The sequence below is a fragment of the Haliotis asinina genome, unplaced genomic scaffold (genome assembly GCF_037392515.1).
Source record: "Haliotis asinina isolate JCU_RB_2024 unplaced genomic scaffold, JCU_Hal_asi_v2 scaffold_56, whole genome shotgun sequence".
Taxonomy (NCBI): domain Eukaryota; kingdom Metazoa; phylum Mollusca; class Gastropoda; order Lepetellida; family Haliotidae; genus Haliotis; species Haliotis asinina.
This window is the reverse complement of record NW_027133925.1, coordinates 4,969-77,057: the sequence shown is the minus strand read 5'-3', so window position 1 is coordinate 77,057 and position 72,089 is coordinate 4,969. Positions and strand designations below refer to the sequence as shown.

The following is a 72,089-nucleotide window of genomic DNA, read 5'->3' as shown; positions in this document are numbered from 1 at the left end:
CATTTTTTCTGTAGGGTTCGAGCACATTTCAGTAATTCATACTTTACATGCTTTCCTGTGTTTATTTCACCATGGAAACAAGTCAGTATGAATGTGGAGGCAAATTTAAAGGTAATGGGAGTAAAGATGGGGCTGTATTGAGTGGAATAGATTGTTCTAGTGTTGTGAATATGAACGTTGCTTCGTTTTGAGGCCAAACAGTGGTAATAGACCCCTATGGTGAGTTCTACCTTTGATTAATGGTTACCTGCTTCTAAATTTGTTGGAACTGATGAATTTGACAACAAAGTAAGCCAAAATCAACACTATTATAACAATGTGAGTGTCTGAGGTTATCCCCTGAGGGTCAAATTAAAGTTAAATGATAAGGAAAATCATGAAATATGTTCATTGCACAGCAGAACATGTCACAAACCCTTGTTTTAAATGTAAACATTGAAGCATATGGTCAGTTCTGTCTGTCTGACCCATTTTGCATGTGAATCAACTTAATTTTCTTTCCTTATTTTAAAAAAAATTCCCCCTTTTTAACACATATGACTTTCAAAATTATTTTTTGTTTTATCTGCAACTGTCTCATTGCTGTTTTGGATTTTATGATTTGACATTTAATATAATAGCAACATTATTTTCAGCTTGCAGAATGCCTGTTGATGAATGGGGAGGTGTGTATGCACACATACATCAGAAACAGAAGCCTTCACATACAATGTGGTATTTCGACAAGCCGGTCTGAAGTCTGTTGTTGACTGCGTCTAATCAAGCACACGCCCTTTTCTTCGATATGTCTTACCACCTTGTAGCAGTTGCAGTACTTGGATATGTAGGTACATACAGTACATTTAAGTACCCCAGTCCAGTTAAAACACCACAATGTCTGACTGGTAACTTCCCCCACTCGGTCGTCGTCATCCATTGGAAGTTTCTGACCATGATCTCTTAATGCCTCACTGTGCAGTATTTCTTTTTGCCAGACATGAATTAAGGGCTGTACATGAACCCAAGAAGTTGATTAGATGTAAATAATAACAATTGATCCTTGTAGAGTGGGTCTGACCAGAAATTTTATTGACATGAGAGTGTGTGATGTCTTTAAATTATCTCCCTTGTTTACCCATATACAATATGTCTTCTTGTCACCCAGTAACCCATAAATTATTGCAGAGAAACACTGGTTTTAGCTGATACTGTCAAATACTGTTAACTGTGAATAGAAATATTCAGTTTTGGGCAGGTTAACCAATAAATTTCCAAAATTATGAGGATATTTCCACTTTGTACCCTCTAAACTGGCTTATACATGAAACTGTCAAGTCTAACAACCTCAAAACAATTCACAGTAAATAATTTTGATTTCCTGGAAGTTTTTAAAAGTCTTAGCTTGATGAATCAATAGAGTCAAGCATAAGTTCCTATCATGCTGTGGTCAAAAAGTGATTTCATCTGTTTAAGGGGTCATTTGCCTTGATCGACGAACAGGCGGCAGGGTACTCTGATCAGTGTTCCAGACAGCTAGGCATTATGCATCTCCTCACTTAGTACTTTTTGACAAACTTCATCAACCAGCCTTACATATGTCAAGATTCTAAAGCTGCTTAATGTGAAATCTCCCCAATATCTGGCCTATAGTCCATGATTTTGGTCGTTCAAAATATATTCTGGTTTGATATGATCTAGGCAGCCCCAGTCATGTATGGAATCAACCCATGACCCCCTTCTTTTGTGAAATAGGAGTGAACTCCCATGGTATATACATGATTTGAAAACTTTCTCTATGAAAGCAGAAATGCATTTTTGCAAAGCTTTGATGAAGTAGACATGATGTAACTCTTACACCTCTATCAGTGCAGCAAATCTCTTTATTCTTTTGCCATAATAGATATGTTGGACAGAAAAAAATATTGAGGTTTCATGCAGTTTTATTTTTTTTCTGAGAAGTTTCATGTATGTACAGTACATAAATCACAGATTGGCCTTGTGCAGATGCAGACCATTTTTTCTACAGGGTTCGAGCACATTTCAGTAATTCATACTTTACATGCTTTCCTGTGTTTATTTCACCATGGAAACAAGTCAGTATGAATGTGGAGGCAAATTTAAAGGTAATGGGAGTAAAGATGGGGCTGTATTGAGTGGAATAGATTGTTCTAGTGTTGTGAATATGAACGTTGCTTCGTTTTGAGGCCAAACAGTGGTAATAGACCCCTATGGTGAGTTCTACCTTTGATTAATGGTTACCTGCTTCTAAATTTGTTGGAACTGATGAATTTGACAACAAAGTAAGCCAAAATCAACACTATTATAACAATGTGAGTGTCTGAGGTTATCCCCTGAGGGTCAAATTAAAGTTAAATGATAAGGAAAATCATGAAATATGTTCATTGCACAGCAGAACATGTCACAAACCCTTGTTTTAAATGTAAACATTGAAGCATATGGTCAGTTCTGTCTGTCTGACCCATTTTGCATGTGAATCAACTTAATTTTCTTTCCTTATTTTAAAAAAAATTCCCCCTTTTTAACACGTATGACTTTCAAAATTATTTTTTGTTTTATCTGCAACTGTCTCATTGCTGTTTTGGATTTTATGATTTGACATTTAATATAATAGCAACATTATTTTCAGCTTGCAGAATGCCTGTTGATGAATGGGGAGGTGTGTATGCACACATACATCAGAAACAGAAGCCTTCACATACAATGTGGTATTTCGACAAGCCGGTCTGAAGTCTGTTGTTGACTGCGTCTAATCAAGCACACGCCCTTTTCTTCGATATGTCTTACCACCTTGTAGCAGTTGCAGTACTTGGATATGTAGGTACATACAGTACATTTAAGTACCCCAGTCCAGTTAAAACACCACAATGTCTGACTGGTAACTTCCCCCACTCGGTCGTCGTCATCCATTGGAAGTTTCTGACCATGATCTCTTAATGCCTCACTGTGCAGTATTTCTTTTTGCCAGACATGAATTAAGGGCTGTACATGAACCCAAGAAGTTGATTAGATGTAAATAATAACAATTGATCCTTGTAGAGTGGGTCTGACCAGAAATTTTATTGACATGAGAGTGTGTGATGTCTTTAAATTATCTCCCTTGTTTACCCATATACAATATGTCTTCTTGTCACCCAGTAACCCATAAATTATTGCAGAGAAACACTGGTTTTAGCTGATACTGTCAAATACTGTTAACTGTGAATAGAAATATTCAGTTTTGGGCAGGTTAACCAATAAATTTCCAAAATTATGAGGATATTTCCACTTTGTACCCTCTAAACTGGCTTATACATGAAACTGTCAAGTCTAACAACCTCAAAACAATTCACAGTAAATAATTTTGATTTCCTGGAAGTTTTTAAAAGTCTTAGCTTGATGAATCAATAGAGTCAAGCATAAGTTCCTATCATGCTGTGGTCAAAAAGTGATTTCATCTGTTTAAGGGGTCATTTGCCTTGATCGACGAACAGGCGGCAGGGTACTCTGATCAGTGTTCCAGACAGCTAGGCATTATGCATCTCCTCACTTAGTACTTTTTGACAAACTTCATCAACCAGCCTTACATATGTCAAGATTCTAAAGCTGCTTAATGTGAAATCTCCCCAATATCTGGCCTATAGTCCATGATTTTGGTCGTTCAAAATATATTCTGGTTTGATATGATCTAGGCAGCCCCAGTCATGTATGGAATCAACCCATGACCCCCTTCTTTTGTGAAATAGGAGTGAACTCCCATGGTATATACATGATTTGAAAACTTTCTCTATGAAAGCAGAAATGCATTTTTGCAAAGCTTTGATGAAGTAGACATGATGTAACTCTTACACCTCTATCAGTGCAGCAAATCTCTTTATTCTTTTGCCATAATAGATATGTTGGACAGAAAAAAATATTGAGGTTTCATGCAGTTTTATTTTTTTTCTGAGAAGTTTCATGTATGTACAGTACATAAATCACAGATTGGCCTTGTGCAGATGCAGACCATTTTTTCTACAGGTTCCACCACACTATATCAATATCACATGCTGCCCGAGCGAGGACCGTATGGAAACAACTCAAACGGACAGAGGCCTGTGACAGCTGTGATTGGATGAAATAGTGTAAGATGTGTATGTGTTTTAAAAGCACATCCACCCTGTTATTAAAACTGACCACAATTTTAAGTATTTAGTGCTGTCATTTTTATCACCATGGGTTATGCTTATGTGTGTACCTATATTTTGAAGTAGGTGACATTCGGTGCGGAGCTGGGGGTTGATGTGTTCCGCTTCCTGTGCTTGGCAAATGTGCCGGACAAGTTGGCCACAACTTGTGTTTTATTGTAGTTTAGAGGCCAGACTGTGCCCATGTGTACATGGAATGGCTGTTGATAGCCTGGATATTTTTTTAAAAAATATAAGGTTACTATAGAAGTCTATGGGAAAACATTTGGTGTTGTGTAACCTGTAGGGTTCGAGCACATTTCAGTAATTCATACTTTACATGCTTTCCTGTGTTTATTTCACCATGGAAACAAGTCAGTATGAATGTGGAGGCAAATTTAAAGGTAATGGGAGTAAAGATGGGGCTGTATTGAGTGGAATAGATTGTTCTAGTGTTGTGAATATGAACGTTGCTTCGTTTTGAGGCCAAACAGTGGTAATAGACCCCTATGGTGAGTTCTACCTTTGATTAATGGTTACCTGCTTCTAAATTTGTTGGAACTGATGAATTTGACAACAAAGTAAGCCAAAATCAACACTATTATAACAATGTGAGTGTCTGAGGTTATCCCCTGAGGGTCAAATTAAAGTTAAATGATAAGGAAAATCATGAAATATGTTCATTGCACAGCAGAACATGTCACAAACCCTTGTTTTAAATGTAAACATTGAAGCATATGGTCAGTTCTGTCTGTCTGACCCATTTTGCATGTGAATCAACTTAATTTTCTTTCCTTATTTTAAAAAAAATTCCCCCTTTTTAACACATATGACTTTCAAAATTATTTTTTGTTTTATCTGCAACTGTCTCATTGCTGTTTTGGATTTTATGATTTGACATTTAATATAATAGCAACATTATTTTCAGCTTGCAGAATGCCTGTTGATGAATGGGGAGGTGTGTATGCACACATACATCAGAAACAGAAGCCTTCACATACAATGTGGTATTTCGACAAGCCGGTCTGAAGTCTGTTGTTGACTGCGTCTAATCAAGCACACGCCCTTTTCTTCGATATGTCTTACCACCTTGTAGCAGTTGCAGTACTTGGATATGTAGGTACATACAGTACATTTAAGTACCCCAGTCCAGTTAAAACACCACAATGTCTGACTGGTAACTTCCCCCACTCGGTCGTCGTCATCCATTGGAAGTTTCTGACCATGATCTCTTAATGCCTCACTGTGCAGTATTTCTTTTTGCCAGACATGAATTAAGGGCTGTACATGAACCCAAGAAGTTGATTAGATGTAAATAATAACAATTGATCCTTGTAGAGTGGGTCTGACCAGAAATTTTATTGACATGAGAGTGTGTGATGTCTTTAAATTATCTCCCTTGTTTACCCATATACAATATGTCTTCTTGTCACCCAGTAACCCATAAATTATTGCAGAGAAACACTGGTTTTAGCTGATACTGTCAAATACTGTTAACTGTGAATAGAAATATTCAGTTTTGGGCAGGTTAACCAATAAATTTCCAAAATTATGAGGATATTTCCACTTTGTACCCTCTAAACTGGCTTATACATGAAACTGTCAAGTCTAACAACCTCAAAACAATTCACAGTAAATAATTTTGATTTCCTGGAAGTTTTTAAAAGTCTTAGCTTGATGAATCAATAGAGTCAAGCATAAGTTCCTATCATGCTGTGGTCAAAAAGTGATTTCATCTGTTTAAGGGGTCATTTGCCTTGATCGACGAACAGGCGGCAGGGTACTCTGATCAGTGTTCCAGACAGCTAGGCATTATGCATCTCCTCACTTAGTACTTTTTGACAAACTTCATCAACCAGCCTTACATATGTCAAGATTCTAAAGCTGCTTAATGTGAAATCTCCCCAATATCTGGCCTATAGTCCATGATTTTGGTCGTTCAAAATATATTCTGGTTTGATATGATCTAGGCAGCCCCAGTCATGTATGGAATCAACCCATGACCCCCTTCTTTTGTGAAATAGGAGTGAACTCCCATGGTATATACATGATTTGAAAACTTTCTCTATGAAAGCAGAAATGCATTTTTGCAAAGCTTTGATGAAGTAGACATGATGTAACTCTTACACCTCTATCAGTGCAGCAAATCTCTTTATTCTTTTGCCATAATAGATATGTTGGACAGAAAAAAATATTGAGGTTTCATGCAGTTTTATTTTTTTTCTGAGAAGTTTCATGTATGTACAGTACATAAATCACAGATTGGCCTTGTGCAGATGCAGACCATTTTTTCTACAGGGTTCGAGCACATTTCAGTAATTCATACTTTACATGCTTTCCTGTGTTTATTTCACCATGGAAACAAGTCAGTATGAATGTGGAGGCAAATTTAAAGGTAATGGGAGTAAAGATGGGGCTGTATTGAGTGGAATAGATTGTTCTAGTGTTGTGAATATGAACGTTGCTTCGTTTTGAGGCCAAACAGTGGTAATAGACCCCTATGGTGAGTTCTACCTTTGATTAATGGTTACCTGCTTCTAAATTTGTTGGAACTGATGAATTTGACAACAAAGTAAGCCAAAATCAACACTATTATAACAATGTGAGTGTCTGAGGTTATCCCCTGAGGGTCAAATTAAAGTTAAATGATAAGGAAAATCATGAAATATGTTCATTGCACAGCAGAACATGTCACAAACCCTTGTTTTAAATGTAAACATTGAAGCATATGGTCAGTTCTGTCTGTCTGACCCATTTTGCATGTGAATCAACTTAATTTTCTTTCCTTATTTTAAAAAAAATTCCCCCTTTTTAACACATATGACTTTCAAAATTATTTTTTGTTTTATCTGCAACTGTCTCATTGCTGTTTTGGATTTTATGATTTGACATTTAATATAATAGCAACATTATTTTCAGCTTGCAGAATGCCTGTTGATGAATGGGGAGGTGTGTATGCACACATACATCAGAAACAGAAGCCTTCACATACAATGTGGTATTTCGACAAGCCGGTCTGAAGTCTGTTGTTGACTGCGTCTAATCAAGCACACGCCCTTTTCTTCGATATGTCTTACCACCTTGTAGCAGTTGCAGTACTTGGATATGTAGGTACATACAGTACATTTAAGTACCCCAGTCCAGTTAAAACACCACAATGTCTGACTGGTAACTTCCCCCACTCGGTCGTCGTCATCCATTGGAAGTTTCTGACCATGATCTCTTAATGCCTCACTGTGCAGTATTTCTTTTTGCCAGACATGAATTAAGGGCTGTACATGAACCCAAGAAGTTGATTAGATGTAAATAATAACAATTGATCCTTGTAGAGTGGGTCTGACCAGAAATTTTATTGACATGAGAGTGTGTGATGTCTTTAAATTATCTCCCTTGTTTACCCATATACAATATGTCTTCTTGTCACCCAGTAACCCATAAATTATTGCAGAGAAACACTGGTTTTAGCTGATACTGTCAAATACTGTTAACTGTGAATAGAAATATTCAGTTTTGGGCAGGTTAACCAATAAATTTCCAAAATTATGAGGATATTTCCACTTTGTACCCTCTAAACTGGCTTATACATGAAACTGTCAAGTCTAACAACCTCAAAACAATTCACAGTAAATAATTTTGATTTCCTGGAAGTTTTTAAAAGTCTTAGCTTGATGAATCAATAGAGTCAAGCATAAGTTCCTATCATGCTGTGGTCAAAAAGTGATTTCATCTGTTTAAGGGGTCATTTGCCTTGATCGACGAACAGGCGGCAGGGTACTCTGATCAGTGTTCCAGACAGCTAGGCATTATGCATCTCCTCACTTAGTACTTTTTGACAAACTTCATCAACCAGCCTTACATATGTCAAGATTCTAAAGCTGCTTAATGTGAAATCTCCCCAATATCTGGCCTATAGTCCATGATTTTGGTCGTTCAAAATATATTCTGGTTTGATATGATCTAGGCAGCCCCAGTCATGTATGGAATCAACCCATGACCCCCTTCTTTTGTGAAATAGGAGTGAACTCCCATGGTATATACATGATTTGAAAACTTTCTCTATGAAAGCAGAAATGCATTTTTGCAAAGCTTTGATGAAGTAGACATGATGTAACTCTTACACCTCTATCAGTGCAGCAAATCTCTTTATTCTTTTGCCATAATAGATATGTTGGACAGAAAAAAATATTGAGGTTTCATGCAGTTTTATTTTTTTTCTGAGAAGTTTCATGTATGTACAGTACATAAATCACAGATTGGCCTTGTGCAGATGCAGACCATTTTTTCTACAGGGTTCGAGCACATTTCAGTAATTCATACTTTACATGCTTTCCTGTGTTTATTTCACCATGGAAACAAGTCAGTATGAATGTGGAGGCAAATTTAAAGGTAATGGGAGTAAAGATGGGGCTGTATTGAGTGGAATAGATTGTTCTAGTGTTGTGAATATGAACGTTGCTTCGTTTTGAGGCCAAACAGTGGTAATAGACCCCTATGGTGAGTTCTACCTTTGATTAATGGTTACCTGCTTCTAAATTTGTTGGAACTGATGAATTTGACAACAAAGTAAGCCAAAATCAACACTATTATAACAATGTGAGTGTCTGAGGTTATCCCCTGAGGGTCAAATTAAAGTTAAATGATAAGGAAAATCATGAAATATGTTCATTGCACAGCAGAACATGTCACAAACCCTTGTTTTAAATGTAAACATTGAAGCATATGGTCAGTTCTGTCTGTCTGACCCATTTTGCATGTGAATCAACTTAATTTTCTTTCCTTATTTTAAAAAAAATTCCCCCTTTTTAACACATATGACTTTCAAAATTATTTTTTGTTTTATCTGCAACTGTCTCATTGCTGTTTTGGATTTTATGATTTGACATTTAATATAATAGCAACATTATTTTCAGCTTGCAGAATGCCTGTTGATGAATGGGGAGGTGTGTATGCACACATACATCAGAAACAGAAGCCTTCACATACAATGTGGTATTTCGACAAGCCGGTCTGAAGTCTGTTGTTGACTGCGTCTAATCAAGCACACGCCCTTTTCTTCGATATGTCTTACCACCTTGTAGCAGTTGCAGTACTTGGATATGTAGGTACATACAGTACATTTAAGTACCCCAGTCCAGTTAAAACACCACAATGTCTGACTGGTAACTTCCCCCACTCGGTCGTCGTCATCCATTGGAAGTTTCTGACCATGATCTCTTAATGCCTCACTGTGCAGTATTTCTTTTTGCCAGACATGAATTAAGGGCTGTACATGAACCCAAGAAGTTGATTAGATGTAAATAATAACAATTGATCCTTGTAGAGTGGGTCTGACCAGAAATTTTATTGACATGAGAGTGTGTGATGTCTTTAAATTATCTCCCTTGTTTACCCATATACAATATGTCTTCTTGTCACCCAGTAACCCATAAATTATTGCAGAGAAACACTGGTTTTAGCTGATACTGTCAAATACTGTTAACTGTGAATAGAAATATTCAGTTTTGGGCAGGTTAACCAATAAATTTCCAAAATTATGAGGATATTTCCACTTTGTACCCTCTAAACTGGCTTATACATGAAACTGTCAAGTCTAACAACCTCAAAACAATTCACAGTAAATAATTTTGATTTCCTGGAAGTTTTTAAAAGTCTTAGCTTGATGAATCAATAGAGTCAAGCATAAGTTCCTATCATGCTGTGGTCAAAAAGTGATTTCATCTGTTTAAGGGGTCATTTGCCTTGATCGACGAACAGGCGGCAGGGTACTCTGATCAGTGTTCCAGACAGCTAGGCATTATGCATCTCCTCACTTAGTACTTTTTGACAAACTTCATCAACCAGCCTTACATATGTCAAGATTCTAAAGCTGCTTAATGTGAAATCTCCCCAATATCTGGCCTATAGTCCATGATTTTGGTCGTTCAAAATATATTCTGGTTTGATATGATCTAGGCAGCCCCAGTCATGTATGGAATCAACCCATGACCCCCTTCTTTTGTGAAATAGGAGTGAACTCCCATGGTATATACATGATTTGAAAACTTTCTCTATGAAAGCAGAAATGCATTTTTGCAAAGCTTTGATGAAGTAGACATGATGTAACTCTTACACCTCTATCAGTGCAGCAAATCTCTTTATTCTTTTGCCATAATAGATATGTTGGACAGAAAAAAATATTGAGGTTTCATGCAGTTTTATTTTTTTTCTGAGAAGTTTCATGTATGTACAGTACATAAATCACAGATTGGCCTTGTGCAGATGCAGACCATTTTTTCTACAGGGTTCGAGCACATTTCAGTAATTCATACTTTACATGCTTTCCTGTGTTTATTTCACCATGGAAACAAGTCAGTATGAATGTGGAGGCAAATTTAAAGGTAATGGGAGTAAAGATGGGGCTGTATTGAGTGGAATAGATTGTTCTAGTGTTGTGAATATGAACGTTGCTTCGTTTTGAGGCCAAACAGTGGTAATAGACCCCTATGGTGAGTTCTACCTTTGATTAATGGTTACCTGCTTCTAAATTTGTTGGAACTGATGAATTTGACAACAAAGTAAGCCAAAATCAACACTATTATAACAATGTGAGTGTCTGAGGTTATCCCCTGAGGGTCAAATTAAAGTTAAATGATAAGGAAAATCATGAAATATGTTCATTGCACAGCAGAACATGTCACAAACCCTTGTTTTAAATGTAAACATTGAAGCATATGGTCAGTTCTGTCTGTCTGACCCATTTTGCATGTGAATCAACTTAATTTTCTTTCCTTATTTTAAAAAAAATTCCCCCTTTTTAACACATATGACTTTCAAAATTATTTTTTGTTTTATCTGCAACTGTCTCATTGCTGTTTTGGATTTTATGATTTGACATTTAATATAATAGCAACATTATTTTCAGCTTGCAGAATGCCTGTTGATGAATGGGGAGGTGTGTATGCACACATACATCAGAAACAGAAGCCTTCACATACAATGTGGTATTTCGACAAGCCGGTCTGAAGTCTGTTGTTGACTGCGTCTAATCAAGCACACGCCCTTTTCTTCGATATGTCTTACCACCTTGTAGCAGTTGCAGTACTTGGATATGTAGGTACATACAGTACATTTAAGTACCCCAGTCCAGTTAAAACACCACAATGTCTGACTGGTAACTTCCCCCACTCGGTCGTCGTCATCCATTGGAAGTTTCTGACCATGATCTCTTAATGCCTCACTGTGCAGTATTTCTTTTTGCCAGACATGAATTAAGGGCTGTACATGAACCCAAGAAGTTGATTAGATGTAAATAATAACAATTGATCCTTGTAGAGTGGGTCTGACCAGAAATTTTATTGACATGAGAGTGTGTGATGTCTTTAAATTATCTCCCTTGTTTACCCATATACAATATGTCTTCTTGTCACCCAGTAACCCATAAATTATTGCAGAGAAACACTGGTTTTAGCTGATACTGTCAAATACTGTTAACTGTGAATAGAAATATTCAGTTTTGGGCAGGTTAACCAATAAATTTCCAAAATTATGAGGATATTTCCACTTTGTACCCTCTAAACTGGCTTATACATGAAACTGTCAAGTCTAACAACCTCAAAACAATTCACAGTAAATAATTTTGATTTCCTGGAAGTTTTTAAAAGTCTTAGCTTGATGAATCAATAGAGTCAAGCATAAGTTCCTATCATGCTGTGGTCAAAAAGTGATTTCATCTGTTTAAGGGGTCATTTGCCTTGATCGACGAACAGGCGGCAGGGTACTCTGATCAGTGTTCCAGACAGCTAGGCATTATGCATCTCCTCACTTAGTACTTTTTGACAAACTTCATCAACCAGCCTTACATATGTCAAGATTCTAAAGCTGCTTAATGTGAAATCTCCCCAATATCTGGCCTATAGTCCATGATTTTGGTCGTTCAAAATATATTCTGGTTTGATATGATCTAGGCAGCCCCAGTCATGTATGGAATCAACCCATGACCCCCTTCTTTTGTGAAATAGGAGTGAACTCCCATGGTATATACATGATTTGAAAACTTTCTCTATGAAAGCAGAAATGCATTTTTGCAAAGCTTTGATGAAGTAGACATGATGTAACTCTTACACCTCTATCAGTGCAGCAAATCTCTTTATTCTTTTGCCATAATAGATATGTTGGACAGAAAAAAATATTGAGGTTTCATGCAGTTTTATTTTTTTTCTGAGAAGTTTCATGTATGTACAGTACATAAATCACAGATTGGCCTTGTGCAGATGCAGACCATTTTTTCTACAGGGTTCGAGCACATTTCAGTAATTCATACTTTACATGCTTTCCTGTGTTTATTTCACCATGGAAACAAGTCAGTATGAATGTGGAGGCAAATTTAAAGGTAATGGGAGTAAAGATGGGGCTGTATTGAGTGGAATAGATTGTTCTAGTGTTGTGAATATGAACGTTGCTTCGTTTTGAGGCCAAACAGTGGTAATAGACCCCTATGGTGAGTTCTACCTTTGATTAATGGTTACCTGCTTCTAAATTTGTTGGAACTGATGAATTTGACAACAAAGTAAGCCAAAATCAACACTATTATAACAATGTGAGTGTCTGAGGTTATCCCCTGAGGGTCAAATTAAAGTTAAATGATAAGGAAAATCATGAAATATGTTCATTGCACAGCAGAACATGTCACAAACCCTTGTTTTAAATGTAAACATTGAAGCATATGGTCAGTTCTGTCTGTCTGACCCATTTTGCATGTGAATCAACTTAATTTTCTTTCCTTATTTTAAAAAAAATTCCCCCTTTTTAACACATATGACTTTCAAAATTATTTTTTGTTTTATCTGCAACTGTCTCATTGCTGTTTTGGATTTTATGATTTGACATTTAATATAATAGCAACATTATTTTCAGCTTGCAGAATGCCTGTTGATGAATGGGGAGGTGTGTATGCACACATACATCAGAAACAGAAGCCTTCACATACAATGTGGTATTTCGACAAGCCGGTCTGAAGTCTGTTGTTGACTGCGTCTAATCAAGCACACGCCCTTTTCTTCGATATGTCTTACCACCTTGTAGCAGTTGCAGTACTTGGATATGTAGGTACATACAGTACATTTAAGTACCCCAGTCCAGTTAAAACACCACAATGTCTGACTGGTAACTTCCCCCACTCGGTCGTCGTCATCCATTGGAAGTTTCTGACCATGATCTCTTAATGCCTCACTGTGCAGTATTTCTTTTTGCCAGACATGAATTAAGGGCTGTACATGAACCCAAGAAGTTGATTAGATGTAAATAATAACAATTGATCCTTGTAGAGTGGGTCTGACCAGAAATTTTATTGACATGAGAGTGTGTGATGTCTTTAAATTATCTCCCTTGTTTACCCATATACAATATGTCTTCTTGTCACCCAGTAACCCATAAATTATTGCAGAGAAACACTGGTTTTAGCTGATACTGTCAAATACTGTTAACTGTGAATAGAAATATTCAGTTTTGGGCAGGTTAACCAATAAATTTCCAAAATTATGAGGATATTTCCACTTTGTACCCTCTAAACTGGCTTATACATGAAACTGTCAAGTCTAACAACCTCAAAACAATTCACAGTAAATAATTTTGATTTCCTGGAAGTTTTTAAAAGTCTTAGCTTGATGAATCAATAGAGTCAAGCATAAGTTCCTATCATGCTGTGGTCAAAAAGTGATTTCATCTGTTTAAGGGGTCATTTGCCTTGATCGACGAACAGGCGGCAGGGTACTCTGATCAGTGTTCCAGACAGCTAGGCATTATGCATCTCCTCACTTAGTACTTTTTGACAAACTTCATCAACCAGCCTTACATATGTCAAGATTCTAAAGCTGCTTAATGTGAAATCTCCCCAATATCTGGCCTATAGTCCATGATTTTGGTCGTTCAAAATATATTCTGGTTTGATATGATCTAGGCAGCCCCAGTCATGTATGGAATCAACCCATGACCCCCTTCTTTTGTGAAATAGGAGTGAACTCCCATGGTATATACATGATTTGAAAACTTTCTCTATGAAAGCAGAAATGCATTTTTGCAAAGCTTTGATGAAGTAGACATGATGTAACTCTTACACCTCTATCAGTGCAGCAAATCTCTTTATTCTTTTGCCATAATAGATATGTTGGACAGAAAAAAATATTGAGGTTTCATGCAGTTTTATTTTTTTTCTGAGAAGTTTCATGTATGTACAGTACATAAATCACAGATTGGCCTTGTGCAGATGCAGACCATTTTTTCTACATAGGGTTCGAGCACATTTCAGTAATTCATACTTTACATGCTTTCCTGTGTTTATTTCACCATGGAAACAAGTCAGTATGAATGTGGAGGCAAATTTAAAGGTAATGGGAGTAAAGATGGGGCTGTATTGAGTGGAATAGATTGTTCTAGTGTTGTGAATATGAACGTTGCTTCGTTTTGAGGCCAAACAGTGGTAATAGACCCCTATGGTGAGTTCTACCTTTGATTAATGGTTACCTGCTTCTAAATTTGTTGGAACTGATGAATTTGACAACAAAGTAAGCCAAAATCAACACTATTATAACAATGTGAGTGTCTGAGGTTATCCCCTGAGGGTCAAATTAAAGTTAAATGATAAGGAAAATCATGAAATATGTTCATTGCACAGCAGAACATGTCACAAACCCTTGTTTTAAATGTAAACATTGAAGCATATGGTCAGTTCTGTCTGTCTGACCCATTTTGCATGTGAATCAACTTAATTTTCTTTCCTTATTTTAAAAAAAATTCCCCCTTTTTAACACATATGACTTTCAAAATTATTTTTTGTTTTATCTGCAACTGTCTCATTGCTGTTTTGGATTTTATGATTTGACATTTAATATAATAGCAACATTATTTTCAGCTTGCAGAATGCCTGTTGATGAATGGGGAGGTGTGTATGCACACATACATCAGAAACAGAAGCCTTCACATACAATGTGGTATTTCGACAAGCCGGTCTGAAGTCTGTTGTTGACTGCGTCTAATCAAGCACACGCCCTTTTCTTCGATATGTCTTACCACCTTGTAGCAGTTGCAGTACTTGGATATGTAGGTACATACAGTACATTTAAGTACCCCAGTCCAGTTAAAACACCACAATGTCTGACTGGTAACTTCCCCCACTCGGTCGTCGTCATCCATTGGAAGTTTCTGACCATGATCTCTTAATGCCTCACTGTGCAGTATTTCTTTTTGCCAGACATGAATTAAGGGCTGTACATGAACCCAAGAAGTTGATTAGATGTAAATAATAACAATTGATCCTTGTAGAGTGGGTCTGACCAGAAATTTTATTGACATGAGAGTGTGTGATGTCTTTAAATTATCTCCCTTGTTTACCCATATACAATATGTCTTCTTGTCACCCAGTAACCCATAAATTATTGCAGAGAAACACTGGTTTTAGCTGATACTGTCAAATACTGTTAACTGTGAATAGAAATATTCAGTTTTGGGCAGGTTAACCAATAAATTTCCAAAATTATGAGGATATTTCCACTTTGTACCCTCTAAACTGGCTTATACATGAAACTGTCAAGTCTAACAACCTCAAAACAATTCACAGTAAATAATTTTGATTTCCTGGAAGTTTTTAAAAGTCTTAGCTTGATGAATCAATAGAGTCAAGCATAAGTTCCTATCATGCTGTGGTCAAAAAGTGATTTCATCTGTTTAAGGGGTCATTTGCCTTGATCGACGAACAGGCGGCAGGGTACTCTGATCAGTGTTCCAGACAGCTAGGCATTATGCATCTCCTCACTTAGTACTTTTTGACAAACTTCATCAACCAGCCTTACATATGTCAAGATTCTAAAGCTGCTTAATGTGAAATCTCCCCAATATCTGGCCTATAGTCCATGATTTTGGTCGTTCAAAATATATTCTGGTTTGATATGATCTAGGCAGCCCCAGTCATGTATGGAATCAACCCATGACCCCCTTCTTTTGTGAAATAGGAGTGAACTCCCATGGTATATACATGATTTGAAAACTTTCTCTATGAAAGCAGAAATGCATTTTTGCAAAGCTTTGATGAAGTAGACATGATGTAACTCTTACACCTCTATCAGTGCAGCAAATCTCTTTATTCTTTTGCCATAATAGATATGTTGGACAGAAAAAAATATTGAGGTTTCATGCAGTTTTATTTTTTTTCTGAGAAGTTTCATGTATGTACAGTACATAAATCACAGATTGGCCTTGTGCAGATGCAGACCATTTTTTCTACATAGGGTTCGAGCACATTTCAGTAATTCATACTTTACATGCTTTCCTGTGTTTATTTCACCATGGAAACAAGTCAGTATGAATGTGGAGGCAAATTTAAAGGTAATGGGAGTAAAGATGGGGCTGTATTGAGTGGAATAGATTGTTCTAGTGTTGTGAATATGAACGTTGCTTCGTTTTGAGGCCAAACAGTGGTAATAGACCCCTATGGTGAGTTCTACCTTTGATTAATGGTTACCTGCTTCTAAATTTGTTGGAACTGATGAATTTGACAACAAAGTAAGCCAAAATCAACACTATTATAACAATGTGAGTGTCTGAGGTTATCCCCTGAGGGTCAAATTAAAGTTAAATGATAAGGAAAATCATGAAATATGTTCATTGCACAGCAGAACATGTCACAAACCCTTGTTTTAAATGTAAACATTGAAGCATATGGTCAGTTCTGTCTGTCTGACCCATTTTGCATGTGAATCAACTTAATTTTCTTTCCTTATTTTAAAAAAAATTCCCCCTTTTTAACACATATGACTTTCAAAATTATTTTTTGTTTTATCTGCAACTGTCTCATTGCTGTTTTGGATTTTATGATTTGACATTTAATATAATAGCAACATTATTTTCAGCTTGCAGAATGCCTGTTGATGAATGGGGAGGTGTGTATGCACACATACATCAGAAACAGAAGCCTTCACATACAATGTGGTATTTCGACAAGCCGGTCTGAAGTCTGTTGTTGACTGCGTCTAATCAAGCACACGCCCTTTTCTTCGATATGTCTTACCACCTTGTAGCAGTTGCAGTACTTGGATATGTAGGTACATACAGTACATTTAAGTACCCCAGTCCAGTTAAAACACCACAATGTCTGACTGGTAACTTCCCCCACTCGGTCGTCGTCATCCATTGGAAGTTTCTGACCATGATCTCTTAATGCCTCACTGTGCAGTATTTCTTTTTGCCAGACATGAATTAAGGGCTGTACATGAACCCAAGAAGTTGATTAGATGTAAATAATAACAATTGATCCTTGTAGAGTGGGTCTGACCAGAAATTTTATTGACATGAGAGTGTGTGATGTCTTTAAATTATCTCCCTTGTTTACCCATATACAATATGTCTTCTTGTCACCCAGTAACCCATAAATTATTGCAGAGAAACACTGGTTTTAGCTGATACTGTCAAATACTGTTAACTGTGAATAGAAATATTCAGTTTTGGGCAGGTTAACCAATAAATTTCCAAAATTATGAGGATATTTCCACTTTGTACCCTCTAAACTGGCTTATACATGAAACTGTCAAGTCTAACAACCTCAAAACAATTCACAGTAAATAATTTTGATTTCCTGGAAGTTTTTAAAAGTCTTAGCTTGATGAATCAATAGAGTCAAGCATAAGTTCCTATCATGCTGTGGTCAAAAAGTGATTTCATCTGTTTAAGGGGTCATTTGCCTTGATCGACGAACAGGCGGCAGGGTACTCTGATCAGTGTTCCAGACAGCTAGGCATTATGCATCTCCTCACTTAGTACTTTTTGACAAACTTCATCAACCAGCCTTACATATGTCAAGATTCTAAAGCTGCTTAATGTGAAATCTCCCCAATATCTGGCCTATAGTCCATGATTTTGGTCGTTCAAAATATATTCTGGTTTGATATGATCTAGGCAGCCCCAGTCATGTATGGAATCAACCCATGACCCCCTTCTTTTGTGAAATAGGAGTGAACTCCCATGGTATATACATGATTTGAAAACTTTCTCTATGAAAGCAGAAATGCATTTTTGCAAAGCTTTGATGAAGTAGACATGATGTAACTCTTACACCTCTATCAGTGCAGCAAATCTCTTTATTCTTTTGCCATAATAGATATGTTGGACAGAAAAAAATATTGAGGTTTCATGCAGTTTTATTTTTTTTCTGAGAAGTTTCATGTATGTACAGTACATAAATCACAGATTGGCCTTGTGCAGATGCAGACCATTTTTTCTACATAGGGTTCGAGCACATTTCAGTAATTCATACTTTACATGCTTTCCTGTGTTTATTTCACCATGGAAACAAGTCAGTATGAATGTGGAGGCAAATTTAAAGGTAATGGGAGTAAAGATGGGGCTGTATTGAGTGGAATAGATTGTTCTAGTGTTGTGAATATGAACGTTGCTTCGTTTTGAGGCCAAACAGTGGTAATAGACCCCTATGGTGAGTTCTACCTTTGATTAATGGTTACCTGCTTCTAAATTTGTTGGAACTGATGAATTTGACAACAAAGTAAGCCAAAATCAACACTATTATAACAATGTGAGTGTCTGAGGTTATCCCCTGAGGGTCAAATTAAAGTTAAATGATAAGGAAAATCATGAAATATGTTCATTGCACAGCAGAACATGTCACAAACCCTTGTTTTAAATGTAAACATTGAAGCATATGGTCAGTTCTGTCTGTCTGACCCATTTTGCATGTGAATCAACTTAATTTTCTTTCCTTATTTTAAAAAAAATTCCCCCTTTTTAACACATATGACTTTCAAAATTATTTTTTGTTTTATCTGCAACTGTCTCATTGCTGTTTTGGATTTTATGATTTGACATTTAATATAATAGCAACATTATTTTCAGCTTGCAGAATGCCTGTTGATGAATGGGGAGGTGTGTATGCACACATACATCAGAAACAGAAGCCTTCACATACAATGTGGTATTTCGACAAGCCGGTCTGAAGTCTGTTGTTGACTGCGTCTAATCAAGCACACGCCCTTTTCTTCGATATGTCTTACCACCTTGTAGCAGTTGCAGTACTTGGATATGTAGGTACATACAGTACATTTAAGTACCCCAGTCCAGTTAAAACACCACAATGTCTGACTGGTAACTTCCCCCACTCGGTCGTCGTCATCCATTGGAAGTTTCTGACCATGATCTCTTAATGCCTCACTGTGCAGTATTTCTTTTTGCCAGACATGAATTAAGGGCTGTACATGAACCCAAGAAGTTGATTAGATGTAAATAATAACAATTGATCCTTGTAGAGTGGGTCTGACCAGAAATTTTATTGACATGAGAGTGTGTGATGTCTTTAAATTATCTCCCTTGTTTACCCATATACAATATGTCTTCTTGTCACCCAGTAACCCATAAATTATTGCAGAGAAACACTGGTTTTAGCTGATACTGTCAAATACTGTTAACTGTGAATAGAAATATTCAGTTTTGGGCAGGTTAACCAATAAATTTCCAAAATTATGAGGATATTTCCACTTTGTACCCTCTAAACTGGCTTATACATGAAACTGTCAAGTCTAACAACCTCAAAACAATTCACAGTAAATAATTTTGATTTCCTGGAAGTTTTTAAAAGTCTTAGCTTGATGAATCAATAGAGTCAAGCATAAGTTCCTATCATGCTGTGGTCAAAAAGTGATTTCATCTGTTTAAGGGGTCATTTGCCTTGATCGACGAACAGGCGGCAGGGTACTCTGATCAGTGTTCCAGACAGCTAGGCATTATGCATCTCCTCACTTAGTACTTTTTGACAAACTTCATCAACCAGCCTTACATATGTCAAGATTCTAAAGCTGCTTAATGTGAAATCTCCCCAATATCTGGCCTATAGTCCATGATTTTGGTCGTTCAAAATATATTCTGGTTTGATATGATCTAGGCAGCCCCAGTCATGTATGGAATCAACCCATGACCCCCTTCTTTTGTGAAATAGGAGTGAACTCCCATGGTATATACATGATTTGAAAACTTTCTCTATGAAAGCAGAAATGCATTTTTGCAAAGCTTTGATGAAGTAGACATGATGTAACTCTTACACCTCTATCAGTGCAGCAAATCTCTTTATTCTTTTGCCATAATAGATATGTTGGACAGAAAAAAATATTGAGGTTTCATGCAGTTTTATTTTTTTTCTGAGAAGTTTCATGTATGTACAGTACATAAATCACAGATTGGCCTTGTGCAGATGCAGACCATTTTTTCTACAGGGTTCGAGCACATTTCAGTAATTCATACTTTACATGCTTTCCTGTGTTTATTTCACCATGGAAACAAGTCAGTATGAATGTGGAGGCAAATTTAAAGGTAATGGGAGTAAAGATGGGGCTGTATTGAGTGGAATAGATTGTTCTAGTGTTGTGAATATGAACGTTGCTTCGTTTTGAGGCCAAACAGTGGTAATAGACCCCTATGGTGAGTTCTACCTTTGATTAATGGTTACCTGCTTCTAAATTTGTTGGAACTGATGAATTTGACAACAAAGTAAGCCAAAATCAACACTATTATAACAATGTGAGTGTCTGAGGTTATCCCCTGAGGGTCAAATTAAAGTTAAATGATAAGGAAAATCATGAAATATGTTCATTGCACAGCAGAACATGTCACAAACCCTTGTTTTAAATGTAAACATTGAAGCATATGGTCAGTTCTGTCTGTCTGACCCATTTTGCATGTGAATCAACTTAATTTTCTTTCCTTATTTTAAAAAAAATTCCCCCTTTTTAACACATATGACTTTCAAAATTATTTTTTGTTTTATCTGCAACTGTCTCATTGCTGTTTTGGATTTTATGATTTGACATTTAATATAATAGCAACATTATTTTCAGCTTGCAGAATGCCTGTTGATGAATGGGGAGGTGTGTATGCACACATACATCAGAAACAGAAGCCTTCACATACAATGTGGTATTTCGACAAGCCGGTCTGAAGTCTGTTGTTGACTGCGTCTAATCAAGCACACGCCCTTTTCTTCGATATGTCTTACCACCTTGTAGCAGTTGCAGTACTTGGATATGTAGGTACATACAGTACATTTAAGTACCCCAGTCCAGTTAAAACACCACAATGTCTGACTGGTAACTTCCCCCACTCGGTCGTCGTCATCCATTGGAAGTTTCTGACCATGATCTCTTAATGCCTCACTGTGCAGTATTTCTTTTTGCCAGACATGAATTAAGGGCTGTACATGAACCCAAGAAGTTGATTAGATGTAAATAATAACAATTGATCCTTGTAGAGTGGGTCTGACCAGAAATTTTATTGACATGAGAGTGTGTGATGTCTTTAAATTATCTCCCTTGTTTACCCATATACAATATGTCTTCTTGTCACCCAGTAACCCATAAATTATTGCAGAGAAACACTGGTTTTAGCTGATACTGTCAAATACTGTTAACTGTGAATAGAAATATTCAGTTTTGGGCAGGTTAACCAATAAATTTCCAAAATTATGAGGATATTTCCACTTTGTACCCTCTAAACTGGCTTATACATGAAACTGTCAAGTCTAACAACCTCAAAACAATTCACAGTAAATAATTTTGATTTCCTGGAAGTTTTTAAAAGTCTTAGCTTGATGAATCAATAGAGTCAAGCATAAGTTCCTATCATGCTGTGGTCAAAAAGTGATTTCATCTGTTTAAGGGGTCATTTGCCTTGATCGACGAACAGGCGGCAGGGTACTCTGATCAGTGTTCCAGACAGCTAGGCATTATGCATCTCCTCACTTAGTACTTTTTGACAAACTTCATCAACCAGCCTTACATATGTCAAGATTCTAAAGCTGCTTAATGTGAAATCTCCCCAATATCTGGCCTATAGTCCATGATTTTGGTCGTTCAAAATATATTCTGGTTTGATATGATCTAGGCAGCCCCAGTCATGTATGGAATCAACCCATGACCCCCTTCTTTTGTGAAATAGGAGTGAACTCCCATGGTATATACATGATTTGAAAACTTTCTCTATGAAAGCAGAAATGCATTTTTGCAAAGCTTTGATGAAGTAGACATGATGTAACTCTTACACCTCTATCAGTGCAGCAAATCTCTTTATTCTTTTGCCATAATAGATATGTTGGACAGAAAAAAATATTGAGGTTTCATGCAGTTTTATTTTTTTTCTGAGAAGTTTCATGTATGTACAGTACATAAATCACAGATTGGCCTTGTGCAGATGCAGACCATTTTTTCTACAGGGTTCGAGCACATTTCAGTAATTCATACTTTACATGCTTTCCTGTGTTTATTTCACCATGGAAACAAGTCAGTATGAATGTGGAGGCAAATTTAAAGGTAATGGGAGTAAAGATGGGGCTGTATTGAGTGGAATAGATTGTTCTAGTGTTGTGAATATGAACGTTGCTTCGTTTTGAGGCCAAACAGTGGTAATAGACCCCTATGGTGAGTTCTACCTTTGATTAATGGTTACCTGCTTCTAAATTTGTTGGAACTGATGAATTTGACAACAAAGTAAGCCAAAATCAACACTATTATAACAATGTGAGTGTCTGAGGTTATCCCCTGAGGGTCAAATTAAAGTTAAATGATAAGGAAAATCATGAAATATGTTCATTGCACAGCAGAACATGTCACAAACCCTTGTTTTAAATGTAAACATTGAAGCATATGGTCAGTTCTGTCTGTCTGACCCATTTTGCATGTGAATCAACTTAATTTTCTTTCCTTATTTTAAAAAAAATTCCCCCTTTTTAACACGTATGACTTTCAAAATTATTTTTTGTTTTATCTGCAACTGTCTCATTGCTGTTTTGGATTTTATGATTTGACATTTAATATAATAGCAACATTATTTTCAGCTTGCAGAATGCCTGTTGATGAATGGGGAGGTGTGTATGCACACATACATCAGAAACAGAAGCCTTCACATACAATGTGGTATTTCGACAAGCCGGTCTGAAGTCTGTTGTTGACTGCGTCTAATCAAGCACACGCCCTTTTCTTCGATATGTCTTACCACCTTGTAGCAGTTGCAGTACTTGGATATGTAGGTACATACAGTACATTTAAGTACCCCAGTCCAGTTAAAACACCACAATGTCTGACTGGTAACTTCCCCCACTCGGTCGTCGTCATCCATTGGAAGTTTCTGACCATGATCTCTTAATGCCTCACTGTGCAGTATTTCTTTTTGCCAGACATGAATTAAGGGCTGTACATGAACCCAAGAAGTTGATTAGATGTAAATAATAACAATTGATCCTTGTAGAGTGGGTCTGACCAGAAATTTTATTGACATGAGAGTGTGTGATGTCTTTAAATTATCTCCCTTGTTTACCCATATACAATATGTCTTCTTGTCACCCAGTAACCCATAAATTATTGCAGAGAAACACTGGTTTTAGCTGATACTGTCAAATACTGTTAACTGTGAATAGAAATATTCAGTTTTGGGCAGGTTAACCAATAAATTTCCAAAATTATGAGGATATTTCCACTTTGTACCCTCTAAACTGGCTTATACATGAAACTGTCAAGTCTAACAACCTCAAAACAATTCACAGTAAATAATTTTGATTTCCTGGAAGTTTTTAAAAGTCTTAGCTTGATGAATCAATAGAGTCAAGCATAAGTTCCTATCATGCTGTGGTCAAAAAGTGATTTCATCTGTTTAAGGGGTCATTTGCCTTGATCGACGAACAGGCGGCAGGGTACTCTGATCAGTGTTCCAGACAGCTAGGCATTATGCATCTCCTCACTTAGTACTTTTTGACAAACTTCATCAACCAGCCTTACATATGTCAAGATTCTAAAGCTGCTTAATGTGAAATCTCCCCAATATCTGGCCTATAGTCCATGATTTTGGTCGTTCAAAATATATTCTGGTTTGATATGATCTAGGCAGCCCCAGTCATGTATGGAATCAACCCATGACCCCCTTCTTTTGTGAAATAGGAGTGAACTCCCATGGTATATACATGATTTGAAAACTTTCTCTATGAAAGCAGAAATGCATTTTTGCAAAGCTTTGATGAAGTAGACATGATGTAACTCTTACACCTCTATCAGTGCAGCAAATCTCTTTATTCTTTTGCCATAATAGATATGTTGGACAGAAAAAAATATTGAGGTTTCATGCAGTTTTATTTTTTTTCTGAGAAGTTTCATGTATGTACAGTACATAAATCACAGATTGGCCTTGTGCAGATGCAGACCATTTTTTCTACAGGTTCCACCACACTATATCAATATCACATGCTGCCCGAGCGAGGACCGTATGGAAACAACTCAAACGGACAGAGGCCTGTGACAGCTGTGATTGGATGAAATAGTGTAAGATGTGTATGTGTTTTAAAAGCACATCCACCCTGTTATTAAAACTGACCACAATTTTAAGTATTTAGTGCTGTCATTTTTATCACCATGGGTTATGCTTATGTGTGTACCTATATTTTGAAGTAGGTGACATTCGGTGCGGAGCTGGGGGTTGATGTGTTCCGCTTCCTGTGCTTGGCAAATGTGCCGGACAAGTTGGCCACAACTTGTGTTTTATTGTAGTTTAGAGGCCAGACTGTGCCCATGTGTACATGGAATGGCTGTTGATAGCCTGGATATTTTTTTAAAAAATATAAGGTTACTATAGAAGTCTATGGGAAAACATTTGGTGTTGTGTAACCTGTAGGGTTCGAGCACATTTCAGTAATTCATACTTTACATGCTTTCCTGTGTTTATTTCACCATGGAAACAAGTCAGTATGAATGTGGAGGCAAATTTAAAGGTAATGGGAGTAAAGATGGGGCTGTATTGAGTGGAATAGATTGTTCTAGTGTTGTGAATATGAACGTTGCTTCGTTTTGAGGCCAAACAGTGGTAATAGACCCCTATGGTGAGTTCTACCTTTGATTAATGGTTACCTGCTTCTAAATTTGTTGGAACTGATGAATTTGACAACAAAGTAAGCCAAAATCAACACTATTATAACAATGTGAGTGTCTGAGGTTATCCCCTGAGGGTCAAATTAAAGTTAAATGATAAGGAAAATCATGAAATATGTTCATTGCACAGCAGAACATGTCACAAACCCTTGTTTTAAATGTAAACATTGAAGCATATGGTCAGTTCTGTCTGTCTGACCCATTTTGCATGTGAATCAACTTAATTTTCTTTCCTTATTTTAAAAAAAATTCCCCCTTTTTAACACATATGACTTTCAAAATTATTTTTTGTTTTATCTGCAACTGTCTCATTGCTGTTTTGGATTTTATGATTTGACATTTAATATAATAGCAACATTATTTTCAGCTTGCAGAATGCCTGTTGATGAATGGGGAGGTGTGTATGCACACATACATCAGAAACAGAAGCCTTCACATACAATGTGGTATTTCGACAAGCCGGTCTGAAGTCTGTTGTTGACTGCGTCTAATCAAGCACACGCCCTTTTCTTCGATATGTCTTACCACCTTGTAGCAGTTGCAGTACTTGGATATGTAGGTACATACAGTACATTTAAGTACCCCAGTCCAGTTAAAACACCACAATGTCTGACTGGTAACTTCCCCCACTCGGTCGTCGTCATCCATTGGAAGTTTCTGACCATGATCTCTTAATGCCTCACTGTGCAGTATTTCTTTTTGCCAGACATGAATTAAGGGCTGTACATGAACCCAAGAAGTTGATTAGATGTAAATAATAACAATTGATCCTTGTAGAGTGGGTCTGACCAGAAATTTTATTGACATGAGAGTGTGTGATGTCTTTAAATTATCTCCCTTGTTTACCCATATACAATATGTCTTCTTGTCACCCAGTAACCCATAAATTATTGCAGAGAAACACTGGTTTTAGCTGATACTGTCAAATACTGTTAACTGTGAATAGAAATATTCAGTTTTGGGCAGGTTAACCAATAAATTTCCAAAATTATGAGGATATTTCCACTTTGTACCCTCTAAACTGGCTTATACATGAAACTGTCAAGTCTAACAACCTCAAAACAATTCACAGTAAATAATTTTGATTTCCTGGAAGTTTTTAAAAGTCTTAGCTTGATGAATCAATAGAGTCAAGCATAAGTTCCTATCATGCTGTGGTCAAAAAGTGATTTCATCTGTTTAAGGGGTCATTTGCCTTGATCGACGAACAGGCGGCAGGGTACTCTGATCAGTGTTCCAGACAGCTAGGCATTATGCATCTCCTCACTTAGTACTTTTTGACAAACTTCATCAACCAGCCTTACATATGTCAAGATTCTAAAGCTGCTTAATGTGAAATCTCCCCAATATCTGGCCTATAGTCCATGATTTTGGTCGTTCAAAATATATTCTGGTTTGATATGATCTAGGCAGCCCCAGTCATGTATGGAATCAACCCATGACCCCCTTCTTTTGTGAAATAGGAGTGAACTCCCATGGTATATACATGATTTGAAAACTTTCTCTATGAAAGCAGAAATGCATTTTTGCAAAGCTTTGATGAAGTAGACATGATGTAACTCTTACACCTCTATCAGTGCAGCAAATCTCTTTATTCTTTTGCCATAATAGATATGTTGGACAGAAAAAAATATTGAGGTTTCATGCAGTTTTATTTTTTTTCTGAGAAGTTTCATGTATGTACAGTACATAAATCACAGATTGGCCTTGTGCAGATGCAGACCATTTTTTCTACAGGGTTCGAGCACATTTCAGTAATTCATACTTTACATGCTTTCCTGTGTTTATTTCACCATGGAAACAAGTCAGTATGAATGTGGAGGCAAATTTAAAGGTAATGGGAGTAAAGATGGGGCTGTATTGAGTGGAATAGATTGTTCTAGTGTTGTGAATATGAACGTTGCTTCGTTTTGAGGCCAAACAGTGGTAATAGACCCCTATGGTGAGTTCTACCTTTGATTAATGGTTACCTGCTTCTAAATTTGTTGGAACTGATGAATTTGACAACAAAGTAAGCCAAAATCAACACTATTATAACAATGTGAGTGTCTGAGGTTATCCCCTGAGGGTCAAATTAAAGTTAAATGATAAGGAAAATCATGAAATATGTTCATTGCACAGCAGAACATGTCACAAACCCTTGTTTTAAATGTAAACATTGAAGCATATGGTCAGTTCTGTCTGTCTGACCCATTTTGCATGTGAATCAACTTAATTTTCTTTCCTTATTTTAAAAAAAATTCCCCCTTTTTAACACATATGACTTTCAAAATTATTTTTTGTTTTATCTGCAACTGTCTCATTGCTGTTTTGGATTTTATGATTTGACATTTAATATAATAGCAACATTATTTTCAGCTTGCAGAATGCCTGTTGATGAATGGGGAGGTGTGTATGCACACATACATCAGAAACAGAAGCCTTCACATACAATGTGGTATTTCGACAAGCCGGTCTGAAGTCTGTTGTTGACTGCGTCTAATCAAGCACACGCCCTTTTCTTCGATATGTCTTACCACCTTGTAGCAGTTGCAGTACTTGGATATGTAGGTACATACAGTACATTTAAGTACCCCAGTCCAGTTAAAACACCACAATGTCTGACTGGTAACTTCCCCCACTCGGTCGTCGTCATCCATTGGAAGTTTCTGACCATGATCTCTTAATGCCTCACTGTGCAGTATTTCTTTTTGCCAGACATGAATTAAGGGCTGTACATGAACCCAAGAAGTTGATTAGATGTAAATAATAACAATTGATCCTTGTAGAGTGGGTCTGACCAGAAATTTTATTGACATGAGAGTGTGTGATGTCTTTAAATTATCTCCCTTGTTTACCCATATACAATATGTCTTCTTGTCACCCAGTAACCCATAAATTATTGCAGAGAAACACTGGTTTTAGCTGATACTGTCAAATACTGTTAACTGTGAATAGAAATATTCAGTTTTGGGCAGGTTAACCAATAAATTTCCAAAATTATGAGGATATTTCCACTTTGTACCCTCTAAACTGGCTTATACATGAAACTGTCAAGTCTAACAACCTCAAAACAATTCACAGTAAATAATTTTGATTTCCTGGAAGTTTTTAAAAGTCTTAGCTTGATGAATCAATAGAGTCAAGCATAAGTTCCTATCATGCTGTGGTCAAAAAGTGATTTCATCTGTTTAAGGGGTCATTTGCCTTGATCGACGAACAGGCGGCAGGGTACTCTGATCAGTGTTCCAGACAGCTAGGCATTATGCATCTCCTCACTTAGTACTTTTTGACAAACTTCATCAACCAGCCTTACATATGTCAAGATTCTAAAGCTGCTTAATGTGAAATCTCCCCAATATCTGGCCTATAGTCCATGATTTTGGTCGTTCAAAATATATTCTGGTTTGATATGATCTAGGCAGCCCCAGTCATGTATGGAATCAACCCATGACCCCCTTCTTTTGTGAAATAGGAGTGAACTCCCATGGTATATACATGATTTGAAAACTTTCTCTATGAAAGCAGAAATGCATTTTTGCAAAGCTTTGATGAAGTAGACATGATGTAACTCTTACACCTCTATCAGTGCAGCAAATCTCTTTATTCTTTTGCCATAATAGATATGTTGGACAGAAAAAAATATTGAGGTTTCATGCAGTTTTATTTTTTTTCTGAGAAGTTTCATGTATGTACAGTACATAAATCACAGATTGGCCTTGTGCAGATGCAGACCATTTTTTCTACAGGTTCCACCACACTATATCAATATCACATGCTGCCCGAGCGAGGACCGTATGGAAACAACTCAAACGGACAGAGGCCTGTGACAGCTGTGATTGGATGAAATAGTGTAAGATGTGTATGTGTTTTAAAAGCACATCCACCCTGTTATTAAAACTGACCACAATTTTAAGTATTTAGTGCTGTCATTTTTATCACCATGGGTTATGCTTATGTGTGTACCTATATTTTGAAGTAGGTGACATTCGGTGCGGAGCTGGGGGTTGATGTGTTCCGCTTCCTGTGCTTGGCAAATGTGCCGGACAAGTTGGCCACAACTTGTGTTTTATTGTAGTTTAGAGGCCAGACTGTGCCCATGTGTACATGGAATGGCTGTTGATAGCCTGGATATTTTTTTAAAAAATATAAGGTTACTATAGAAGTCTATGGGAAAACATTTGGTGTTGTGTAACCTGTAGGGTTCGAGCACATTTCAGTAATTCATACTTTACATGCTTTCCTGTGTTTATTTCACCATGGAAACAAGTCAGTATGAATGTGGAGGCAAATTTAAAGGTAATGGGAGTAAAGATGGGGCTGTATTGAGTGGAATAGATTGTTCTAGTGTTGTGAATATGAACGTTGCTTCGTTTTGAGGCCAAACAGTGGTAATAGACCCCTATGGTGAGTTCTACCTTTGATTAATGGTTACCTGCTTCTAAATTTGTTGGAACTGATGAATTTGACAACAAAGTAAGCCAAAATCAACACTATTATAACAATGTGAGTGTCTGAGGTTATCCCCTGAGGGTCAAATTAAAGTTAAATGATAAGGAAAATCATGAAATATGTTCATTGCACAGCAGAACATGTCACAAACCCTTGTTTTAAATGTAAACATTGAAGCATATGGTCAGTTCTGTCTGTCTGACCCATTTTGCATGTGAATCAACTTAATTTTCTTTCCTTATTTTAAAAAAAATTCCCCCTTTTTAACACATATGACTTTCAAAATTATTTTTTGTTTTATCTGCAACTGTCTCATTGCTGTTTTGGATTTTATGATTTGACATTTAATATAATAGCAACATTATTTTCAGCTTGCAGAATGCCTGTTGATGAATGGGGAGGTGTGTATGCACACATACATCAGAAACAGAAGCCTTCACATACAATGTGGTATTTCGACAAGCCGGTCTGAAGTCTGTTGTTGACTGCGTCTAATCAAGCACACGCCCTTTTCTTCGATATGTCTTACCACCTTGTAGCAGTTGCAGTACTTGGATATGTAGGTACATACAGTACATTTAAGTACCCCAGTCCAGTTAAAACACCACAATGTCTGACTGGTAACTTCCCCCACTCGGTCGTCGTCATCCATTGGAAGTTTCTGACCATGATCTCTTAATGCCTCACTGTGCAGTATTTCTTTTTGCCAGACATGAATTAAGGGCTGTACATGAACCCAAGAAGTTGATTAGATGTAAATAATAACAATTGATCCTTGTAGAGTGGGTCTGACCAGAAATTTTATTGACATGAGAGTGTGTGATGTCTTTAAATTATCTCCCTTGTTTACCCATATACAATATGTCTTCTTGTCACCCAGTAACCCATAAATTATTGCAGAGAAACACTGGTTTTAGCTGATACTGTCAAATACTGTTAACTGTGAATAGAAATATTCAGTTTTGGGCAGGTTAACCAATAAATTTCCAAAATTATGAGGATATTTCCACTTTGTACCCTCTAAACTGGCTTATACATGAAACTGTCAAGTCTAACAACCTCAAAACAATTCACAGTAAATAATTTTGATTTCCTGGAAGTTTTTAAAAGTCTTAGCTTGATGAATCAATAGAGTCAAGCATAAGTTCCTATCATGCTGTGGTCAAAAAGTGATTTCATCTGTTTAAGGGGTCATTTGCCTTGATCGACGAACAGGCGGCAGGGTACTCTGATCAGTGTTCCAGACAGCTAGGCATTATGCATCTCCTCACTTAGTACTTTTTGACAAACTTCATCAACCAGCCTTACATATGTCAAGATTCTAAAGCTGCTTAATGTGAAATCTCCCCAATATCTGGCCTATAGTCCATGATTTTGGTCGTTCAAAATATATTCTGGTTTGATATGATCTAGGCAGCCCCAGTCATGTATGGAATCAACCCATGACCCCCTTCTTTTGTGAAATAGGAGTGAACTCCCATGGTATATACATGATTTGAAAACTTTCTCTATGAAAGCAGAAATGCATTTTTGCAAAGCTTTGATGAAGTAGACATGATGTAACTCTTACCTCTATCAGTGCAGCAAATCTCTTTATTCTTTTGCCATAATAGATATGTTGGACAGAAAAAAATATTGAGGTTTCATGCAGTTTTATTTTTTTTCTGAGAAGTTTCATGTATGTACAGTACATAAATCACAGATTGGCCTTGTGCAGATGCAGACCATTTTTTCTACATAGGGTTCGAGCACATTTCAGTAATTCATACTTTACATGCTTTCCTGTGTTTATTTCACCATGGAAACAAGTCAGTATGAATGTGGAGGCAAATTTAAAGGTAATGGGAGTAAAGATGGGGCTGTATTGAGTGGAATAGATTGTTCTAGTGTTGTGAATATGAACGTTGCTTCGTTTTGAGGCCAAACAGTGGTAATAGACCCCTATGGTGAGTTCTACCTTTGATTAATGGTTACCTGCTTCTAAATTTGTTGGAACTGATGAATTTGACAACAAAGTAAGCCAAAATCAACACTATTATAACAATGTGAGTGTCTGAGGTTATCCCCTGAGGGTCAAATTAAAGTTAAATGATAAGGAAAATCATGAAATATGTTCATTGCACAGCAGAACATGTCACAAACCCTTGTTTTAAATGTAAACATTGAAGCATATGGTCAGTTCTGTCTGTCTGACCCATTTTGCATGTGAATCAACTTAATTTTCTTTCCTTATTTTAAAAAAAATTCCCCCTTTTTAACACATATGACTTTCAAAATTATTTTTTGTTTTATCTGCAACTGTCTCATTGCTGTTTTGGATTTTATGATTTGACATTTAATATAATAGCAACATTATTTTCAGCTTGCAGAATGCCTGTTGATGAATGGGGAGGTGTGTATGCACACATACATCAGAAACAGAAGCCTTCACATACAATGTGGTATTTCGACAAGCCGGTCTGAAGTCTGTTGTTGACTGCGTCTAATCAAGCACACGCCCTTTTCTTCGATATGTCTTACCACCTTGTAGCAGTTGCAGTACTTGGATATGTAGGTACATACAGTACATTTAAGTACCCCAGTCCAGTTAAAACACCACAATGTCTGACTGGTAACTTCCCCCACTCGGTCGTCGTCATCCATTGGAAGTTTCTGACCATGATCTCTTAATGCCTCACTGTGCAGTATTTCTTTTTGCCAGACATGAATTAAGGGCTGTACATGAACCCAAGAAGTTGATTAGATGTAAATAATAACAATTGATCCTTGTAGAGTGGGTCTGACCAGAAATTTTATTGACATGAGAGTGTGTGATGTCTTTAAATTATCTCCCTTGTTTACCCATATACAATATGTCTTCTTGTCACCCAGTAACCCATAAATTATTGCAGAGAAACACTGGTTTTAGCTGATACTGTCAAATACTGTTAACTGTGAATAGAAATATTCAGTTTTGGGCAGGTTAACCAATAAATTTCCAAAATTATGAGGATATTTCCACTTTGTACCCTCTAAACTGGCTTATACATGAAACTGTCAAGTCTAACAACCTCAAAACAATTCACAGTAAATAATTTTGATTTCCTGGAAGTTTTTAAAAGTCTTAGCTTGATGAATCAATAGAGTCAAGCATAAGTTCCTATCATGCTGTGGTCAAAAAGTGATTTCATCTGTTTAAGGGGTCATTTGCCTTGATCGACGAACAGGCGGCAGGGTACTCTGATCAGTGTTCCAGACAGCTAGGCATTATGCATCTCCTCACTTAGTACTTTTTGACAAACTTCATCAACCAGCCTTACATATGTCAAGATTCTAAAGCTGCTTAATGTGAAATCTCCCCAATATCTGGCCTATAGTCCATGATTTTGGTCGTTCAAAATATATTCTGGTTTGATATGATCTAGGCAGCCCCAGTCATGTATGGAATCAACCCATGACCCCCTTCTTTTGTGAAATAGGAGTGAACTCCCATGGTATATACATGATTTGAAAACTTTCTCTATGAAAGCAGAAATGCATTTTTGCAAAGCTTTGATGAAGTAGACATGATGTAACTCTTACACCTCTATCAGTGCAGCAAATCTCTTTATTCTTTTGCCATAATAGATATGTTGGACAGAAAAAAATATTGAGGTTTCATGCAGTTTTATTTTTTTTCTGAGAAGTTTCATGTATGTACAGTACATAAATCACAGATTGGCCTTGTGCAGATGCAGACCATTTTTTCTACAAGGGTTCGAGCACATTTCAGTAATTCATACTTTACATGCTTTCCTGTGTTTATTTCACCATGGAAACAAGTCAGTATGAATGTGGAGGCAAATTTAAAGGTAATGGGAGTAAAGATGGGGCTGTATTGAGTGGAATAGATTGTTCTAGTGTTGTGAATATGAACGTTGCTTCGTTTTGAGGCCAAACAGTGGTAATAGACCCCTATGGTGAGTTCTACCTTTGATTAATGGTTACCTGCTTCTAAATTTGTTGGAACTGATGAATTTGACAACAAAGTAAGCCAAAATCAACACTATTATAACAATGTGAGTGTCTGAGGTTATCCCCTGAGGGTCAAATTAAAGTTAAATGATAAGGAAAATCATGAAATATGTTCATTGCACAGCAGAACATGTCACAAACCCTTGTTTTAAATGTAAACATTGAAGCATATGGTCAGTTCTGTCTGTCTGACCCATTTTGCATGTGAATCAACTTAATTTTCTTTCCTTATTTTAAAAAAAATTCCCCCTTTTTAACACATATGACTTTCAAAATTATTTTTTGTTTTATCTGCAACTGTCTCATTGCTGTTTTGGATTTTATGATTTGACATTTAATATAATAGCAACATTATTTTCAGCTTGCAGAATGCCTGTTGATGAATGGGGAGGTGTGTATGCACACATACATCAGAAACAGAAGCCTTCACATACAATGTGGTATTTCGACAAGCCGGTCTGAAGTCTGTTGTTGACTGCGTCTAATCAAGCACACGCCCTTTTCTTCGATATGTCTTACCACCTTGTAGCAGTTGCAGTACTTGGATATGTAGGTACATACAGTACATTTAAGTACCCCAGTCCAGTTAAAACACCACAATGTCTGACTGGTAACTTCCCCCACTCGGTCGTCGTCATCCATTGGAAGTTTCTGACCATGATCTCTTAATGCCTCACTGTGCAGTATTTCTTTTTGCCAGACATGAATTAAGGGCTGTACATGAACCCAAGAAGTTGATTAGATGTAAATAATAACAATTGATCCTTGTAGAGTGGGTCTGACCAGAAATTTTATTGACATGAGAGTGTGTGATGTCTTTAAATTATCTCCCTTGTTTACCCATATACAATATGTCTTCTTGTCACCCAGTAACCCATAAATTATTGCAGAGAAACACTGGTTTTAGCTGATACTGTCAAATACTGTTAACTGTGAATAGAAATATTCAGTTTTGGGCAGGTTAACCAATAAATTTCCAAAATTATGAGGATATTTCCACTTTGTACCCTCTAAACTGGCTTATACATGAAACTGTCAAGTCTAACAACCTCAAAACAATTCACAGTAAATAATTTTGATTTCCTGGAAGTTTTTAAAAGTCTTAGCTTGATGAATCAATAGAGTCAAGCATAAGTTCCTATCATGCTGTGGTCAAAAAGTGATTTCATCTGTTTAAGGGGTCATTTGCCTTGATCGACGAACAGGCGGCAGGGTACTCTGATCAGTGTTCCAGACAGCTAGGCATTATGCATCTCCTCACTTAGTACTTTTTGACAAACTTCATCAACCAGCCTTACATATGTCAAGATTCTAAAGCTGCTTAATGTGAAATCTCCCCAATATCTGGCCTATAGTCCATGATTTTGGTCGTTCAAAATATATTCTGGTTTGATATGATCTAGGCAGCCCCAGTCATGTATGGAATCAACCCATGACCCCCTTCTTTTGTGAAATAGGAGTGAACTCCCATGGTATATACATGATTTGAAAACTTTCTCTATGAAAGCAGAAATGCATTTTTGCAAAGCTTTGATGAAGTAGACATGATGTAACTCTTACACCTCTATCAGTGCAGCAAATCTCTTTATTCTTTTGCCATAATAGATATGTTGGACAGAAAAAAATATTGAGGTTTCATGCAGTTTTATTTTTTTTCTGAGAAGTTTCATGTATGTACAGTACATAAATCACAGATTGGCCTTGTGCAGATGCAGACCATTTTTTCTACAGGGTTCGAGCACATTTCAGTAATTCATACTTTACATGCTTTCCTGTGTTTATTTCACCATGGAAACAAGTCAGTATGAATGTGGAGGCAAATTTAAAGGTAATGGGAGTAAAGATGGGGCTGTATTGAGTGGAATAGATTGTTCTAGTGTTGTGAATATGAACGTTGCTTCGTTTTGAGGCCAAACAGTGGTAATAGACCCCTATGGTGAGTTCTACCTTTGATTAATGGTTACCTGCTTCTAAATTTGTTGGAACTGATGAATTTGACAACAAAGTAAGCCAAAATCAACACTATTATAACAATGTGAGTGTCTGAGGTTATCCCCTGAGGGTCAAATTAAAGTTAAATGATAAGGAAAATCATGAAATATGTTCATTGCACAGCAGAACATGTCACAAACCCTTGTTTTAAATGTAAACATTGAAGCATATGGTCAGTTCTGTCTGTCTGACCCATTTTGCATGTGAATCAACTTAATTTTCTTTCCTTATTTTAAAAAAAATTCCCCCTTTTTAACACATATGACTTTCAAAATTATTTTTTGTTTTATCTGCAACTGTCTCATTGCTGTTTTGGATTTTATGATTTGACATTTAATATAATAGCAACATTATTTTCAGCTTGCAGAATGCCTGTTGATGAATGGGGAGGTGTGTATGCACACATACATCAGAAACAGAAGCCTTCACATACAATGTGGTATTTCGACAAGCCGGTCTGAAGTCTGTTGTTGACTGCGTCTAATCAAGCACACGCCCTTTTCTTCGATATGTCTTACCACCTTGTAGCAGTTGCAGTACTTGGATATGTAGGTACATACAGTACATTTAAGTACCCCAGTCCAGTTAAAACACCACAATGTCTGACTGGTAACTTCCCCCACTCGGTCGTCGTCATCCATTGGAAGTTTCTGACCATGATCTCTTAATGCCTCACTGTGCAGTATTTCTTTTTGCCAGACATGAATTAAGGGCTGTACATGAACCCAAGAAGTTGATTAGATGTAAATAATAACAATTGATCCTTGTAGAGTGGGTCTGACCAGAAATTTTATTGACATGAGAGTGTGTGATGTCTTTAAATTATCTCCCTTGTTTACCCATATACAATATGTCTTCTTGTCACCCAGTAACCCATAAATTATTGCAGAGAAACACTGGTTTTAGCTGATACTGTCAAATACTGTTAACTGTGAATAGAAATATTCAGTTTTGGGCAGGTTAACCAATAAATTTCCAAAATTATGAGGATATTTCCACTTTGTACCCTCTAAACTGGCTTATACATGAAACTGTCAAGTCTAACAACCTCAAAACAATTCACAGTAAATAATTTTGATTTCCTGGAAGTTTTTAAAAGTCTTAGCTTGATGAATCAATAGAGTCAAGCATAAGTTCCTATCATGCTGTGGTCAAAAAGTGATTTCATCTGTTTAAGGGGTCATTTGCCTTGATCGACGAACAGGCGGCAGGGTACTCTGATCAGTGTTCCAGACAGCTAGGCATTATGCATCTCCTCACTTAGTACTTTTTGACAAACTTCATCAACCAGCCTTACATATGTCAAGATTCTAAAGCTGCTTAATGTGAAATCTCCCCAATATCTGGCCTATAGTCCATGATTTTGGTCGTTCAAAATATATTCTGGTTTGATATGATCTAGGCAGCCCCAGTCATGTATGGAATCAACCCATGACCCCCTTCTTTTGTGAAATAGGAGTGAACTCCCATGGTATATACATGATTTGAAAACTTTCTCTATGAAAGCAGAAATGCATTTTTGCAAAGCTTTGATGAAGTAGACATGATGTAACTCTTACACCTCTATCAGTGCAGCAAATCTCTTTATTCTTTTGCCATAATAGATATGTTGGACAGAAAAAAATATTGAGGTTTCATGCAGTTTTATTTTTTTTCTGAGAAGTTTCATGTATGTACAGTACATAAATCACAGATTGGCCTTGTGCAGATGCAGACCATTTTTTCTACAGGGTTCGAGCACATTTCAGTAATTCATACTTTACATGCTTTCCTGTGTTTATTTCACCATGGAAACAAGTCAGTATGAATGTGGAGGCAAATTTAAAGGTAATGGGAGTAAAGATGGGGCTGTATTGAGTGGAATAGATTGTTCTAGTGTTGTGAATATGAACGTTGCTTCGTTTTGAGGCCAAACAGTGGTAATAGACCCCTATGGTGAGTTCTACCTTTGATTAATGGTTACCTGCTTCTAAATTTGTTGGAACTGATGAATTTGACAACAAAGTAAGCCAAAATCAACACTATTATAACAATGTGAGTGTCTGAGGTTATCCCCTGAGGGTCAAATTAAAGTTAAATGATAAGGAAAATCATGAAATATGTTCATTGCACAGCAGAACATGTCACAAACCCTTGTTTTAAATGTAAACATTGAAGCATATGGTCAGTTCTGTCTGTCTGACCCATTTTGCATGTGAATCAACTTAATTTTCTTTCCTTATTTTAAAAAAAATTCCCCCTTTTTAACACATATGACTTTCAAAATTATTTTTTGTTTTATCTGCAACTGTCTCATTGCTGTTTTGGATTTTATGATTTGACATTTAATATAATAGCAACATTATTTTCAGCTTGCAGAATGCCTGTTGATGAATGGGGAGGTGTGTATGCACACATACATCAGAAACAGAAGCCTTCACATACAATGTGGTATTTCGACAAGCCGGTCTGAAGTCTGTTGTTGACTGCGTCTAATCAAGCACACGCCCTTTTCTTCGATATGTCTTACCACCTTGTAGCAGTTGCAGTACTTGGATATGTAGGTACATACAGTACATTTAAGTACCCCAGTCCAGTTAAAACACCACAATGTCTGACTGGTAACTTCCCCCACTCGGTCGTCGTCATCCATTGGAAGTTTCTGACCATGATCTCTTAATGCCTCACTGTGCAGTATTTCTTTTTGCCAGACATGAATTAAGGGCTGTACATGAACCCAAGAAGTTGATTAGATGTAAATAATAACAATTGATCCTTGTAGAGTGGGTCTGACCAGAAATTTTATTGACATGAGAGTGTGTGATGTCTTTAAATTATCTCCCTTGTTTACCCATATACAATATGTCTTCTTGTCACCCAGTAACCCATAAATTATTGCAGAGAAACACTGGTTTTAGCTGATACTGTCAAATACTGTTAACTGTGAATAGAAATATTCAGTTTTGGGCAGGTTAACCAATAAATTTCCAAAATTATGAGGATATTTCCACTTTGTACCCTCTAAACTGGCTTATACATGAAACTGTCAAGTCTAACAACCTCAAAACAATTCACAGTAAATAATTTTGATTTCCTGGAAGTTTTTAAAAGTCTTAGCTTGATGAATCAATAGAGTCAAGCATAAGTTCCTATCATGCTGTGGTCAAAAAGTGATTTCATCTGTTTAAGGGGTCATTTGCCTTGATCGACGAACAGGCGGCAGGGTACTCTGATCAGTGTTCCAGACAGCTAGGCATTATGCATCTCCTCACTTAGTACTTTTTGACAAACTTCATCAACCAGCCTTACATATGTCAAGATTCTAAAGCTGCTTAATGTGAAATCTCCCCAATATCTGGCCTATAGTCCATGATTTTGGTCGTTCAAAATATATTCTGGTTTGATATGATCTAGGCAGCCCCAGTCATGTATGGAATCAACCCATGACCCCCTTCTTTTGTGAAATAGGAGTGAACTCCCATGGTATATACATGATTTGAAAACTTTCTCTATGAAAGCAGAAATGCATTTTTGCAAAGCTTTGATGAAGTAGACATGATGTAACTCTTACACCTCTATCAGTGCAGCAAATCTCTTTATTCTTTTGCCATAATAGATATGTTGGACAGAAAAAAATATTGAGGTTTCATGCAGTTTTATTTTTTTTCTGAGAAGTTTCATGTATGTACAGTACATAAATCACAGATTGGCCTTGTGCAGATGCAGACCATTTTTTCTACATAGGGTTCGAGCACATTTCAGTAATTCATACTTTACATGCTTTCCTGTGTTTATTTCACCATGGAAACAAGTCAGTATGAATGTGGAGGCAAATTTAAAGGTAATGGGAGTAAAGATGGGGCTGTATTGAGTGGAATAGATTGTTCTAGTGTTGTGAATATGAACGTTGCTTCGTTTTGAGGCCAAACAGTGGTAATAGACCCCTATGGTGAGTTCTACCTTTGATTAATGGTTACCTGCTTCTAAATTTGTTGGAACTGATGAATTTGACAACAAAGTAAGCCAAAATCAACACTATTATAACAATGTGAGTGTCTGAGGTTATCCCCTGAGGGTCAAATTAAAGTTAAATGATAAGGAAAATCATGAAATATGTTCATTGCACAGCAGAACATGTCACAAACCCTTGTTTTAAATGTAAACATTGAAGCATATGGTCAGTTCTGTCTGTCTGACCCATTTTGCATGTGAATCAACTTAATTTTCTTTCCTTATTTTAAAAAAAATTCCCCCTTTTTAACACATATGACTTTCAAAATTATTTTTTGTTTTATCTGCAACTGTCTCATTGCTGTTTTGGATTTTATGATTTGACATTTAATATAATAGCAACATTATTTTCAGCTTGCAGAATGCCTGTTGATGAATGGGGAGGTGTGTATGCACACATACATCAGAAACAGAAGCCTTCACATACAATGTGGTATTTCGACAAGCCGGTCTGAAGTCTGTTGTTGACTGCGTCTAATCAAGCACACGCCCTTTTCTTCGATATGTCTTACCACCTTGTAGCAGTTGCAGTACTTGGATATGTAGGTACATACAGTACATTTAAGTACCCCAGTCCAGTTAAAACACCACAATGTCTGACTGGTAACTTCCCCCACTCGGTCGTCGTCATCCATTGGAAGTTTCTGACCATGATCTCTTAATGCCTCACTGTGCAGTATTTCTTTTTGCCAGACATGAATTAAGGGCTGTACATGAACCCAAGAAGTTGATTAGATGTAAATAATAACAATTGATCCTTGTAGAGTGGGTCTGACCAGAAATTTTATTGACATGAGAGTGTGTGATGTCTTTAAATTATCTCCCTTGTTTACCCATATACAATATGTCTTCTTGTCACCCAGTAACCCATAAATTATTGCAGAGAAACACTGGTTTTAGCTGATACTGTCAAATACTGTTAACTGTGAATAGAAATATTCAGTTTTGGGCAGGTTAACCAATAAATTTCCAAAATTATGAGGATATTTCCACTTTGTACCCTCTAAACTGGCTTATACATGAAACTGTCAAGTCTAACAACCTCAAAACAATTCACAGTAAATAATTTTGATTTCCTGGAAGTTTTTAAAAGTCTTAGCTTGATGAATCAATAGAGTCAAGCATAAGTTCCTATCATGCTGTGGTCAAAAAGTGATTTCATCTGTTTAAGGGGTCATTTGCCTTGATCGACGAACAGGCGGCAGGGTACTCTGATCAGTGTTCCAGACAGCTAGGCATTATGCATCTCCTCACTTAGTACTTTTTGACAAACTTCATCAACCAGCCTTACATATGTCAAGATTCTAAAGCTGCTTAATGTGAAATCTCCCCAATATCTGGCCTATAGTCCATGATTTTGGTCGTTCAAAATATATTCTGGTTTGATATGATCTAGGCAGCCCCAGTCATGTATGGAATCAACCCATGACCCCCTTCTTTTGTGAAATAGGAGTGAACTCCCATGGTATATACATGATTTGAAAACTTTCTCTATGAAAGCAGAAATGCATTTTTGCAAAGCTTTGATGAAGTAGACATGATGTAACTCTTACACCTCTATCAGTGCAGCAAATCTCTTTATTCTTTTGCCATAATAGATATGTTGGACAGAAAAAAATATTGAGGTTTCATGCAGTTTTATTTTTTTTCTGAGAAGTTTCATGTATGTACAGTACATAAATCACAGATTGGCCTTGTGCAGATGCAGACCATTTTTTCTACATAGGGTTCGAGCACATTTCAGTAATTCATACTTTACATGCTTTCCTGTGTTTATTTCACCATGGAAACAAGTCAGTATGAATGTGGAGGCAAATTTAAAGGTAATGGGAGTAAAGATGGGGCTGTATTGAGTGGAATAGATTGTTCTAGTGTTGTGAATATGAACGTTGCTTCGTTTTGAGGCCAAACAGTGGTAATAGACCCCTATGGTGAGTTCTACCTTTGATTAATGGTTACCTGCTTCTAAATTTGTTGGAACTGATGAATTTGACAACAAAGTAAGCCAAAATCAACACTATTATAACAATGTGAGTGTCTGAGGTTATCCCCTGAGGGTCAAATTAAAGTTAAATGATAAGGAAAATCATGAAATATGTTCATTGCACAGCAGAACATGTCACAAACCCTTGTTTTAAATGTAAACATTGAAGCATATGGTCAGTTCTGTCTGTCTGACCCATTTTGCATGTGAATCAACTTAATTTTCTTTCCTTATTTTAAAAAAAATTCCCCCTTTTTAACACATATGACTTTCAAAATTATTTTTTGTTTTATCTGCAACTGTCTCATTGCTGTTTTGGATTTTATGATTTGACATTTAATATAATAGCAACATTATTTTCAGCTTGCAGAATGCCTGTTGATGAATGGGGAGGTGTGTATGCACACATACATCAGAAACAGAAGCCTTCACATACAATGTGGTATTTCGACAAGCCGGTCTGAAGTCTGTTGTTGACTGCGTCTAATCAAGCACACGCCCTTTTCTTCGATATGTCTTACCACCTTGTAGCAGTTGCAGTACTTGGATATGTAGGTACATACAGTACATTTAAGTACCCCAGTCCAGTTAAAACACCACAATGTCTGACTGGTAACTTCCCCCACTCGGTCGTCGTCATCCATTGGAAGTTTCTGACCATGATCTCTTAATGCCTCACTGTGCAGTATTTCTTTTTGCCAGACATGAATTAAGGGCTGTACATGAACCCAAGAAGTTGATTAGATGTAAATAATAACAATTGATCCTTGTAGAGTGGGTCTGACCAGAAATTTTATTGACATGAGAGTGTGTGATGTCTTTAAATTATCTCCCTTGTTTACCCATATACAATATGTCTTCTTGTCACCCAGTAACCCATAAATTATTGCAGAGAAACACTGGTTTTAGCTGATACTGTCAAATACTGTTAACTGTGAATAGAAATATTCAGTTTTGGGCAGGTTAACCAATAAATTTCCAAAATTATGAGGATATTTCCACTTTGTACCCTCTAAACTGGCTTATACATGAAACTGTCAAGTCTAACAACCTCAAAACAATTCACAGTAAATAATTTTGATTTCCTGGAAGTTTTTAAAAGTCTTAGCTTGATGAATCAATAGAGTCAAGCATAAGTTCCTATCATGCTGTGGTCAAAAAGTGATTTCATCTGTTTAAGGGGTCATTTGCCTTGATCGACGAACAGGCGGCAGGGTACTCTGATCAGTGTTCCAGACAGCTAGGCATTATGCATCTCCTCACTTAGTACTTTTTGACAAACTTCATCAACCAGCCTTACATATGTCAAGATTCTAAAGCTGCTTAATGTGAAATCTCCCCAATATCTGGCCTATAGTCCATGATTTTGGTCGTTCAAAATATATTCTGGTTTGATATGATCTAGGCAGCCCCAGTCATGTATGGAATCAACCCATGACCCCCTTCTTTTGTGAAATAGGAGTGAACTCCCATGGTATATACATGATTTGAAAACTTTCTCTATGAAAGCAGAAATGCATTTTTGCAAAGCTTTGATGAAGTAGACATGATGTAACTCTTACACCTCTATCAGTGCAGCAAATCTCTTTATTCTTTTGCCATAATAGATATGTTGGACAGAAAAAAATATTGAGGTTTCATGCAGTTTTATTTTTTTTCTGAGAAGTTTCATGTATGTACAGTACATAAATCACAGATTGGCCTTGTGCAGATGCAGACCATTTTTTCTACATAGGGTTCGAGCACATTTCAGTAATTCATACTTTACATGCTTTCCTGTGTTTATTTCACCATGGAAACAAGTCAGTATGAATGTGGAGGCAAATTTAAAGGTAATGGGAGTAAAGATGGGGCTGTATTGAGTGGAATAGATTGTTCTAGTGTTGTGAATATGAACGTTGCTTCGTTTTGAGGCCAAACAGTGGTAATAGACCCCTATGGTGAGTTCTACCTTTGATTAATGGTTACCTGCTTCTAAATTTGTTGGAACTGATGAATTTGACAACAAAGTAAGCCAAAATCAACACTATTATAACAATGTGAGTGTCTGAGGTTATCCCCTGAGGGTCAAATTAAAGTTAAATGATAAGGAAAATCATGAAATATGTTCATTGCACAGCAGAACATGTCACAAACCCTTGTTTTAAATGTAAACATTGAAGCATATGGTCAGTTCTGTCTGTCTGACCCATTTTGCATGTGAATCAACTTAATTTTCTTTCCTTATTTTAAAAAAAATTCCCCCTTTTTAACACATATGACTTTCAAAATTATTTTTTGTTTTATCTGCAACTGTCTCATTGCTGTTTTGGATTTTATGATTTGACATTTAATATAATAGCAACATTATTTTCAGCTTGCAGAATGCCTGTTGATGAATGGGGAGGTGTGTATGCACACATACATCAGAAACAGAAGCCTTCACATACAATGTGGTATTTCGACAAGCCGGTCTGAAGTCTGTTGTTGACTGCGTCTAATCAAGCACACGCCCTTTTCTTCGATATGTCTTACCACCTTGTAGCAGTTGCAGTACTTGGATATGTAGGTACATACAGTACATTTAAGTACCCCAGTCCAGTTAAAACACCACAATGTCTGACTGGTAACTTCCCCCACTCGGTCGTCGTCATCCATTGGAAGTTTCTGACCATGATCTCTTAATGCCTCACTGTGCAGTATTTCTTTTTGCCAGACATGAATTAAGGGCTGTACATGAACCCAAGAAGTTGATTAGATGTAAATAATAACAATTGATCCTTGTAGAGTGGGTCTGACCAGAAATTTTATTGACATGAGAGTGTGTGATGTCTTTAAATTATCTCCCTTGTTTACCCATATACAATATGTCTTCTTGTCACCCAGTAACCCATAAATTATTGCAGAGAAACACTGGTTTTAGCTGATACTGTCAAATACTGTTAACTGTGAATAGAAATATTCAGTTTTGGGCAGGTTAACCAATAAATTTCCAAAATTATGAGGATATTTCCACTTTGTACCCTCTAAACTGGCTTATACATGAAACTGTCAAGTCTAACAACCTCAAAACAATTCACAGTAAATAATTTTGATTTCCTGGAAGTTTTTAAAAGTCTTAGCTTGATGAATCAATAGAGTCAAGCATAAGTTCCTATCATGCTGTGGTCAAAAAGTGATTTCATCTGTTTAAGGGGTCATTTGCCTTGATCGACGAACAGGCGGCAGGGTACTCTGATCAGTGTTCCAGACAGCTAGGCATTATGCATCTCCTCACTTAGTACTTTTTGACAAACTTCATCAACCAGCCTTACATATGTCAAGATTCTAAAGCTGCTTAATGTGAAATCTCCCCAATATCTGGCCTATAGTCCATGATTTTGGTCGTTCAAAATATATTCTGGTTTGATATGATCTAGGCAGCCCCAGTCATGTATGGAATCAACCCATGACCCCCTTCTTTTGTGAAATAGGAGTGAACTCCCATGGTATATACATGATTTGAAAACTTTCTCTATGAAAGCAGAAATGCATTTTTGCAAAGCTTTGATGAAGTAGACATGATGTAACTCTTACACCTCTATCAGTGCAGCAAATCTCTTTATTCTTTTGCCATAATAGATATGTTGGACAGAAAAAAATATTGAGGTTTCATGCAGTTTTATTTTTTTTCTGAGAAGTTTCATGTATGTACAGTACATAAATCACAGATTGGCCTTGTGCAGATGCAGACCATTTTTTCTACAGGGTTCGAGCACATTTCAGTAATTCATACTTTACATGCTTTCCTGTGTTTATTTCACCATGGAAACAAGTCAGTATGAATGTGGAGGCAAATTTAAAGGTAATGGGAGTAAAGATGGGGCTGTATTGAGTGGAATAGATTGTTCTAGTGTTGTGAATATGAACGTTGCTTCGTTTTGAGGCCAAACAGTGGTAATAGACCCCTATGGTGAGTTCTACCTTTGATTAATGGTTACCTGCTTCTAAATTTGTTGGAACTGATGAATTTGACAACAAAGTAAGCCAAAATCAACACTATTATAACAATGTGAGTGTCTGAGGTTATCCCCTGAGGGTCAAATTAAAGTTAAATGATAAGGAAAATCATGAAATATGTTCATTGCACAGCAGAACATGTCACAAACCCTTGTTTTAAATGTAAACATTGAAGCATATGGTCAGTTCTGTCTGTCTGACCCATTTTGCATGTGAATCAACTTAATTTTCTTTCCTTATTTTAAAAAAAATTCCCCCTTTTTAACACATATGACTTTCAAAATTATTTTTTGTTTTATCTGCAACTGTCTCATTGCTGTTTTGGATTTTATGATTTGACATTTAATATAATAGCAACATTATTTTCAGCTTGCAGAATGCCTGTTGATGAATGGGGAGGTGTGTATGCACACATACATCAGAAACAGAAGCCTTCACATACAATGTGGTATTTCGACAAGCCGGTCTGAAGTCTGTTGTTGACTGCGTCTAATCAAGCACACGCCCTTTTCTTCGATATGTCTTACCACCTTGTAGCAGTTGCAGTACTTGGATATGTAGGTACATACAGTACATTTAAGTACCCCAGTCCAGTTAAAACACCACAATGTCTGACTGGTAACTTCCCCCACTCGGTCGTCGTCATCCATTGGAAGTTTCTGACCATGATCTCTTAATGCCTCACTGTGCAGTATTTCTTTTTGCCAGACATGAATTAAGGGCTGTACATGAACCCAAGAAGTTGATTAGATGTAAATAATAACAATTGATCCTTGTAGAGTGGGTCTGACCAGAAATTTTATTGACATGAGAGTGTGTGATGTCTTTAAATTATCTCCCTTGTTTACCCATATACAATATGTCTTCTTGTCACCCAGTAACCCATAAATTATTGCAGAGAAACACTGGTTTTAGCTGATACTGTCAAATACTCTTAACTGTGAATAGAAATATTCAGTTTTGGGCAGGTTAACCAATAAATTTCCAAAATTATGAGGATATTTCCACTTTGTACCCTCTAAACTGGCTTATACATGAAACTGTCAAGTCTAACAACCTCAAAACAATTCACAGTAAATAATTTTGATTTCCTGGAAGTTTTTAAAAGTCTTAGCTTGATGAATCAATAGAGTCAAGCATAAGTTCCTATCATGCTGTGGTCAAAAAGTGATTTCATCTGTTTAAGGGGTCATTTGCCTTGATCGACGAACAGGCGGCAGGGTACTCTGATCAGTGTTCCAGACAGCTAGGCATTATGCATCTCCTCACTTAGTACTTTTTGACAAACTTCATCAACCAGCCTTACATATGTCAAGATTCTAAAGCTGCTTAATGTGAAATCTCCCCAATATCTGGCCTATAGTCCATGATTTTGGTCGTTCAAAATATATTCTGGTTTGATATGATCTAGGCAGCCCCAGTCATGTATGGAATCAACCCATGACCCCCTTCTTTTGTGAAATAGGAGTGAACTCCCATGGTATATACATGATTTGAAAACTTTCTCTATGAAAGCAGAAATGCATTTTTGCAAAGCTTTGATGAAGTAGACATGATGTAACTCTTACACCTCTATCAGTGCAGCAAATCTCTTTATTCTTTTGCCATAATAGATATGTTGGACAGAAAAAAATATTGAGGTTTCATGCAGTTTTATTTTTTTTCTGAGAAGTTTCATGTATGTACAGTACATAAATCACAGATTGGCCTTGTGCAGATGCAGACCATTTTTTCTACAGGGTTCGAGCACATTTCAGTAATTCATACTTTACATGCTTTCCTGTGTTTATTTCACCATGGAAACAAGTCAGTATGAATGTGGAGGCAAATTTAAAGGTAATGGGAGTAAAGATGGGGCTGTATTGAGTGGAATAGATTGTTCTAGTGTTGTGAATATGAACGTTGCTTCGTTTTGAGGCCAAACAGTGGTAATAGACCCCTATGGTGAGTTCTACCTTTGATTAATGGTTACCTGCTTCTAAATTTGTTGGAACTGATGAATTTGACAACAAAGTAAGCCAAAATCAACACTATTATAACAATGTGAGTGTCTGAGGTTATCCCCTGAGGGTCAAATTAAAGTTAAATGATAAGGAAAATCATGAAATATGTTCATTGCACAGCAGAACATGTCACAAACCCTTGTTTTAAATGTAAACATTGAAGCATATGGTCAGTTCTGTCTGTCTGACCCATTTTGCATGTGAATCAACTTAATTTTCTTTCCTTATTTTAAAAAAAATTCCCCCTTTTTAACACATATGACTTTCAAAATTATTTTTTGTTTTATCTGCAACTGTCTCATTGCTGTTTTGGATTTTATGATTTGACATTTAATATAATAGCAACATTATTTTCAGCTTGCAGAATGCCTGTTGATGAATGGGGAGGTGTGTATGCACACATACATCAGAAACAGAAGCCTTCACATACAATGTGGTATTTCGACAAGCCGGTCTGAAGTCTGTTGTTGACTGCGTCTAATCAAGCACACGCCCTTTTCTTCGATATGTCTTACCACCTTGTAGCAGTTGCAGTACTTGGATATGTAGGTACATACAGTACATTTAAGTACCCCAGTCCAGTTAAAACACCACAATGTCTGACTGGTAACTTCCCCCACTCGGTCGTCGTCATCCATTGGAAGTTTCTGACCATGATCTCTTAATGCCTCACTGTGCAGTATTTCTTTTTGCCAGACATGAATTAAGGGCTGTACATGAACCCAAGAAGTTGATTAGATGTAAATAATAACAATTGATCCTTGTAGAGTGGGTCTGACCAGAAATTTTATTGACATGAGAGTGTGTGATGTCTTTAAATTATCTCCCTTGTTTACCCATATACAATATGTCTTCTTGTCACCCAGTAACCCATAAATTATTGCAGAGAAACACTGGTTTTAGCTGATACTGTCAAATACTGTTAACTGTGAATAGAAATATTCAGTTTTGGGCAGGTTAACCAATAAATTTCCAAAATTATGAGGATATTTCCACTTTGTACCCTCTAAACTGGCTTATACATGAAACTGTCAAGTCTAACAACCTCAAAACAATTCACAGTAAATAATTTTGATTTCCTGGAAGTTTTTAAAAGTCTTAGCTTGATGAATCAATAGAGTCAAGCATAAGTTCCTATCATGCTGTGGTCAAAAAGTGATTTCATCTGTTTAAGGGGTCATTTGCCTTGATCGACGAACAGGCGGCAGGGTACTCTGATCAGTGTTCCAGACAGCTAGGCATTATGCATCTCCTCACTTAGTACTTTTTGACAAACTTCATCAACCAGCCTTACATATGTCAAGATTCTAAAGCTGCTTAATGTGAAATCTCCCCAATATCTGGCCTATAGTCCATGATTTTGGTCGTTCAAAATATATTCTGGTTTGATATGATCTAGGCAGCCCCAGTCATGTATGGAATCAACCCATGACCCCCTTCTTTTGTGAAATAGGAGTGAACTCCCATGGTATATACATGATTTGAAAACTTTCTCTATGAAAGCAGAAATGCATTTTTGCAAAGCTTTGATGAAGTAGACATGATGTAACTCTTACACCTCTATCAGTGCAGCAAATCTCTTTATTCTTTTGCCATAATAGATATGTTGGACAGAAAAAAATATTGAGGTTTCATGCAGTTTTATTTTTTTTCTGAGAAGTTTCATGTATGTACAGTACATAAATCACAGATTGGCCTTGTGCAGATGCAGACCATTTTTTCTACATAGGGTTCGAGCACATTTCAGTAATTCATACTTTACATGCTTTCCTGTGTTTATTTCACCATGGAAACAAGTCAGTATGAATGTGGAGGCAAATTTAAAGGTAATGGGAGTAAAGATGGGGCTGTATTGAGTGGAATAGATTGTTCTAGTGTTGTGAATATGAACGTTGCTTCGTTTTGAGGCCAAACAGTGGTAATAGACCCCTATGGTGAGTTCTACCTTTGATTAATGGTTACCTGCTTCTAAATTTGTTGGAACTGATGAATTTGACAACAAAGTAAGCCAAAATCAACACTATTATAACAATGTGAGTGTCTGAGGTTATCCCCTGAGGGTCAAATTAAAGTTAAATGATAAGGAAAATCATGAAATATGTTCATTGCACAGCAGAACATGTCACAAACCCTTGTTTTAAATGTAAACATTGAAGCATATGGTCAGTTCTGTCTGTCTGACCCATTTTGCATGTGAATCAACTTAATTTTCTTTCCTTATTTTAAAAAAAATTCCCCCTTTTTAACACATATGACTTTCAAAATTATTTTTTGTTTTATCTGCAACTGTCTCATTGCTGTTTTGGATTTTATGATTTGACATTTAATATAATAGCAACATTATTTTCAGCTTGCAGAATGCCTGTTGATGAATGGGGAGGTGTGTATGCACACATACATCAGAAACAGAAGCCTTCACATACAATGTGGTATTTCGACAAGCCGGTCTGAAGTCTGTTGTTGACTGCGTCTAATCAAGCACACGCCCTTTTCTTCGATATGTCTTACCACCTTGTAGCAGTTGCAGTACTTGGATATGTAGGTACATACAGTACATTTAAGTACCCCAGTCCAGTTAAAACACCACAATGTCTGACTGGTAACTTCCCCCACTCGGTCGTCGTCATCCATTGGAAGTTTCTGACCATGATCTCTTAATGCCTCACTGTGCAGTATTTCTTTTTGCCAGACATGAATTAAGGGCTGTACATGAACCCAAGAAGTTGATTAGATGTAAATAATAACAATTGATCCTTGTAGAGTGGGTCTGACCAGAAATTTTATTGACATGAGAGTGTGTGATGTCTTTAAATTATCTCCCTTGTTTACCCATATACAATATGTCTTCTTGTCACCCAGTAACCCATAAATTATTGCAGAGAAACACTGGTTTTAGCTGATACTGTCAAATACTGTTAACTGTGAATAGAAATATTCAGTTTTGGGCAGGTTAACCAATAAATTTCCAAAATTATGAGGATATTTCCACTTTGTACCCTCTAAACTGGCTTATACATGAAACTGTCAAGTCTAACAACCTCAAAACAATTCACAGTAAATAATTTTGATTTCCTGGAAGTTTTTAAAAGTCTTAGCTTGATGAATCAATAGAGTCAAGCATAAGTTCCTATCATGCTGTGGTCAAAAAGTGATTTCATCTGTTTAAGGGGTCATTTGCCTTGATCGACGAACAGGCGGCAGGGTACTCTGATCAGTGTTCCAGACAGCTAGGCATTATGCATCTCCTCACTTAGTACTTTTTGACAAACTTCATCAACCAGCCTTACATATGTCAAGATTCTAAAGCTGCTTAATGTGAAATCTCCCCAATATCTGGCCTATAGTCCATGATTTTGGTCGTTCAAAATATATTCTGGTTTGATATGATCTAGGCAGCCCCAGTCATGTATGGAATCAACCCATGACCCCCTTCTTTTGTGAAATAGGAGTGAACTCCCATGGTATATACATGATTTGAAAACTTTCTCTATGAAAGCAGAAATGCATTTTTGCAAAGCTTTGATGAAGTAGACATGATGTAACTCTTACACCTCTATCAGTGCAGCAAATCTCTTTATTCTTTTGCCATAATAGATATGTTGGACAGAAAAAAATATTGAGGTTTCATGCAGTTTTATTTTTTTTCTGAGAAGTTTCATGTATGTACAGTACATAAATCACAGATTGGCCTTGTGCAGATGCAGACCATTTTTTCTACATAGGGTTCGAGCACATTTCAGTAATTCATACTTTACATGCTTTCCTGTGTTTATTTCACCATGGAAACAAGTCAGTATGAATGTGGAGGCAAATTTAAAGGTAATGGGAGTAAAGATGGGGCTGTATTGAGTGGAATAGATTGTTCTAGTGTTGTGAATATGAACGTTGCTTCGTTTTGAGGCCAAACAGTGGTAATAGACCCCTATGGTGAGTTCTACCTTTGATTAATGGTTACCTGCTTCTAAATTTGTTGGAACTGATGAATTTGACAACAAAGTAAGCCAAAATCAACACTATTATAACAATGTGAGTGTCTGAGGTTATCCCCTGAGGGTCAAATTAAAGTTAAATGATAAGGAAAATCATGAAATATGTTCATTGCACAGCAGAACATGTCACAAACCCTTGTTTTAAATGTAAACATTGAAGCATATGGTCAGTTCTGTCTGTCTGACCCATTTTGCATGTGAATCAACTTAATTTTCTTTCCTTATTTTAAAAAAAATTCCCCCTTTTTAACACATATGACTTTCAAAATTATTTTTTGTTTTATCTGCAACTGTCTCATTGCTGTTTTGGATTTTATGATTTGACATTTAATATAATAGCAACATTATTTTCAGCTTGCAGAATGCCTGTTGATGAATGGGGAGGTGTGTATGCACACATACATCAGAAACAGAAGCCTTCACATACAATGTGGTATTTCGACAAGCCGGTCTGAAGTCTGTTGTTGACTGCGTCTAATCAAGCACACGCCCTTTTCTTCGATATGTCTTACCACCTTGTAGCAGTTGCAGTACTTGGATATGTAGGTACATACAGTACATTTAAGTACCCCAGTCCAGTTAAAACACCACAATGTCTGACTGGTAACTTCCCCCACTCGGTCGTCGTCATCCATTGGAAGTTTCTGACCATGATCTCTTAATGCCTCACTGTGCAGTATTTCTTTTTGCCAGACATGAATTAAGGGCTGTACATGAACCCAAGAAGTTGATTAGATGTAAATAATAACAATTGATCCTTGTAGAGTGGGTCTGACCAGAAATTTTATTGACATGAGAGTGTGTGATGTCTTTAAATTATCTCCCTTGTTTACCCATATACAATATGTCTTCTTGTCACCCAGTAACCCATAAATTATTGCAGAGAAACACTGGTTTTAGCTGATACTGTCAAATACTGTTAACTGTGAATAGAAATATTCATTCTTTTTCAGAAGAAGTCCTCCTTGGGGTACATATAAGCATTTTTATGTCCATTAAAAATCCCTACGACAGTTGTAACTATTTTGATAATAAAATATTTACAAAACAAAAAACTCGTTTTTGTCTTGTGGGACCACCTTTACAGGGCCCCCCAGGCCCCCTACAGCCAAGAGCAGGTAACTCTGGCCGTCTACCTCGCACCTCACTTTTCATGCTGTCGTTCGACTAGAAAGACGTGTGTGGTCCATTTAGATAGTTTTTGTGCTATCTGCCTACGGAATTATGAGTGAGAAAGAGTCAGCTACTGTATGTATGGTTCCTTTTCTTTCGCACGGGCGTTAGTTGGAATTTCTTGGCTGAAATTTTCATTCATATATTGTTGTAACTTTGCCGGTCGGGTCCTATCTTCCTGTCATGTGGCAGGCAAGATGGCGGTCTTTATGGCTTCTTATTAGTGCGGGAAGTGTTTCGCTTGCGTCTCACTTATTCCTACGTGTTTCTTATTAGTATGTTTTACATGCTAAGATGTCTTAACCCATTTGTTCTTGTTTCAGTCAAAATGGGGATGTTGGTTTTTAAGACTTTTCGTCTTTTTCATTGCATTACGCACTTGTGTGTGCACACTTGTTATTGCATTTATCCGCTTATACTTTCTTGTTTAGCTGGGTTAATGTATTTTGGCAATTTATTATCGCCCGTGCGTTTATATTTTGCATATTGTGTGTTCAATTGCGTATGTTTTCTGTACATCAGTTACCATTAGTTGGTTCTGATTGTTACAGTTTCGGGGTGCACCCAAGTCTTGGGTCTAGGCTCAGGCACGGGTGCTGTCCCTGTGGGAATCTCAGATCCAAGCTACGGCTCTGGTGTCGTTTTCCCAGCTGGCTCTAGGGGTTTTGCACCGAGCACTGGCTCGGGTGCAATTCCGCTTGCCGGCGCCGGTCCATCGGGTCTCGTACCGTTGGTCACCGGCAACCTAACTGGTGGTTCTCGAGCACCGGCTTTGCCGCCTGCCTCGGTTCCGCTCAGTGCATCGGGTGTCCCTGCTTCGGCAGCCGACCCCACAGGGTCTCGACACCCTGGTTCTTCAATGAGCCAGGGGTAGGCCGACTCGGACATCTCGGCTCTTCTGGGTCTGTTGTCCTTGTTGACGGGTCCCTTGTGCGTCGGGGTTACCGGCAACCTAACTGGTGGTTCTCGAGCACCGGCTTTGCCGCCTGCCTCGGTTCCGCTCAGTGCATCGGGTGTCCCTGCTTCGGCAGCCGACCCCACAGGGTCTCGACACCCTGGTTCTTCAATTAGCCAGGGGTAGGCCGACTCGGACATCTCGGCTCTTCTGGGTCTGTTGTCCTTGTTGACGGGTCCCTTGTGCGTCGGGGTTACCGGCAACCTAACTGGTGGTTCTCGAGCACCGGCTTTGCCGCCTGCCTCGGTTCCGCTCAGTGCATCGGGTGTTCCTGCTTCGGCAGTCGACACCACGGGGTCTCGGCACCCTGGTTTTTCAGTGAACCAGAGGTAGGCCGACTCCGACAACTCGGCGCTTCTGGGTCTGTTGTCCTTGTTGACGGGTCCCTTGTGCGTCGGGGTTACCGGCAACCAAACTGGCGGTTCGAGCACCGGCTTTGCCGCCTGCATCGGTTCCGCTCAGTGCATCGGGGTCCCTACTTCGGCGGTCGATCTCACGAGGTCTCGACGCCTTCCTTTTTCGGCGAACCGACGGAGGCCGATTCGGAGCTTTTCGCTCCGTTCGTCCCCGGGGCAGGTACGCGAATGGATCGCGGTAGCACTGACCCGATTACACGGAGTTTCGTCTTCCTGGGAAGTGTTTACTCCGTGCAGGGTAGCCGAGATCAAGGGGCTGTGCCGCAGGTGGTCGTCCCTGCGGACGCCCCCGATCCCGCGGAGTTTCGTCTTCTTGGGGAAGCGTTTGCTCCGTGTAGGGTGGCTGAGGCTCAATTGCCTATTTTACCTTCACTCCTCAGTGAGGTAATTAATCCGCTCCTGTAGGGTAGCCGTTCGCGGTTCGATCTCCCAGAGCTTGACCGGCTACTTGATGGGGGACGATGCGCTATTTGACCCTCCCGTTGTCGACGAGTGCGTGTACGCCTCGATCGCGCTTGGGGGGTCGTCTGGCCACTGCCAGGCGTCGGCTTGTCAGGGTCGCCGCTTGCCGCTTGGTACCTCATCGAACCAGGTGTTGCGCTCGGTTTCCGCTCCTTTGAGGAGCAATATCGGAACGCCGTGCAGCAACTTAAGGTTGCGGTGCACTCAGCCTACCTCTGTCTTGCAGAGGCAGGTGGTGTCGCAGGAGGACGGGGACGAGGATTTTTCCTCGTCCACGTTAGAGCGGCAACTTACGGAGGTGCATTCACATTTGACGCGCGACTCAATGCGTTCACGAGTCAGATGATGTATGCTGTGATTGGCCTTCGTAGGTTATGGCTGTCGCCAGGTATTCACCGGCTACACAGCAGGCACTGCTGTCTCTGCCTTTCCGACTGGGCTTGACCCTGTTCCCGGGGGCTTTGACGGGAGTTAGTGAGGCTGCGGAGGCCGTTAGTCAATTCAAGGACTCTTAAGTCTTTTCTTGAACAACCCTCCACCTCTCGCTTGCGGCCTTCGGTCCTCAGCTCAAGCTATCCTGCGACTCAGTCTAAGGATGCGCCGAAGTGGACTGCTCCACTACAGGCACGAAAGAGCAAGGGCAGGGGTAAAGGGAGTACCTCCGGAGCCCTCAGTTGTCCCGTTGCAAGCGGCAATCTCTGCCGTCGGCCGGGACACTTTGCCTTCTACCCGAAATTCCTGTGGGTGGTCGCCTCCCGTTATTACTCAGGGATGGCCACACGCCACAGTGGAAGCGAGAGCTTACTCCTTTTGCCGGGATTCGCTGCACTCCGGTGCCGAAGTCGCCGGAAAAGGTGGCAATCCTCCGTGCCGAAATTCAGTCTTTACTGGACAAGGCAACTATAGAGATGGTTCCATCACTACAGGAGACTATGGGGTTTTACTCCACTTATTTCCTGGTAACCGAAAAGAACGGAGGGTTCAGACCCATTCTAAATCTCAAGGGTTTGAACAACTTGATAGAGGTGCCGTCTTTCAAGATGGAGACACTGAGGTTAGTGATCTCGTCTGTAGAGGCAGGGGATTGACTTACGTCAATCGACCTCAAAGACGCATACCTCCATGTACCGATGCATCCCGAGTTCAGGAAATACCTTCGGTTTTCCTTCGACGGGGTTTGTTATCAGTTTCGCGTGCTCCCCTTCGGCATCTCCACGGCGCCAAGGGTGTTCACCAAACTCATGCTAGTACCAGTTCAGGTCGCCAGGGCGCAGGGCAACTTTTGTTTCCCGTACCTGGACGACTGGATCCTCAGAGCGCTCTCCCAACACCTAAGTCGAGAATCCACACAGCAGGTGATGGATATTCTCACCAGACTAGGTTGGGTTATCTATCTTAAAAATCAATTGGTGCCGAGGCAGGATCTGGTTTTCTTAGGGGCGAGGTTCGAGACAACCCGAGGGGTGGTTTCTCTGTCCCAAGAGCGCATTTTTAAGGTACAGGGCATAGTGTTAAGGTTCCTTCAGTCCCATATTGCCTCAGCACGGACGTGGCTTCAGTTGCTAGGCAACATGGCGGCGACGGTGGACATAGTCTGGCGTGCACGTCGGAGAATGCTTTCCATTCAGCAGGCGTTAGCACAACAGTGGTCCCACTCGGAGAGCTACGAGAAGAATCTGGCTATTCCCCAGTGGTTGATACGTCACTTGCGGTGGTGGACAGATACCGGGAATCTATTCAAAGGTTTACCTCTGATGACCCCGGTACCGTCGCTCACAGTTCAGACGGATGCCTCCCTCACAGGGTTGGGGGGATGCGTCCTGGGCGACCTCGCGATGTCGGGACTATTGTCCGACCAAGAGGCGACCTTGCACATCAGTGTGTTAGAGTTGAGAGCTGTGACGTTGGTGTTCGAACGCTTCGTGGATCAGGTTCGAAGCCGAGTGGTTTGTCTAGAGATGGACAACCAGACGGCGATGTCCTACATTCTGAAGCAGGGCGGCACTGTGTCTCCGTCGCTCCTTCAGGAGGCGTGGCAGTTTTCTACTATGGTGCGATCAGTTCAGCATACGGGTTATGCCTGTGTATCTCCCAGGGGTCGACAACGTGCGTGCAGATGCGCTCTCACGACGTGTTCTGGCTCCCCACGAGTGGTTGCTCGATCGGGAGATATTCGGGATTATCTCCCAGTTGTCGGGGTCGTTCTAGGTGGATCTGTTTGCCTCTGGAGTGACGAACTAGATTCCGGGGTTTTTGTTCGCGGATTCCTGATCCGAGAGCGATTGCCGCCGACGCCTTCCAGCGGGACTGGACGGACAGGGTGGTGTCGGCGTTTACGCCAATTCCCCCTGATTTCCAAAGTTCTGTCTCAGCTTGCCACCCAACCAGCGCGGCTACTAGTGCTTCTCGCACCTCTGTGGCCGTCTCAACGCTGGTTTCCGGTAATACTCAGGTCGCTAGTGTAGCCGCCGGTACTATTACCGCGGCGACCGAACCTACTATCCCAGGACGGCCAGCCTCACCCCAATCCCCAGGATTCAGTGGGTGGTCTGGCCACTGTCCGGAATCGTCTCCAAAAGAGCGGAATTCCTGCATCAGTTGCAGACACAATTCTGGCTTCGTGGACGGATTCCACAAATGTACAGTGTGAGGATAGGTGAGCCTGTTATGCGCGCTGGTGTGGAAATAGAGGGATTCTCGATCCCTTTTCTTCGACTGTAGTTGAAGTATTGGAGTTCTTACCGTCTCGTTTAGAATCTGGCTTAGCCGCTTCTACGATTCGAGGCTACTCCCTGGCTATTTCAGCCTTCCACATACCCGTTGAGGGTGCCTTGTTGGGACAATACCCCCGGGTACAGCGTTTTCTTGCAGGCGTGGACAGACTGCGTCCGGTCGTGAAATTTGTCTCGAGTATTGGAATGGTTACCCACTCCTCTCGTTTATGACTTGGCCAACCCGTCGTTACAACTGTTAAGTTGGAAAACGACTTTTTAGTGGCGGTTACGTCTGGTAGACGTGTAAGCGACTTACACGTCATGTTTTCAGACCCGGATCTTACTATGTTCCATAAGGATCGGGTTAGCATTCGCTTACCGGATTCATACCGCCCAAAAAAATTCGATCATTCGCTTCGAATGACCGCGCCTATCGATCTAACTGGGTGCATGCTGCCTGCGTCGTCTGATAATACATACCGTAAGGTTCGTGTATTAGACGTTATGAAACCTCTTAAAGTTATTTTAAGAGAATAGCCTTGCTCCGTACGGAGAAACAGCTATTTTGCTGTTGTGGTGGCGGAATGGCTGGCTATCCGACTGATACGCAGGCTGCAAGGTCTATATACCTAAAGGCTTATCTCCCCAAAAAGGGGTTGTCAGCTCACTCAGTGAGAGCAGTGGCCACGTCAGAACCGTCATTACCAACTGAACAGACACTCACGAGAGTGTGCTCGGTTCGGTCAGTCAGACAGAATAGTTCTGCTCAAGCTGATTAAGCTTTGTTTGATAACTATATCTGTTTGCACTCGGTGTTGGGTAACTATCCATTCCCATTTTATCGGCGGTGATATTTGGTGATGGTTTCTTAGTCCCGCCCTCTTTGGCTGGGTGCCTTACTTTCCTTTCCATTTCCCTGCTTAGCTTGCTAGTGCGGTATGGACAAGGTTCAGTTTGGCGAGTGTCCCGTACGTCCAGGTCTCCAAACTTTGATTTGGGTGGGCGGGGTTTCTCATTTGGGATTTCCCAAATTCTAGCCAATGGGCATGTAAGCTTTGACAAGCGGGTCCTCAGCTTTGTCACGCCCCCGCCTTGATTGACATCAGCGGTCAGGTGACCAGGTCGGTGCCTTTTCTATTTCCGTGTGATTGTAGATTTGCACTTCGATCGAATGGACTGTTGCTGTCAGACAGAATACCACTCCCAATTGCTTCTCTTCGGGAGTCTGTTTAATGCTTATATGTACCCCAAGGAGGACTTCTTCTGAAAAAGAATTATACAAACCTGTAGAGGTTATGAATTCTTTGAAGAATGTCCTCCTTGGGGTACGGCCACCCGCCTCCCCTCATTCTGTCTGATACGTTCAGCATGAAAAGTGAGGTGCGAGGTAGACGGCCAGAGTTACCTGCTCTTGGCTGTAGGGGGCCTGGGGGGCCCTGTAAAGGTGGTCCCACAAGACAAAAACGAGTTTTTTGTTTTGTAAATATTTTATTATCAAAATAGTTACAACTGTCGTAGGGATTTTTAATGGACATAAAAATGCTTATATGTACCCCAAGGAGGACATTCTTCAAAGAATTCATAACCTCTACAGGTTTGTATAAGTTTTGGGCAGGTTAACCAATAAATTTCCAAAATTATGAGGATATTTCCACTTTGTACCCTCTAAACTGGCTTATACATGAAACTGTCAAGTCTAACAACCTCAAAACAATTCACAGTAAATAATTTTGATTTCCTGGAAGTTTTTAAAAGTCTTAGCTTGATGAATCAATAGAGTCAAGCATAAGTTCCTATCATGCTGTGGTCAAAAAGTGATTTCATCTGTTTAAGGGGTCATTTGCCTTGATCGACGAACAGGCGGCAGGGTACTCTGATCAGTGTTCCAGACAGCTAGGCATTATGCATCTCCTCACTTAGTACTTTTTGACAAACTTCATCAACCAGCCTTACATATGTCAAGATTCTAAAGCTGCTTAATGTGAAATCTCCCCAATATCTGGCCTATAGTCCATGATTTTGGTCGTTCAAAATATATTCTGGTTTGATATGATCTAGGCAGCCCCAGTCATGTATGGAATCAACCCATGACCCCCTTCTTTTGTGAAATAGGAGTGAACTCCCATGGTATATACATGATTTGAAAACTTTCTCTATGAAAGCAGAAATGCATTTTTGCAAAGCTTTGATGAAGTAGACATGATGTAACTCTTACACCTCTATCAGTGCAGCAAATCTCTTTATTCTTTTGCCATAATAGATATGTTGGACAGAAAAAAATATTGAGGTTTCATGCAGTTTTATTTTTTTTCTGAGAAGTTTCATGTATGTACAGTACATAAATCACAGATTGGCCTTGTGCAGATGCAGACCATTTTTTCTACAGGGTTCGAGCACATTTCAGTAATTCATACTTTACATGCTTTCCTGTGTTTATTTCACCATGGAAACAAGTCAGTATGAATGTGGAGGCAAATTTAAAGGTAATGGGAGTAAAGATGGGGCTGTATTGAGTGGAATAGATTGTTCTAGTGTTGTGAATATGAACGTTGCTTCGTTTTGAGGCCAAACAGTGGTAATAGACCCCTATGGTGAGTTCTACCTTTGATTAATGGTTACCTGCTTCTAAATTTGTTGGAACTGATGAATTTGACAACAAAGTAAGCCAAAATCAACACTATTATAACAATGTGAGTGTCTGAGGTTATCCCCTGAGGGTCAAATTAAAGTTAAATGATAAGGAAAATCATGAAATATGTTCATTGCACAGCAGAACATGTCACAAACCCTTGTTTTAAATGTAAACATTGAAGCATATGGTCAGTTCTGTCTGTCTGACCCATTTTGCATGTGAATCAACTTAATTTTCTTTCCTTATTTTAAAAAAAATTCCCCCTTTTTAACACATATGACTTTCAAAATTATTTTTTGTTTTATCTGCAACTGTCTCATTGCTGTTTTGGATTTTATGATTTGACATTTAATATAATAGCAACATTATTTTCAGCTTGCAGAATGCCTGTTGATGAATGGGGAGGTGTGTATGCACACATACATCAGAAACAGAAGCCTTCACATACAATGTGGTATTTCGACAAGCCGGTCTGAAGTCTGTTGTTGACTGCGTCTAATCAAGCACACGCCCTTTTCTTCGATATGTCTTACCACCTTGTAGCAGTTGCAGTACTTGGATATGTAGGTACATACAGTACATTTAAGTACCCCAGTCCAGTTAAAACACCACAATGTCTGACTGGTAACTTCCCCCACTCGGTCGTCGTCATCCATTGGAAGTTTCTGACCATGATCTCTTAATGCCTCACTGTGCAGTATTTCTTTTTGCCAGACATGAATTAAGGGCTGTACATGAACCCAAGAAGTTGATTAGATGTAAATAATAACAATTGATCCTTGTAGAGTGGGTCTGACCAGAAATTTTATTGACATGAGAGTGTGTGATGTCTTTAAATTATCTCCCTTGTTTACCCATATACAATATGTCTTCTTGTCACCCAGTAACCCATAAGTTATTGCAGAGAAACACTGGTTTTAGCTGATACTGTCAAATACTGTTAACTGTGAATAGAAATATTCAGTTTTGGGCAGGTTAACCAATAAATTTCCAAAATTATGAGGATATTTCCACTTTGTACCCTCTAAACTGGCTTATACATGAAACTGTCAAGTCTAACAACCTCAAAACAATTCACAGTAAATAATTTTGATTTCCTGGAAGTTTTTAAAAGTCTTAGCTTGATGAATCAATAGAGTCAAGCATAAGTTCCTATCATGCTGTGGTCAAAAAGTGATTTCATCTGTTTAAGGGGTCATTTGCCTTGATCGACGAACAGGCGGCAGGGTACTCTGATCAGTGTTCCAGACAGCTAGGCATTATGCATCTCCTCACTTAGTACTTTTTGACAAACTTCATCAACCAGCCTTACATATGTCAAGATTCTAAAGCTGCTTAATGTGAAATCTCCCCAATATCTGGCCTATAGTCCATGATTTTGGTCGTTCAAAATATATTCTGGTTTGATATGATCTAGGCAGCCCCAGTCATGTATGGAATCAACCCATGACCCCCTTCTTTTGTGAAATAGGAGTGAACTCCCATGGTATATACATGATTTGAAAACTTTCTCTATGAAAGCAGAAATGCATTTTTGCAAAGCTTTGATGAAGTAGACATGATGTAACTCTTACACCTCTATCAGTGCAGCAAATCTCTTTATTCTTTTGCCATAATAGATATGTTGGACAGAAAAAAATATTGAGGTTTCATGCAGTTTTATTTTTTTTCTGAGAAGTTTCATGTATGTACAGTACATAAATCACAGATTGGCCTTGTGCAGATGCAGACCATTTTTTCTACATAGGGTTCGAGCACATTTCAGTAATTCATACTTTACATGCTTTCCTGTGTTTATTTCACCATGGAAACAAGTCAGTATGAATGTGGAGGCAAATTTAAAGGTAATGGGAGTAAAGATGGGGCTGTATTGAGTGGAATAGATTGTTCTAGTGTTGTGAATATGAACGTTGCTTCGTTTTGAGGCCAAACAGTGGTAATAGACCCCTATGGTGAGTTCTACCTTTGATTAATGGTTACCTGCTTCTAAATTTGTTGGAACTGATGAATTTGACAACAAAGTAAGCCAAAATCAACACTATTATAACAATGTGAGTGTCTGAGGTTATCCCCTGAGGGTCAAATTAAAGTTAAATGATAAGGAAAATCATGAAATATGTTCATTGCACAGCAGAACATGTCACAAACCCTTGTTTTAAATGTAAACATTGAAGCATATGGTCAGTTCTGTCTGTCTGACCCATTTTGCATGTGAATCAACTTAATTTTCTTTCCTTATTTTAAAAAAAATTCCCCCTTTTTAACACATATGACTTTCAAAATTATTTTTTGTTTTATCTGCAACTGTCTCATTGCTGTTTTGGATTTTATGATTTGACATTTAATATAATAGCAACATTATTTTCAGCTTGCAGAATGCCTGTTGATGAATGGGGAGGTGTGTATGCACACATACATCAGAAACAGAAGCCTTCACATACAATGTGGTATTTCGACAAGCCGGTCTGAAGTCTGTTGTTGACTGCGTCTAATCAAGCACACGCCCTTTTCTTCGATATGTCTTACCACCTTGTAGCAGTTGCAGTACTTGGATATGTAGGTACATACAGTACATTTAAGTACCCCAGTCCAGTTAAAACACCACAATGTCTGACTGGTAACTTCCCCCACTCGGTCGTCGTCATCCATTGGAAGTTTCTGACCATGATCTCTTAATGCCTCACTGTGCAGTATTTCTTTTTGCCAGACATGAATTAAGGGCTGTACATGAACCCAAGAAGTTGATTAGATGTAAATAATAACAATTGATCCTTGTAGAGTGGGTCTGACCAGAAATTTTATTGACATGAGAGTGTGTGATGTCTTTAAATTATCTCCCTTGTTTACCCATATACAATATGTCTTCTTGTCACCCAGTAACCCATAAATTATTGCAGAGAAACACTGGTTTTAGCTGATACTGTCAAATACTGTTAACTGTGAATAGAAATATTCAGTTTTGGGCAGGTTAACCAATAAATTTCCAAAATTATGAGGATATTTCCACTTTGTACCCTCTAAACTGGCTTATACATGAAACTGTCAAGTCTAACAACCTCAAAACAATTCACAGTAAATAATTTTGATTTCCTGGAAGTTTTTAAAAGTCTTAGCTTGATGAATCAATAGAGTCAAGCATAAGTTCCTATCATGCTGTGGTCAAAAAGTGATTTCATCTGTTTAAGGGGTCATTTGCCTTGATCGACGAACAGGCGGCAGGGTACTCTGATCAGTGTTCCAGACAGCTAGGCATTATGCATCTCCTCACTTAGTACTTTTTGACAAACTTCATCAACCAGCCTTACATATGTCAAGATTCTAAAGCTGCTTAATGTGAAATCTCCCCAATATCTGGCCTATAGTCCATGATTTTGGTCGTTCAAAATATATTCTGGTTTGATATGATCTAGGCAGCCCCAGTCATGTATGGAATCAACCCATGACCCCCTTCTTTTGTGAAATAGGAGTGAACTCCCATGGTATATACATGATTTGAAAACTTTCTCTATGAAAGCAGAAATGCATTTTTGCAAAGCTTTGATGAAGTAGACATGATGTAACTCTTACACCTCTATCAGTGCAGCAAATCTCTTTATTCTTTTGCCATAATAGATATGTTGGACAGAAAAAAATATTGAGGTTTCATGCAGTTTTATTTTTTTTCTGAGAAGTTTCATGTATGTACAGTACATAAATCACAGATTGGCCTTGTGCAGATGCAGACCATTTTTTCTACATAGGGTTCGAGCACATTTCAGTAATTCATACTTTACATGCTTTCCTGTGTTTATTTCACCATGGAAACAAGTCAGTATGAATGTGGAGGCAAATTTAAAGGTAATGGGAGTAAAGATGGGGCTGTATTGAGTGGAATAGATTGTTCTAGTGTTGTGAATATGAACGTTGCTTCGTTTTGAGGCCAAACAGTGGTAATAGACCCCTATGGTGAGTTCTACCTTTGATTAATGGTTACCTGCTTCTAAATTTGTTGGAACTGATGAATTTGACAACAAAGTAAGCCAAAATCAACACTATTATAACAATGTGAGTGTCTGAGGTTATCCCCTGAGGGTCAAATTAAAGTTAAATGATAAGGAAAATCATGAAATATGTTCATTGCACAGCAGAACATGTCACAAACCCTTGTTTTAAATGTAAACATTGAAGCATATGGTCAGTTCTGTCTGTCTGACCCATTTTGCATGTGAATCAACTTAATTTTCTTTCCTTATTTTAAAAAAAATTCCCCCTTTTTAACACATATGACTTTCAAAATTATTTTTTGTTTTATCTGCAACTGTCTCATTGCTGTTTTGGATTTTATGATTTGACATTTAATATAATAGCAACATTATTTTCAGCTTGCAGAATGCCTGTTGATGAATGGGGAGGTGTGTATGCACACATACATCAGAAACAGAAGCCTTCACATACAATGTGGTATTTCGACAAGCCGGTCTGAAGTCTGTTGTTGACTGCGTCTAATCAAGCACACGCCCTTTTCTTCGATATGTCTTACCACCTTGTAGCAGTTGCAGTACTTGGATATGTAGGTACATACAGTACATTTAAGTACCCCAGTCCAGTTAAAACACCACAATGTCTGACTGGTAACTTCCCCCACTCGGTCGTCGTCATCCATTGGAAGTTTCTGACCATGATCTCTTAATGCCTCACTGTGCAGTATTTCTTTTTGCCAGACATGAATTAAGGGCTGTACATGAACCCAAGAAGTTGATTAGATGTAAATAATAACAATTGATCCTTGTAGAGTGGGTCTGACCAGAAATTTTATTGACATGAGAGTGTGTGATGTCTTTAAATTATCTCCCTTGTTTACCCATATACAATATGTCTTCTTGTCACCCAGTAACCCATAAATTATTGCAGAGAAACACTGGTTTTAGCTGATACTGTCAAATACTGTTAACTGTGAATAGAAATATTCAGTTTTGGGCAGGTTAACCAATAAATTTCCAAAATTATGAGGATATTTCCACTTTGTACCCTCTAAACTGGCTTATACATGAAACTGTCAAGTCTAACAACCTCAAAACAATTCACAGTAAATAATTTTGATTTCCTGGAAGTTTTTAAAAGTCTTAGCTTGATGAATCAATAGAGTCAAGCATAAGTTCCTATCATGCTGTGGTCAAAAAGTGATTTCATCTGTTTAAGGGGTCATTTGCCTTGATCGACGAACAGGCGGCAGGGTACTCTGATCAGTGTTCCAGACAGCTAGGCATTATGCATCTCCTCACTTAGTACTTTTTGACAAACTTCATCAACCAGCCTTACATATGTCAAGATTCTAAAGCTGCTTAATGTGAAATCTCCCCAATATCTGGCCTATAGTCCATGATTTTGGTCGTTCAAAATATATTCTGGTTTGATATGATCTAGGCAGCCCCAGTCATGTATGGAATCAACCCATGACCCCCTTCTTTTGTGAAATAGGAGTGAACTCCCATGGTATATACATGATTTGAAAACTTTCTCTATGAAAGCAGAAATGCATTTTTGCAAAGCTTTGATGAAGTAGACATGATGTAACTCTTACACCTCTATCAGTGCAGCAAATCTCTTTATTCTTTTGCCATAATAGATATGTTGGACAGAAAAAAATATTGAGGTTTCATGCAGTTTTATTTTTTTTCTGAGAAGTTTCATGTATGTACAGTACATAAATCACAGATTGGCCTTGTGCAGATGCAGACCATTTTTTCTGTAGGGTTCGAGCACATTTCAGTAATTCATACTTTACATGCTTTCCTGTGTTTATTTCACCATGGAAACAAGTCAGTATGAATGTGGAGGCAAATTTAAAGGTAATGGGAGTAAAGATGGGGCTGTATTGAGTGGAATAGATTGTTCTAGTGTTGTGAATATGAACGTTGCTTCGTTTTGAGGCCAAACAGTGGTAATAGACCCCTATGGTGAGTTCTACCTTTGATTAATGGTTACCTGCTTCTAAATTTGTTGGAACTGATGAATTTGACAACAAAGTAAGCCAAAATCAACACTATTATAACAATGTGAGTGTCTGAGGTTATCCCCTGAGGGTCAAATTAAAGTTAAATGATAAGGAAAATCATGAAATATGTTCATTGCACAGCAGAACATGTCACAAACCCTTGTTTTAAATGTAAACATTGAAGCATATGGTCAGTTCTGTCTGTCTGACCCATTTTGCATGTGAATCAACTTAATTTTCTTTCCTTATTTTAAAAAAAATTCCCCCTTTTTAACACATATGACTTTCAAAATTATTTTTTGTTTTATCTGCAACTGTCTCATTGCTGTTTTGGATTTTATGATTTGACATTTAATATAATAGCAACATTATTTTCAGCTTGCAGAATGCCTGTTGATGAATGGGGAGGTGTGTATGCACACATACATCAGAAACAGAAGCCTTCACATACAATGTGGTATTTCGACAAGCCGGTCTGAAGTCTGTTGTTGACTGCGTCTAATCAAGCACACGCCCTTTTCTTCGATATGTCTTACCACCTTGTAGCAGTTGCAGTACTTGGATATGTAGGTACATACAGTACATTTAAGTACCCCAGTCCAGTTAAAACACCACAATGTCTGACTGGTAACTTCCCCCACTCGGTCGTCGTCATCCATTGGAAGTTTCTGACCATGATCTCTTAATGCCTCACTGTGCAGTATTTCTTTTTGCCAGACATGAATTAAGGGCTGTACATGAACCCAAGAAGTTGATTAGATGTAAATAATAACAATTGATCCTTGTAGAGTGGGTCTGACCAGAAATTTTATTGACATGAGAGTGTGTGATGTCTTTAAATTATCTCCCTTGTTTACCCATATACAATATGTCTTCTTGTCACCCAGTAACCCATAAATTATTGCAGAGAAACACTGGTTTTAGCTGATACTGTCAAATACTGTTAACTGTGAATAGAAATATTCAGTTTTGGGCAGGTTAACCAATAAATTTCCAAAATTATGAGGATATTTCCACTTTGTACCCTCTAAACTGGCTTATACATGAAACTGTCAAGTCTAACAACCTCAAAACAATTCACAGTAAATAATTTTGATTTCCTGGAAGTTTTTAAAAGTCTTAGCTTGATGAATCAATAGAGTCAAGCATAAGTTCCTATCATGCTGTGGTCAAAAAGTGATTTCATCTGTTTAAGGGGTCATTTGCCTTGATCGACGAACAGGCGGCAGGGTACTCTGATCAGTGTTCCAGACAGCTAGGCATTATGCATCTCCTCACTTAGTACTTTTTGACAAACTTCATCAACCAGCCTTACATATGTCAAGATTCTAAAGCTGCTTAATGTGAAATCTCCCCAATATCTGGCCTATAGTCCATGATTTTGGTCGTTCAAAATATATTCTGGTTTGATATGATCTAGGCAGCCCCAGTCATGTATGGAATCAACCCATGACCCCCTTCTTTTGTGAAATAGGAGTGAACTCCCATGGTATATACATGATTTGAAAACTTTCTCTATGAAAGCAGAAATGCATTTTTGCAAAGCTTTGATGAAGTAGACATGATGTAACTCTTACACCTCTATCAGTGCAGCAAATCTCTTTATTCTTTTGCCATAATAGATATGTTGGACAGAAAAAAATATTGAGGTTTCATGCAGTTTTATTTTTTTTCTGAGAAGTTTCATGTATGTACAGTACATAAATCACAGATTGGCCTTGTGCAGATGCAGACCATTTTTTCTACATAGGGTTCGAGCACATTTCAGTAATTCATACTTTACATGCTTTCCTGTGTTTATTTCACCATGGAAACAAGTCAGTATGAATGTGGAGGCAAATTTAAAGGTAATGGGAGTAAAGATGGGGCTGTATTGAGTGGAATAGATTGTTCTAGTGTTGTGAATATGAACGTTGCTTCGTTTTGAGGCCAAACAGTGGTAATAGACCCCTATGGTGAGTTCTACCTTTGATTAATGGTTACCTGCTTCTAAATTTGTTGGAACTGATGAATTTGACAACAAAGTAAGCCAAAATCAACACTATTATAACAATGTGAGTGTCTGAGGTTATCCCCTGAGGGTCAAATTAAAGTTAAATGATAAGGAAAATCATGAAATATGTTCATTGCACAGCAGAACATGTCACAAACCCTTGTTTTAAATGTAAACATTGAAGCATATGGTCAGTTCTGTCTGTCTGACCCATTTTGCATGTGAATCAACTTAATTTTCTTTCCTTATTTTAAAAAAAATTCCCCCTTTTTAACACATATGACTTTCAAAATTATTTTTTGTTTTATCTGCAACTGTCTCATTGCTGTTTTGGATTTTATGATTTGACATTTAATATAATAGCAACATTATTTTCAGCTTGCAGAATGCCTGTTGATGAATGGGGAGGTGTGTATGCACACATACATCAGAAACAGAAGCCTTCACATACAATGTGGTATTTCGACAAGCCGGTCTGAAGTCTGTTGTTGACTGCGTCTAATCAAGCACACGCCCTTTTCTTCGATATGTCTTACCACCTTGTAGCAGTTGCAGTACTTGGATATGTAGGTACATACAGTACATTTAAGTACCCCAGTCCAGTTAAAACACCACAATGTCTGACTGGTAACTTCCCCCACTCGGTCGTCGTCATCCATTGGAAGTTTCTGACCATGATCTCTTAATGCCTCACTGTGCAGTATTTCTTTTTGCCAGACATGAATTAAGGGCTGTACATGAACCCAAGAAGTTGATTAGATGTAAATAATAACAATTGATCCTTGTAGAGTGGGTCTGACCAGAAATTTTATTGACATGAGAGTGTGTGATGTCTTTAAATTATCTCCCTTGTTTACCCATATACAATATGTCTTCTTGTCACCCAGTAACCCATAAATTATTGCAGAGAAACACTGGTTTTAGCTGATACTGTCAAATACTGTTAACTGTGAATAGAAATATTCAGTTTTGGGCAGGTTAACCAATAAATTTCCAAAATTATGAGGATATTTCCACTTTGTACCCTCTAAACTGGCTTATACATGAAACTGTCAAGTCTAACAACCTCAAAACAATTCACAGTAAATAATTTTGATTTCCTGGAAGTTTTTAAAAGTCTTAGCTTGATGAATCAATAGAGTCAAGCATAAGTTCCTATCATGCTGTGGTCAAAAAGTGATTTCATCTGTTTAAGGGGTCATTTGCCTTGATCGACGAACAGGCGGCAGGGTACTCTGATCAGTGTTCCAGACAGCTAGGCATTATGCATCTCCTCACTTAGTACTTTTTGACAAACTTCATCAACCAGCCTTACATATGTCAAGATTCTAAAGCTGCTTAATGTGAAATCTCCCCAATATCTGGCCTATAGTCCATGATTTTGGTCGTTCAAAATATATTCTGGTTTGATATGATCTAGGCAGCCCCAGTCATGTATGGAATCAACCCATGACCCCCTTCTTTTGTGAAATAGGAGTGAACTCCCATGGTATATACATGATTTGAAAACTTTCTCTATGAAAGCAGAAATGCATTTTTGCAAAGCTTTGATGAAGTAGACATGATGTAACTCTTACACCTCTATCAGTGCAGCAAATCTCTTTATTCTTTTGCCATAATAGATATGTTGGACAGAAAAAAATATTGAGGTTTCATGCAGTTTTATTTTTTTTCTGAGAAGTTTCATGTATGTACAGTACATAAATCACAGATTGGCCTTGTGCAGATGCAGACCATTTTTTCTGTAGGGTTCGAGCACATTTCAGTAATTCATACTTTACATGCTTTCCTGTGTTTATTTCACCATGGAAACAAGTCAGTATGAATGTGGAGGCAAATTTAAAGGTAATGGGAGTAAAGATGGGGCTGTATTGAGTGGAATAGATTGTTCTAGTGTTGTGAATATGAACGTTGCTTCGTTTTGAGGCCAAACAGTGGTAATAGACCCCTATGGTGAGTTCTACCTTTGATTAATGGTTACCTGCTTCTAAATTTGTTGGAACTGATGAATTTGACAACAAAGTAAGCCAAAATCAACACTATTATAACAATGTGAGTGTCTGAGGTTATCCCCTGAGGGTCAAATTAAAGTTAAATGATAAGGAAAATCATGAAATATGTTCATTGCACAGCAGAACATGTCACAAACCCTTGTTTTAAATGTAAACATTGAAGCATATGGTCAGTTCTGTCTGTCTGACCCATTTTGCATGTGAATCAACTTAATTTTCTTTCCTTATTTTAAAAAAAATTCCCCCTTTTTAACACATATGACTTTCAAAATTATTTTTTGTTTTATCTGCAACTGTCTCATTGCTGTTTTGGATTTTATGATTTGACATTTAATATAATAGCAACATTATTTTCAGCTTGCAGAATGCCTGTTGATGAATGGGGAGGTGTGTATGCACACATACATCAGAAACAGAAGCCTTCACATACAATGTGGTATTTCGACAAGCCGGTCTGAAGTCTGTTGTTGACTGCGTCTAATCAAGCACACGCCCTTTTCTTCGATATGTCTTACCACCTTGTAGCAGTTGCAGTACTTGGATATGTAGGTACATACAGTACATTTAAGTACCCCAGTCCAGTTAAAACACCACAATGTCTGACTGGTAACTTCCCCCACTCGGTCGTCGTCATCCATTGGAAGTTTCTGACCATGATCTCTTAATGCCTCACTGTGCAGTATTTCTTTTTGCCAGACATGAATTAAGGGCTGTACATGAACCCAAGAAGTTGATTAGATGTAAATAATAACAATTGATCCTTGTAGAGTGGGTCTGACCAGAAATTTTATTGACATGAGAGTGTGTGATGTCTTTAAATTATCTCCCTTGTTTACCCATATACAATATGTCTTCTTGTCACCCAGTAACCCATAAATTATTGCAGAGAAACACTGGTTTTAGCTGATACTGTCAAATACTGTTAACTGTGAATAGAAATATTCAGTTTTGGGCAGGTTAACCAATAAATTTCCAAAATTATGAGGATATTTCCACTTTGTACCCTCTAAACTGGCTTATACATGAAACTGTCAAGTCTAACAACCTCAAAACAATTCACAGTAAATAATTTTGATTTCCTGGAAGTTTTTAAAAGTCTTAGCTTGATGAATCAATAGAGTCAAGCATAAGTTCCTATCATGCTGTGGTCAAAAAGTGATTTCATCTGTTTAAGGGGTCATTTGCCTTGATCGACGAACAGGCGGCAGGGTACTCTGATCAGTGTTCCAGACAGCTAGGCATTATGCATCTCCTCACTTAGTACTTTTTGACAAACTTCATCAACCAGCCTTACATATGTCAAGATTCTAAAGCTGCTTAATGTGAAATCTCCCCAATATCTGGCCTATAGTCCATGATTTTGGTCGTTCAAAATATATTCTGGTTTGATATGATCTAGGCAGCCCCAGTCATGTATGGAATCAACCCATGACCCCCTTCTTTTGTGAAATAGGAGTGAACTCCCATGGTATATACATGATTTGAAAACTTTCTCTATGAAAGCAGAAATGCATTTTTGCAAAGCTTTGATGAAGTAGACATGATGTAACTCTTACACCTCTATCAGTGCAGCAAATCTCTTTATTCTTTTGCCATAATAGATATGTTGGACAGAAAAAAATATTGAGGTTTCATGCAGTTTTATTTTTTTTCTGAGAAGTTTCATGTATGTACAGTACATAAATCACAGATTGGCCTTGTGCAGATGCAGACCATTTTTTCTACATAGGGTTCGAGCACATTTCAGTAATTCATACTTTACATGCTTTCCTGTGTTTATTTCACCATGGAAACAAGTCAGTATGAATGTGGAGGCAAATTTAAAGGTAATGGGAGTAAAGATGGGGCTGTATTGAGTGGAATAGATTGTTCTAGTGTTGTGAATATGAACGTTGCTTCGTTTTGAGGCCAAACAGTGGTAATAGACCCCTATGGTGAGTTCTACCTTTGATTAATGGTTACCTGCTTCTAAATTTGTTGGAACTGATGAATTTGACAACAAAGTAAGCCAAAATCAACACTATTATAACAATGTGAGTGTCTGAGGTTATCCCCTGAGGGTCAAATTAAAGTTAAATGATAAGGAAAATCATGAAATATGTTCATTGCACAGCAGAACATGTCACAAACCCTTGTTTTAAATGTAAACATTGAAGCATATGGTCAGTTCTGTCTGTCTGACCCATTTTGCATGTGAATCAACTTAATTTTCTTTCCTTATTTTAAAAAAAATTCCCCCTTTTTAACACATATGACTTTCAAAATTATTTTTTGTTTTATCTGCAACTGTCTCATTGCTGTTTTGGATTTTATGATTTGACATTTA

General features: G+C 38.1%; 2 protein-coding genes across 2 annotated transcripts; one reads left to right on the top strand and one right to left on the bottom strand.

Moving 5' to 3' along the window:
- Positions 1-53,229: 53,229 nt before the first annotated feature.
- Positions 53,230-54,009, bottom strand: LOC137270358 (basic proline-rich protein-like). The gene has a single exon (XM_067803937.1). It carries the CDS (start codon positions 54,007-54,009, stop codon positions 53,230-53,232), a length of 780 nt encoding a protein of 259 aa, XP_067660038.1.
- Positions 54,010-55,568: 1,559 nt separating this feature from the next.
- Positions 55,569-56,903, top strand: LOC137270357 (uncharacterized). The gene has a single exon (XM_067803936.1). It carries the CDS (start codon positions 55,569-55,571, stop codon positions 56,901-56,903), a length of 1,335 nt encoding a protein of 444 aa, XP_067660037.1.
- Positions 56,904-72,089: the final 15,186 nt, after the last annotated feature.

Coding starts and splice junctions, on each gene's coding strand:
- LOC137270358 (XM_067803937.1), bottom strand. CDS start 54,009: ATGCAGGCGGCAAAGCCGGTGCTCGAACCGCCAGTTTGGTTGCCGGTA.
- LOC137270357 (XM_067803936.1), top strand. CDS start 55,569: ATGCATCCCGAGTTCAGGAAATACCTTCGGTTTTCCTTCGACGGGGTT.